Source organism: Bufo bufo, chromosome 4 (genome assembly GCF_905171765.1).
Source record: "Bufo bufo chromosome 4, aBufBuf1.1, whole genome shotgun sequence".
NCBI lineage: Eukaryota > Metazoa > Chordata > Amphibia > Anura > Bufonidae > Bufo > Bufo bufo.
This window is the reverse complement of record NC_053392.1, coordinates 534,018,885-534,077,120: the sequence shown is the minus strand read 5'-3', so window position 1 is coordinate 534,077,120 and position 58,236 is coordinate 534,018,885. Positions and strand designations below refer to the sequence as shown.

Sequence of the window (58,236 nt, the reverse complement as noted above, 5' to 3'; positions counted from 1 at the left end):
GTCAAAGGACGCACCAGACTTGGTTGAGTGTCTCACTCAGCCTTCCGCTTCTGCACCCTCCTCATCCTCTCTATCTGCACCCTCTTCACTCTCTGTTGTGTCCACCCCCAAAAACACCACCACCATATCCCCTCTGCTTGAGTCAGAGGAATTATTTACCCATACATTCCAAGACCTTACCGATGCGCAGCCATTCTTGGCATCGGATCAGGAAGAGGAGGTATCAACGGTCGCCACCCAGCAGTCTGACGTACCCAGATCAGCCCAAGGAGGGTGGTCCCTGCTGTTGCTGCATACTCCGAGATCTCTAATATCAGTGGTGGTTTAGGTTACGAATCCGATGATGACGTGTCGATGGACGTCACGTGAGTGCCCACAAGAGAGGAAGGGGAGGGGAGTTCCGAGGGAGAGACGGAGCAGCAGATAGGGAGGAGAAGCACGCAGAACTTACAGCATACAGGAGGCAAAAAGCAGACTGCTAATGTATCTTGAACGAAACATCCACCATGCACGGTCACATCTGGCGCTCCCAGGACGCCGGCACATGGCTCCGCAGTGTGGGCTTTTTTTAATGTGTCCGCTGCTGACAATAGTGTTGCCATCTGCAGCCTGTGCTGTCAACGCATAAGTCGCGGTAAGCCCAACACTCACCTAGGGACAACCGTCTTAAGAAGGAACCTGGCCTCCCATCACCGAGCCCAGTGGGAGAAACACCGTCAGAACCCACAAAAGCCACACTCCCGGCACTCACCGTCCTGCCTCTTCTCCTTCTCCTCTCTCCTCTCTCCTCCCAGTTATCCTCCACTCCACCTTCCAGCGTGCCATTGTCGCGTTCATCTGGCAAAAGGCAGGCTTCCTTGCCCCAAATGTTTGAGCAAAAAAAGATGACGACGCCGGATAACCCTCTTGCCCAAAGGCCAAACGCTGGCTGGCCAGAACTGCTAGCCCGCCAACTACTGCCATATAAACTGGTGGACTTGGAGGCCTTTAGAAAATTTGTGACCATTGGAACACCGCAATGGAAGGTCCCCCGGAAGGAAATATTTCTCCCAGAAGGGCATCCCAGAGCTATATGGCCACGTTCAGCGGCAAGTGAATGTAACTGTGGCACACAGTGTCGGTGACAAGATACATCTGACCACAGACACATGGTCTAGCAAACACGGGCAGGGAAGGTACATAACCCTTACTGCCCACTGGGTGAACCTTTTGACGGCCGTCAAGCATACAGCCTGTGGCACCAGTGTAGATTTGGTGTAACTGCCCCGGATTGCATGCAGTCCTTCCTCTTCTTCTTCTCCTCCTACTCCATACTCCCTTTCCTCCTCGACTGACTCCTCCTTTTCCGCTGCTACCGTCTCTCCCGCTGCCCCCCCCAAGATCCCCAGTACCTATTCTACGTGCCAGGTGAGACGTTGCCATGCTGTGCTGCGTCTGTTGTGCCTGGAAGCCAAGAGCCACACGCGTCCTGCACTCCTTTCAGCTTTGCGGTCACAGACAGATCAGTGACTATCCCCGCTCAATTTGACAGTTAGTAAAGTGGTGTGCGACAATGGTGCCAATCTGCTGAGCCTGCTGAAACAGGGCAAAATGACACACATGCCGTGCATGGCACACGTCCTGAACTTAGTCGTGCAGCGATTCGTTGCCAAATACCCCGGGGTCCAGGACGTCTTGCGGCAGGCCAGGAAAATCTCTGGCCATTTTAGAAGATCTTACACATCCATGGCTCGCCTTGCTGACATTCAGGGCGACACCATCTGCCCGTCAGACGTCTGATTTGTGACTGCCCAATGCAATGGAACTCCACCTTGTATATGCTTGATAGGCTGCTCCAGCAGAAACGTGCAGTTAATGACTCTGCGGCAGGACAGGTTCTGGGAAGCTTGTTTTTTTTTTTTTGCCGCGCCAGTGGCTGCTCATGCGCGACGCATGCAGACTTCTGCGGCAATTTGATGAGATCACCAAACTGTTCAGTCGCAGCCAGGGCACCATCAGTGACATCGTACCTTACGCCTTCTTTCTGGAGCATGCATTGCATCGTGTCATTGATCAACCCATCGAGGAGCAGGAAGATGAGGAAGTCGCAATGCTGGATGAATTCCCAGTGGGGGCTACTCCATCTGAGACAAGTCAACAACAGGAGTCTGAAGAGGAGTCAGAGGAGGATGGTTCCGGGGCGGAGGAGGAGCAAGAAGAGCATGCTTTAAACTTTTCTGGGATCCCTGGTGTTGTCCTTGGATGGGGGGAGAAGACCGAGCATGTCATTATCCTGGATGATGAGCAGGAGCCAGGCCACTCCACAGCTTCCAGTTTAGTGCAAATGGGGGCCTTCATTTGAAGAGGGACCCCCGTATAAAAAGCATAAAGGGCAAGGACCAGTACTGGGTGGCAATGTACTTAGACCCCTGGTACAAACACAAAATGGCAGAAATTTTACCACCATCACAGAAGGCTGTCAGAATGCAGCACTTCCATGCCTTGCTTTGAGAAATGTTGCGTTCTGCTTTTGCCGGCGCTGCCAGAGGAATTTCCACTCAGAGAAACAGTTGCGGGTACCAATCCAACAGCGCATGGAAGAAGAGGGCGGTTTGAAGATGTGTTGGTCACTTTGAATATGAGATCATTCTTGTAGCCAACCCATCGACAGCCGTCCTCTGGATCCAGCCTCAGGGAACGCCTAGACCGACAGGTGTCCGACTACATCGGGTTAACGGCCGATGTGGACGCTCTGAGAAGCGATGAATCCTTGGACTACTGGATATGCAGGCTTGACCTGTGGCCAGAGCTGGCACAATTTGCCATGGAACTGTTGGCTTGCCCCTCATCCAGTGTCCTGTCCGAAAGGACGTTCAGCGCAGCCGGGGGAACCATGACCGATAAGCGCACTCACCTAGCTCACGACAGTGTGGACTATCTCACATTTGTAAAAATGAATGAGGCATGGATCTTGGAGGAATTCAACAAATCTGACGAGTCGACCATGTTTGATTGAAATTCCTTATGACAGCCCACAAATATCCGCCACCACCCAGAACAAATCATGGTCCCTGTCTTAGGTAAATACAGTGGCATAAAAGGCCTTTTATGTCAGTTGAATGCCTAATTTTTGAGGCCTGTACTGGCCGACAGTTACATATTTATCCTTTGACCGCCTAATGTACCTCCAGCCACAGAATCCAAAGTTCGTTGCTGTCAGGTGCTGTCAGGTGAACGCCTATTGGCTAATTTTTGGGGCTTGTTCTGGCCTACAGTTACATATTTATTCTGTGAACGCCTAATATACCTCCAGCCACAGAATCCAAAGTTCTTTGCTGTCAGGTGAATGCCTATTGGCAAATTTTTGGGGCCTGTACTGGCCTACAGTTCCATGTTTATCCTGTGACTGCCTATTGTACCTCCAGCCACAGAATCTAAAGTTCTTTGCTGTCAGGTGAACGCCTATTGGCAAATTTTTGGGGCCAATCACTAATATCTCATGAGACCTTATAAAATGTGAAGCTGTGTGTACCGCGAAAAAATAAATTGCATCATTAGGGATTTTTGCAATGGCGCTTTTTTTACACTCGATCTGCATATACAGCGATTGTTATAACATGTATGTGAAATGTAATGAAATACACTGCTTTAATGTCAAATTACTTACAGTGATCAGAAATACTTCCCTAACGTCGCGAAAATTGTTGCCAACCATCTTTTCTGATCGCATCCAACTTCGGTCTGGTGGAAACCCAGTTGCTGTAGTAGGTTGCGCCTAGGCGAAAATTACATTGCCGATATTTCGTATTGAAAAAAATAATTAATGGAGATCGCAAATTCGAATAATACATCTGGTATGTCACTGTCCATGTTGTGGTACGATTTGTGCATTTCTTGTAATTATTTGGTGGCTGTAAATATGTGCTGAAGGTTTTTCAGGTTCGTCTGCCATTAAAGTGAATTGGGCTCTCAGCAAATTTGCTGTTCGCGAACATTTGATCGCATTCCCACATTCACGCTCGCGAACCGTCCCGTCCGATGTTTGTCCATGACTATATACCTGTTTCCACAAAAATTTGATTGAGGGGTGCGATATACCTGCTTCTACAAAACACTGATTAAGAGTTTCTATATACCGGCTTCCATAAAATATTGTTTGAGGGGTTTGACATGCCTGCTTCCACAAAATACTGATTGAGGGGTGCAATATACCTGCTTCCACAAAATACTTATTGAGGGGTGCGATATATACCTGCTTCCACAAAATTCTGATTAAGGTGTTTGATATACCTGCTTCCACAAAATACAGATTGAGGGATGCGATATACCTGCTTCCACCAAATATTGATTCAGGAGTTCTAAATACCTGTTTCCACCAAATATTGATTGAGGCCTGCGATACACCGGCTTCCACAAAACACTGATTAATGGGTACAATATACCTGCTTCCACAAAATACTGATTGAGGGGTTTGATATACCTGCTTCCACAAAATACAGATTGAGGGGTGCGTTATACCTGCTTCTACCAAATATTGATTTAGAACTTCTATATACCTGTTTCCACAAAATATTGATTGAGGGGTGTGATATACCTGCTTCTACAAAATACTGATTAAAGGTTTCTATATACCTGCTTCCACAAAATACTGATTGAGGGGTTTGATATACGTGCTTCCACAAAATACTGATTGAAGTGTGCGATATACCTGCTTCCACCAAATATTGATTGAGGCCTGCGATACACCGGCTTCCACAAAATAGTCATTGAGGGGTGCGATTTACCTGCTTCTACAAAATACTGATTAAGGTGTTCTATATACCTGCTTCCACAAAATACAGATAGAGGGGTGCGATATACCTGCTTCCACCAAATATTGATTCAGGTGTTCTATATACCTGGTTCCAAAAAATACTGATTGAGGGGTGCGATATACCTGCTTCTACAAAATACTGATTAAGGTGTTCTATATACCTGTTTCCACAAAACACTGATAGAGGGGTGTGATATACCTGCTTCCACCAAATATTGATTCAGGTGTTCTATATACCTGTTTCCACAAAATACTGATTGAGGGGTGCGATATACCTGCTTCTACAAAATACTGATTAAGGGTTTCTATATACCGGCTTCCATAAAATACTGTTTGAGGGGTTTGATATGCCTGCTCCCACAAAATACTGATTGAGGGGTGCGATATACCTGCTTCTACAAAATACTGATTAAAGGGTTCTATATACCTGCTTCCACAAAATACTTATTGAGGGGCGCGATATATACCTTCTTCCACAAAATACTGATTAAGGGGTTCTATATACCTGCTTCCACAAAACACTTATTGTGGGGTGCTATATACCTGCTTCCACCAAATATTGATTGAGGCCTGCAATACACCGGCTTCCACAAAATACTGATTGAGTGGTGCGATATACCTGCTTTTACAAAATACTGATTAAGGGGTTCTATATACCTGCTTCCAGAAAACACTTAGAGGGGTGCGATATACCTGCTTCCACAAAATATTGATTGAGGGGTTTGATATACCTGATTTCACCAAGTATTGATTGAGGCCTGCGATACACAGGATTTAAAAAAATACTGATTGAGGGGTGCGATATATCTGCTTCCACCAAATATTGATTCTGGAGTTCTATATACCTGTTTTCACAAAATACTGATTGAGTGGTGCAATATACCTGCTTCTGCAAAATACTGATTAAGAGGTTCTATATACCTGCTTCAACAAAATTCTGATTGAGGTTTGTGATATACCTGCTTCCACAAATACTGCTCTTCTCTAGGGACTTTGAGGCAAGGTCTTTTTCAAAATGACAGGCAGAGGAAGAGGCAGGCCGTTCCGCAGGGGTGGTAGGGGTCGGGCAGGTGAACCAGGCCGGAGCCTAAGTGGGAAGTTGGAGAAGGTGTGTGCGATTACGTCAAAGGACGCACCAGAGTTGGTTGAGTGGCTCACTCAGCCTTCCGCTTCTGCACCCTCCTCATCCTCTGTATCTGCACCCTCCTCACTCTCTGATGTGTGCACCCCCAAAAACACCACCACCACCACCACCATAGCCCCTCCACTCGAGTCAGAGGAATTATTTTTACATCCATTCCCATATCTTACCGATGCATCGGATGAGGAAGAGGAGGTAGCAGCAATCTCCAGTAATTTTTTTTTGCAAATCGACACTAATGATGCGCATTATTTTTGTGCAATACATGCACTAAGTGTTGTTGTGACATCACAGCACTATGTCTGTAGCATGTATGTATGGACAGCAGAGAAACAGTAATTTCTATCACACTGCCTAACACCCTGCACTAGAATCAGCTACACTATATCACTATCTAACCTACACTGACTATCTCCCATTAACTATCTGTATTTTATATATGAACTAACTATCTAATGTAATTAAATAAGGATCCAGATGAGTCTGCAAAGCACAGAGCACATTAATGACACTGCTCTCTCTCTCAGAACTGCAAAAAAAAACAACAGAAAATGGCTGCTGGGGAGTTTCTTATATGTAAAGGGGTAGGCAACTTTCCTATTGGTTGCTACGGATGTTGCTAAGCTCTGACAAAGATATTGCAGCCTTCTCATTGGCCCACCAGCAAGAAGCCGTAGTACTGATGAAAAAAAAAACTAGAATATTCGCGATTACGAATATATAGCACTATATTCTAGATTTTCGCGAATTCTCCAAGTTCCGATCTTCGCAATAAAATTTTGCGATTAGTATATTCGCGATCAATACTAATATGGAGGGTGGAATTCCAACGGGTGGAAACGTCGCATATCAGCCTATGTTGGGGGATGCCATTCTGCCGCTGCAGCTCAAGGAGGGTGTGCTTTGTGGTGTACGAGTGGCTGAAGTGCATGCAAAGTTTCCTGGCTAATTTTAGGATGTCTTGTAGATGGGTGGAATACTTCAGGAAATGTTGACAACCAAATTGAACACGTGTCCCATGCAGGGCGCATGGCTCAGCCCTCCTTGACGCAGCGCTGACACCATGTTCTTCCCGTTGTCGGTCACCATGGTTCCGATTTTGAGTTGTCACTGAGAAAGCCAGGATTCGATTTCTTGCTGAAGGACACGGAGCAGTTCCTCCCCTGTGTGACTCCGTTCTCCCAGGCAAACGAGGTGTAGAACAGCGTGACACTGCCGTGCCCTGCACATGTGGTATGCTGGAGTGCCCCTGTGAATTGTCCCTGCAGTGGAGGCTGAGGACATGGTGGAGGATGAGGATGCCATTGTTGCAGGACCAACGGCGTGGCATCGAGGAGGCGTCACCAGGCCAAGTTTCTGGTGGGGCTATGCAGGAACCACATTCACCCAGTGGGCCATAAAGGACATGTATTGTCCCTGACCGTAGTTACAGCTCCACACGTCGGTGCTGCCGTGCACTTTGGCAGACACCGACAGGCTCAAGGACTGGCCCACCTTTTGTTCTACATGTGTGTGCAGGGCTGGTACTACCTTTTTGGCAAAGAAATGACTGCTTGGGACTCTCCACCTTGGCTTGGCACAAGCCATCAGTTCTCTGAAAGGTGCAGAGTCCACCACTTGGAAAGGGAGCAATTGCAGCACCAGCAACTTGGACAGGAGGACACTCAGCTTCTGCGCCGTTGGATGAGTGCACACATACTGTTGTCTCTTGGCAATCGCTTAGGTGATCGATTGCTGACGGAATGACTGACGAGGAGGAGCAGGAGCATCAGGACCAACAGATGATGGGAAGGACAGACATGGGAAGTGTGATCAGCTACATCATCATCATCGAGTACTGTCTGCACGTCACTGATGTCCTCCTCAACCGTCTCTGGGTCAGGAGCAACACCAGCTCCCATACTAGTCTCCTCATCACTACTTGCCCATCTAGTGGAGGAAGTGGAGGATGTCTTCTCCACTTCTTGGCTTGCCAGTAGCTGCTGACTGTCTTCTAGTAGCTCGTCCTCACTGTATAGTGGAGATAAGCCCACAGCATACAATACTTCTCTGGCTGAGGGAACAAAAAAGGACAGAGGCAAGTTGAAGACAGGTGAGGGCACAGGGACTGCTCCCGGGCCATGCCAACTAAGGGTTGTTTCTGACAACCCATTGACTCTTTGCTGGGGGTGTCTAATGTCACTTGCAACGAAGTCGAAGATAGAATCAACCATTCAAGAACCGCTGGGTTGCTGGTCACGACACGACCGCTAGCTGACACTGGGAGCTCAGGCCTCTCGAAGTGGCCCTGCTGCCACGGCCCCTTACTCTGCTGTGACCTCTGCCTGCACCAGAAACCATTAAGGCCTCTGCCAGTCCCCTGTGCATGGCCTGGCACTTCTCTGTCTGACATACTGTTAGATCAAATAAATAAATAAAAAGGAAATGAAAACACCCCAAAAAAGTCAGTAATTTTCTCACTACACCACACAACAGCTAATAAGCCCTTTTTTTCCCCACTAATGCACACAAAAAAGGTTTTTAGAACATATACCTGCACTGCTCACCAGCAAATTTATTTTACTTTTGCCACTAATACACGACAAAAAGGGCTTTTTTGAACATTAACTACAAACCGCTGAATGGAAAAAATAGTTTACTTTTGCCACTTAATACCCGACAAAATGGCTTTAGAACATATAACTGCACCACTGAATGGCAAATATATATTTTTTTGCCACTAATGCACGCCACAAAAGGCTTTAGAACTAATATTGCACCGCTGAACGGCAAATATATTTTACTTTTGCCACCTATATACGACAAAAAGGGCTTTAGAACATATTAATGCACCGCTGAATGGCAAATATATTTTTTCTTTTGCCACTAATACATGCCACAAAAGGCTTTAGAACATATAACTGCACTGCTAAACGACAAATATATATTTTCTTTTTCCACTAATACACGCCACAAATGTATTTAGAACATATAACTGCACTGCTGAACGGCAAATATATTTTACTTTTGCCACTAATACCCGACAAAAGGGCTTTAGAACATATAACTGCACCGCTGAATGGCAAATATATTTTTTCTTTTGCCACTAATACATGCCACAAAAGGCTTTAGAACATATAACTGCACCGTTGAACAGCAAATATATTTTACTTTTGCCACTAATATAGGACAAAAAGGGCTTTAGAATGTATAAATGCACCGCTGAACGGCAAATATATTTTTTATTTGGCCACTAATACACGTACGTGCCACAAAAGGCTTTTGAACATATAATTGCACCACTAAACGGCAAATATATGTTTTCTTTTTCCACTAATACACGCCACAAAAGGCTTTAGAACATATAACTGAACCGCTGAATGGCAAATATATTTTTTCTTTTGCCACTAATACACGCCACAAAAGTCTTTAGAACATATAACTGCACAGCACAAGGGCAAATAAGACGTCGAAATATTTCCTTGTAATAAACCCTGTTAGTGCCTGTATCAAACAGCACTTGCACCCTAATAAGAACAGTTTGCTGGAATAAAAGAGCTGTATAATGGCAATTTGGGTGCCCACCCAGTCAGTGCAGCAAGGTGTAATAGGATCCTATTACCCAGGCTGTACCCTCCCCTACTGACCCTGTTCAACATAAATTCTCTGGAATGATTCCTCCCTCTCCTTTCCCTACAACTTGAAAAATCTTTCCCTGCACTTGTAAATCGTTTTTTTAAGCACAATGAAGTCTTTCCTAGCACTGTCCCTAGCGCCTGCTGATGTCTCTCCCTGCACTAAGTACACTAAAAATGGCAGAATCTAAGATGGCTGCTGCTATTTTTAGGGCTGTGACATCACAGGGCTGGCTGCTGCTTGGCTGCATGCATGGCATTATGGGTGATCCCAGAGTTCCGAATGCGAATCGAATTCCACTTCATCAACTTTGATTCGCTCATCTCTAGTCACAGCTTCTAACAGCAGATATATCTGGTGGCAGTTGAAGGATAGAACCGAGCATGTGATACAACATCTGTAGGTGGACGTATGCATTACTATGCAGATTAAACACCAGGGGGCGCCATTATACTAAAGTAAAGAGGATATCTGACAACTGAAGCATTTTGTAATAAAACGTAAATTACAAAAGTAATACATTTTTCATGCTGAATTATATTAAAATAACATTTAATGGGGTATTCTGGTTGTGATAACTAATACCCTATCCACAGGATAGGGGATACCTATTAGATTGGTGGGGGATCTTACGGAGTACCTATACCCCTCAGGGCCCCCAATATGAATGGAGTGGCAGGTTGAGCCTGCTCACTGCCACTCAACTCATCTCTATGAGGGTTCCAGAGACTGCCAAGTACAGTACTTGTTATAGCTTATTTCTGAAGCTCCGACAGAGATGAATTGAGCAGCAGTGTGAATGACCAACCTGCCACTCCATTCATTTCAGGGGTGTACGAGTGGTACGGGGTCTCCATTCTCGTGATCCCCCACCAATCTAATAATTATCCCCTATCCGGTGGACAGGGGATAAATTATCATACCTGGAATATCCCTATAATGATGGCACCAGTCCTTTAAATGTATGGGTGCGGTTAACCTCTAGCCATTTATATGGATAAGATTGAAAGACAACAGCACAACAATTAACCCACGTGCTCTGCAGTTCTCTTACATCTAGAACAGGGATCAGCAACCTTCAGCACAGTGGCGGATCCGGAGGGGGGGGGGCAACGGGGCAATCCCCCCCCCCCCCCCGAGCTGGCGGCCGCGGGGCACAGGGAGATGAACGCTTCCATTGTGGAAGCGCTCATCTCCATAGTCACCTGTATCGCCGTCCTCAGGACAGCGATACAGATGGCTGTGCTGAGGCAGGGGAGGGAGAGGCGTGTCCCTTTCCCTTCCTCTGATAGGCTGCAGGCACGAGGCCGGCAGCCTACCAGAGGCCGGCGCAGGCAGCGCAATGACGTCATCGCGCCTCCGCCTGAGCCGTACAGCGCGGGACACAGGTCGGAAGAGGCCTGCATCGCATCGCTGACATGGAGGTAAGTATGTGTTTTTTTGTTTTTTTAAATATATACAATACTTTTACTGGCAAAGGGGGGGGGGCTGTTATTACTGGCACAGGGGGGGGGGCTGTTATCGCTGGCACAGGGGGGGGGCTGTTATTATTGGCACAGGGGGGGCTGTTATTACTGGCACAGGGGGGGCTGTTATTACTGGCACGGGGGGGCCTGTTATTACTGGCACAGGGGGGTCTGTTATTACTGGCACAGGGGGGTCTGTTATTACTGGCACAGGGGGGGGCTGTTATTACTGTCACAGGGGGGGGCTGTTATTACTGGCACGGGGGGGCTGTTATTACTGTCACAGGGGGGGCTGTTATTACTGGCACGGGGGGGCTGTTATTACTGGCACAGGGGGGGCTGTTATTACTGGCACAGGGGGGGCTGTTATTACTGGCACAGGGTGGGCTGTTATTACTGGCACAGGGGGGGCTGTTATTACTGGCACAGGGGGGGCTGTTATTACTGGCACAGGGGGGGCTGTTATTACTGGCACAGGGGGGGCTGTTATTACTGGAACGGGGGGGCTGTTATTACTGGCACAGGGGGGCTGTTATTACTAGCACAGGGGGGGCTGTTATTACTGGCACAGGGGGGCTGTTATTACTGGTACAGGGGGGGCTGTTATTACTGGCACAGGGGGGGGGCTGTTATTACTGGCACAGGGGGGGGGGCTGTTATTACTGGCAAAGGGGGGGCTGTTATTCCTGGCACAGGGGGGGCTGTTATTACTGGCACAGGGGGGGCTACTAATACTGGCACTGGGGGGCTGTTATTAATACTGTCACGGGGGGCTGTTATTAATACTGGCACGGGGGGGCTGTTAATACTGGCACATGGGGGGGCTGTTAATACTGGCACATGGGGGGGCTGTTAATACTGGCACATGGGGGGGCTGTTAATACTGGCACATGGGGGGGCTGTTAATACTGGCACATGGGGGCTGTTATTAATACTGGCACATGGGGGGCTGTTATTAATACTAGCACATGATTGGGGGCACTATAAGGGCATCTACTGAGGCCACAAAGAAGGGGTATTTTATATGGGGCGCTCTGTACAGTACAATTTTATACTGGGACACATTATGGTGGGTACTATGGGGAAGGGGGAGAGGAGTACTATGGGGTCATCTACGGGGGGCACTAAGAAAGGGTATTTTATACTTGCAAATTATGGGGGACACTGAGGGCATCTACTGGAGCATTTTATACTGGTACATTATGGGGGGCACTAGGAGGAAGGAGGGTGTGGAGCACTATTGGGGTATTTACTGGGGGCACTATATAGGGGTATTTTATACTGGCACATTATGGGGGCACTATGGGGACATTAGCTCACCTGGGGGCATTACAAGGGGGTATTTTTTGCACTGTCACATTATAAGGAGAATTATTTCTACTGGGGGGCACTATGGTGGGCTTTATTACTCCCACATGGTATGACCCCCTAGTAGCAGCACTAGCCTCTCCCTGCTCTGCTATCCCCCTGCCCCTTCTCCAAATCCTTATTGTGAAATCTTTCTCATTAGGATAAAACACAACATCAGCTCCACTGAGCCCCCGGCCAAAGTGTGGAAGTGGCGTCCGAGATCCCCAAGGGCCAAGTAATTGTAAGTTTTCATGTGAAATATGTTTGTTATACACATATAGCCTACACTGTGCCACACAATATACAGTATACCTCTACACTGTGCCACACAATATACAGTATACCTCTACACTGTGCCCCACAATATACAGTATACCGCTACACTGTGTAGTCTGTTCTATAAGCACCATTGTTTTGTGGCGGGGAACAGAAAATAATCTGAAAGTGCCCCTCCCGAGACCAGGCTCTGGATCCGCCACTGCTTCAGCACCCCAGCTACTGTGAAACTACAATTCCCAACATGCTCCATTGATTTCTATGGGAGCATACTGGGAGTTGTAGTTTTACAACAGCTAGAGTGCCGGAGGTTGCCTACCCCTGGTCTAGAAAATCCTGCAGACAGGAAACAATGTGAGCAAGTTTATCTTCTGTCTAGTTTTATTAGTCACTTGTAGGTTTAATGTTATTTTAAGTAATTGCAGGCACTAATCTGCATTATGTTGGTACTGTAACACTTCATATGGGCAAACTAGGTATACCCTGGCCGGATCCAGTAAAAAACGCTAGTGTGAAAGTAGCCTTACACTCGGACACCTGAGACTTGCTGTATTGAATTGTCCACAGTCTGTATTCTCTAGGCAGGTCCACAAACAAGGTCATAGGTCTATAATATGTCAGTATCATTAGAATTAGAATTTTGAAAAGAAAACAAAAATGAAAATGTCAGCTTTACTTCTTTGTCTATAGGGATCAATTCTACAATACCATTGTATTAGGAAATTGCTCTTTAAACGTTCCTGTTGGTGGATTTTGACTTGATGTAGATAAATACTCTAGGACTATTATGTATGTATGACTTATGACTGAGAATGATAAAGAGCAAAAGTAGTTACAAATAAATGTTACCGTTAATAATTGATACCGATACTTATAAATAGACGGGATGAATGATAGGACAGGAGAACAGATCAATGAGGGTGTCGAATCCATCCAAACCAAAAACTCAACATGTTTGTTCATAGAGAGACACATATTTTCTATTCCCAGCCATTATTATACAAGTGCATTTTAGATGATAGGATTTCAGCTGTTGACACACATGTCCAAGGGAATGCATCAGGGGAAACGGAGAAGCAAAGCTTAAAAACACACGGCTGTAAATGGCTTGTCTTTTAGTAATGCTCAAGAAGAAATGGAAAATTGCTGTTCAAAAACCAACATCAGCCATAAGTGTTCTGAAAAGATGAAAGCTGTCAGATCACTGAGTGTATTATCGACTACTCCAAAAACGGCATCAATAACGTTATACAAATAGACAACCTCCATCTAGAAAGAACAGTAGGAAATTGGGTATAGACGCTCACGCTATAGCTCCTTACCTTAGGTTTCTGTTAATCACAATCTATATATCGTACTCTAAAGAATTTTTTTCTCAGGTGAACACAATAGATGTCATTTACTAAAGACCAGTATTTTGCATGGCAGTCTAAGGTAGGTTCACATCTGCGTTCTGGATTCCGTATGACTTTTCATTATAAAAATGTTATAACGGAAAATAACGGAATACATAAGACGGAAGGACGGATCGTTACAGTTGCCCATAGACTTCTATTATGACGCAATGCAAAACGGAAGCCTTTAAAAGGCATTCCGTTTTGTTTTCAGTCATAATAGAAGTCTATGGAGAAGCATAACGGATCCGTCTGGTTTCCCTTATGCAGAACGGACAAAAAAGTCCAATCGACAGGACTTTGTTTTCCGTCTTGCATAATGGGAACCAGACGGATCAGTTATGATTCCCATAGACTTCTATTATGGCGGATCAAAACAGAATGCCTCTAAAGGCTTCAGTTTTGACTTCCATCTTATGGTTTCCATCATTTTTTGTTATAAACGGAAAGCCATAACGGAATCCAGAACGCAGATGTGAACCTACCCTAAACCGCTTCATTGCCAGGCAATTTTGCATTTTTGTTCTTCATTCCTTGCCTTTTCAGGAGCCATAACTTTTTTATTAACCATTCACATAGCTGCATGAGGACTTGTTTTAGTGCGATATAAGTTGCACTTTATAAAGGCACCATTTAATAGTGCATACAATGTACTGGAATCAAATTCCAAATGGGGTGGAATAGAAAAAAAAAAGAATGCAATTCCTCCATCGTTTTTTGGGATAAATTTTTATGGCATTCCCTATGTGGTGAAACTGACCTGTTACCTTCATTCTCCAGGTAAGTACGATTACAGTCATACTACACTTATATATAGTTTGTCTTGTGTTTTAATACTTTAAAACATTTTTATTTGCATCGCTATATTCTGAACCCCATAACTTTTTTTTTTGTTACATCTGCAGAGTTAGGCCCCATGCACACAGAAGTTTTTTTTTGCGGTCCGCAAAACGGATTTCCGTTGTTCCGTGATCCGTGACCGTTTTTTCGTCCGTGGGTCTTCCTTGATTTTTGGAGGATCCACGGACATGAAAAAAAGTTGTTTTGGTGTCCGCCTGGCCGTGCGGAGCCAAACGGATCCGTCCTGACTTACAATGCAAGTCAACGGGGACGGATCCGTTTGACGTTGACACAATATGGTGCAATTGCAAACGGATCCGTCCCCCATTGACTTTCAATGTAAAGTCAGGAGTCCTATTATACCATCGGATCGGAGTTTTCTCCAATCCGATGGTATATTTTAATTAGAATATACCATCGGATTTGAGTTAGATCGTGAAACTCAGATCCGACAGTATATTCTAACACAGAGGCGTTCCCATAGTGATGGGGACGCTTCAAGTTAGAATATACTGAGAACTGTGTAATAACTGCCCCCTGCTGCCTGGCAGCACCCGATCTCTTACAGTGGGGCTGTGATACGCACAATTAACCCCTCAGGTGCAGGCACCGTGAGGGGTTAATTGTGCGTATCATAGCCCCCTGTAAGAGATCAGGTGCTGCCAGGCAGGAGGGGGCACACCCTCCTCCTCTCCGCAGTTTTAATATCATTGGTGGCCAGTGCAGCCCCCCTCCCTCCCCTGTATTACTGTACATTCATTGGTGGCCAGTGGGCCCCCCCCTCCCTCCCCTGTATTACTGTACTATTCATTGGTGGCCAGTGGCCCCCTCCCTCCCCCCTCCTAATTAAAATTCCCCCCCCATCATTGGTGGCAGCGGAGAGTTCCGATCGGAGTCCCAGTTTAATCGCTGGGACTCCGATCGGTAACCATGGCAACCAGGACGCTACTGCAGTCCTGGTTGCCATGGTTACTTAGCAATTTTTAGAAGCATCATACTTACCTGCGAGCTGCGATGTCTGTGACCGGCCGGGCGTTCCTCCTACTGGTAAGTGAAAGGTCTGTGCGGTGCATTGCTTATAGCACAGACCTGTCACTTACCAGTAGGAGGAGCGCCCAGCCGGTCACAGACATCGCAGCTCACAGGTGTTTTTTCACGGACCCATTGACTTGAATGGGTCCGTGAACCGTTGTCCGTCAAAAAAATAGGACAGGTCATATTTTTTTGACGGACAGGAAACACGGATCACAGCCGCGGATGAACAGCGGTGCATTTTCCGAGTTTTCAACAGACCTATTGAAAGTCAATGGGTCCGCAGAAAATCACGGAAAACGGAACAACGGCCACGGATGCACACAACGGTCGTGTGCATGAGGCCTTAGGCTGGGTTCACACGGGCGTGACGGATTTGTTCAGGATGCGTCCTGGGTGTATTGCGGCAAACTCGCGCGAGTAGGTACGCAATTGGAGTCAGTTTTGACTGCGATTGCGTTCCGTTGTTCAGTTTTTATTGTTCAGTTTTCATAAAATATTTAATGTGGTACCCAGACCCGAACTTCTTCACTGAAGTTCGGGTTTGGGTTAGGTGTTGTGTAGATTGTATTATTTTCCCTTATAACATGGTTATAAGGTAAAATAATAGCATTCTGTATTCAGTAAAATAGGGCTGGAGGGGTTAAAAAATAAAAATAAAAAATTTAACTCACCTCAATCCACTTGTTCGCGCAGCCGGCATCTCTTCTGTCTTCATCTGTGAGGTAAAGGACCTGTGGTGATGTCACTGTGCTCATCACATGGTCCGTCACATGATCCATCTACATGGTGATTACTTTTTTTTAACCCCTCCAGCCCTATTTTACTTATTCAGAATGCTATTATTTTCCCTTATAACCATGTTATAAGGGAAAATAATAATAATCGGGTCCCCATCCCAATCGTCTCCTAGCAACCGTGCGTGAAAATGGCACCGCATTCGCACTTGCTTGCGATTTTCACGCAGCCCCATTCACTTCTATGGGGTCTGCGTTTCCTGTAAAACGCACAATATAGAGCATGCTGAGATTTTCATGCAATTCACAAGTGATGCGTGAAAATCACCGTTCATGTGCACAACCCCATAGAAGTGAATGAGTCCGGATTCAGTGCGGGTGCAATGCGTTCACCTCACGCATTGCACCCGCGCGGAAATCTCGCCCGTGTGGACCCAGCCTTAGGCTACTTTTTTATTTTTATTAATTATCCTTTATAATTGATGTATCAAATCCCGATTACAATAAACAAAGGATTAAATAAATAATCCCCAACTTCAATATATTTTCCCCTTATCCCAATTCCCTGCACCAACCCCCCCTCCCATACCTGTATGCGTCCAAAAAAAATAAAAAATAAAAATTGTCAGAACTAATCAAATCTTCCAACCGCCCCATATCTTAATCCACTTCTCATCCGCCTCCCTCTGTTTATGCACGATTTGCTCGTAGTTTTTTACCTTATTAACTAGGTTTATCCATGTATTTAGCTCTGGAGTATGTCGAGCAAACCAAGTCCGACTAACCAGAATTCTAGCTAACAGCAGTATCCTGCCTAGGAAGATCTTTTGATGCTTGTGGGTATTTATTTTGGAAAAATCATTAAGCAAAAACACTTGTAGTTCAAAGGGTATTCGTATTTTTAGTTTGTAGGTGATGAAGTTATTAATGCTATTTCTGTATTTTATAAGTTCTGGGCAGGTCCAGATCATATGGAGATAGTCCGCACCTGAGGTGTTACATTTAGGGCACTTAGACGTATCTCTTAGCCCACATTTATTCAACCATGTAGGGGTGACACATAGCCTGTGGCAAATGTTAAAGTGTACTAGAACATGATTAAAGTTCTGGGATAGTGAACCTAGATTCCCAAAAATATTCCCCCACCCTTCTGGTTGTATATTCGGCCAATCCATCTCCCAGTCTCTTTGTCCTGGTGACTGTGTATCACTAAACCGTGCCTTAAGTAATAGTTTATATATATTTGAAATCTTCATTCTAGAAAGTGTCCTCCCTGTCCAATCATTCAAGAAGGATGAACTATCTATATCCAACACCAGTTTATCGTCCAGACTAGATAATGCTGAACGCAATTGAAAATACCTAAACCATGAAAGGTTTTCTACATTATGTGATAACTCTGTAAATGACTTAATCTCTCTATCCTTAATTACTTGTGAAATATACAAAATTCTATTCTTTTGCCAAAATGTGTCCACTGCAATACCATCTAACATCTGTAAGTGTACATTATGCCAAAGAGGCGTGAATGTAAGTGAACCCTTTACCTTCAACCATGTTCTAGTAGTAGCCCACACTTTCAAAAGTAGTTTTATAGTCTCTCTGTAACCCCGCTCTTGGCTCCTCAGTACCCTGGATTCCAGCAGGGTAAATATATTATTATGAGCGTAGCTCCCTACTAACCTCCCTAAAAGTGCACTGTTTTTTGATTCATAGCACATCAATAACTGGGCAGCAATAAAAAAACCTTTAAGATAGGGGAGGTTTAAACCCCTGCACTCCAGTGGTTTATATAGATATTCCAATTTTATTCGAACTCGTTTTCTTCCCCATACTAAATCATTAATTATTCTTTCCATGAGTTTAAAATATTTATCTTCTATCCAAATAGGTGTATTCCTAAGCACATAAAGGAATTGTGGTAGTATCACCATTTTGACCAGTGAAACTCGGTCAGCTCTGGATAGGGGAAGTCTCAGCCAGATCCCTATTTTAGCTCTAGTTTTCGTTATTAGGGGGATCAAATTAAGTTGTACAAAATTTTCAACCCTGGGCGATATGATCAAGCCCAAGTATTGAAAAGTGTCAACAATGTCCAACTGAGTCACAAGAACCTCTTTCTGTGGTAACGGGTCTATTGGCATCAAACTGGTCTTAGACCAGTTTATAAGAAGACCGGACACCTCACCATATGATTTAACCATTTGAATAATTCTGGGAAGAGTTGTTTCCGTATGGTCTATAAAAAAAAGAACATCATCCGCATTGAAAGAGATACGGTCTTGTACTCCTAGCGTACCAAATCCTTTAACCTGATCATCCTGCCTAATGGCCATAGCAAGGGGTTCAATGTAAATATCGAATACCAGTGGGGATAGTGGGCAGCCCTAACGCGTACCTCTATTTAAATTAAAACTAGTAGTCAGGATCCCATTAAGACTCAATTTTGCCGTAGGAGATCTATACAATAGTTTGAGGATACCTATAAATCTTTCCCCAAAGCCCATCCTTGCTAGAACCCTCCAGAGGAAGCGCCACTCCACCCTGTCAAAGGCCTTAGAGGCATCCAATGACAGGATGGAGCGGGAAGTCCCCCCAGGGGCCTGTATGTTAGCAAGGAGCCGATGCAGATTGTGATGCGTACCCTTGTTTTGAATAAAGCCATTCTGATCTGGATGGACAATAGAGGAAATAACCCTTGAAAGCCTTGTGGCCAAAATCCTTGCAAGAAGCTTTACATCTGCATTAAGCAGTGAGATTGGTCTATACGATTCTAGATCTGCAGGATCCTTGCCTTTTTTTGGAATTAATGTTATTACGGCTTCCATCATTGAATCTGGCAGTTTCCCATCCTCCACCGATTCAGAAAAGACCCCTAGCAGTCTAGGGAGAATAAACTCCTTATATTTACTATAGAATTCGTATGGGAGTCCATCTGAACCGGGGGTGGAATTGGCCGAGCATAATTTAGTAGCCCCCTCAAGTTCCTGAATTAAAAACTCTAGCTCAAGTGCTTTCTTTTGAGCACCAGTAATAGTTGGAAAAACAATGCCTTTAAGATAAGAATCCATCATATCATCTGTAATCTTGGATTCAGCTTTATAAAGATCTAGGAAGTAGTCCACAAAGGCCTTCTCCTCAGGACCCTGTCCACTAACTGTCCTACCATTAGCCAATCGGACATTATCTATATATTTTTTGGATTCTTGACTCGAGATCACTCTGGACAGAAGTTTACCAGGTCGCCCTGACTCTGTAAAATATTTTTGCCCTTTGAAAAATAAACTTTGTTGGGCCTTGTCCAACAAGAAGTTGGAGTATGCTTGTGTGGTCCTTTGCATACTTTTATAAATCACAGAAAAAAATGCACCAAACGGATATGCCACTGACTATACAGTACTGGCTAGTCATAAATGCAGATATTAAAAGCTGAGACTTTTGCCAATATATTCCTATCAGGAAAATATCGGAGCCCATCATGCACCAAGTCACGGTCACTCAGCATGGCAAGGGGTCCTACCACTATGCTAACAATGGTGTGAACAAGGTCTGAAGGTGATGAAATCCAGCTCACAGCCAAGCTTCCACACAACCGCATAGCAGGACAACTAATGCAATGTGAATAAAGCCAGACTGTAAGCCACACCCATATCAGACCATGTGATGGAAGTTACCAGGTGCAAAGGAGTGTTTAAATGCCAGGTAAAGGCACATACACTACATATAAAAAAAAAAAAAAATCCGATATTTTCCTGATAGGAATATATTGGCAAAAGTCTCAGCTTTTAATATCTGCATTTATGACTAGCGAGTATAGTCAGTGTCATATCCGTTTGGTGCATTTTTTTCTGTGATTTATATGATTATATTTTCATCCGCACAATGCTTCGGTTTGTGTGGGATGCCTTTGTGGTGCATGTGGACCGCGCCGACATCCTCCATTGTATGCATTTTTTTGCTGGGGATAGTCGTTTGCTGCGGTCCACATGCATACTACACGATATTCCTTTGCATACTTTCCCTATTCTCCTCCGTCTTATTTGTATAGAAGGATTGTGTTGCCAGAGATGCAAGTTCTTCTAGGTTTTTCTGTTTTTCCCCGTACTCCTTTCTGAGGTTCGCAATGTTACTGACCATCATTCCCCTCATATAGGCCTTAAAAGTGTCCCATACCACTTGAATTTTTGCTGAGCCATAGTTGTTATCCCAAAATCGGTTAATTTCATTCTGGATTATTTCATGTCTCTTTATTACTGATAACCAATAAGGGTTTAATGTAAATGTAAATGGGGGTCTCTGTATGTGTCTTTCCTGGGTCAAACAAAGTTCAAGGAGTAGCGGCGAATGGTCCGAGATTGACCTTGTTTCGTACTTCATTCGCTTTACCAGTCTCACATATTTACTATTTATCAGTGCAAGATCTATTCTGGACATAGATTTACCTGCTTTACTAAAGCATGAAAAAGCCCTTTTCCCCTGTCCTAGGTGTCCCCAAACATCTTCGAACCCAGCCTCAAAGCAAAACCGTGCCAAGGGGGACCCCTGAACCGGACTATCTCCCTTGACACTCGTAGAGACCCTTTCAAATAGAGGATTAATGACACAGTTAAAATCACCAATAATCAATGTTGGCCATTTATCCATAAATAATAGCAAAGAATTGAGGACTGAAAAGGAGAATGGCGGTGGAATATAGACAAAAGCCAGGATACATATCTTACCCCTCAACCTGCAATATAGGAAGATAAATCTCCCTTGCTAGTCGACAGAGGATGCCTCGCACACGAAATCAATCATTCTATGTATCAAAACAGTAACACCTCTGGAGTAGCTGGAAAAAGTAGAATGATACGTATGCGCAGCCCATCCCCTGCCGACCACCCTGGAGGTCTCCCCAGTAAGATGCGTTTCCAACAAGCATACACATATTGTAGCAGATTTCTCTCCTGTGAGAATCCCTCCCTCACTCCCCCCTGCTCGGCACCTCCCAACTATAGCCTTAGGCTACTTTAACACTCGTGTTTGGTGCGGATCCGTCTTGTATCTGCACAGACGGATCCGCATCAATAATGCAAACGCTAGTATCCGTTAATAACGGATCCGTTTGCATTATTCATAAAAAAAAAAAGTCTAAGTCAAAACAGATCCGTCTTGACTTACATTGAAAGTCAATGGGGGACGGATCCGTTTTCAATTGCACCATATTGTGTCAGTGAAAACGGATCCGTCCCCATTGACTTACATTGTAAGTCTAGACGGATCCGTTTGGCTTCGCATCGTCAGACGGTCACCAAAACGCTAAAAAACGCAACGGAGACCAAACGCAGCCAAATTGATGCATTCTGAACGGACCCTTATCCATTCAGAATGCATTGGGGCTGAACTGATCCATTTTGGGCCGCTTGTGAGAGCCCTGAAACGGATCTCACAAGCGGACCCAGAAACGCCAGTGTGAAAGTAGCCTTATACGAAGGCTCATTATTTGCGGGACGATCTATAGTTTTTATTGATACTACAGTCGTGGCCAAAAGTTTTGAGAATTACATAAATATTGGAAATTGGAAAAGTTGCTGCTTAAGTTTTTATAATAGCAATTTGCATATACTCCAGAATGTTATGAAGAGTGATCAGATGAATTGCATAGTCCTTCTTTGCCATGAAAATTAACTTAATCCCAAAAAAAACTTTCCACTGCATTTCATTGCTGTCATTAAAGGACCTGCTGAGATGATTTCAGTAATCGTCTTGTTAACTCAGGTGAGAATGTCGACGAGCACAAGGCTGGAGATCATTATGTCAGGCTGATTGGGTTAAAATGGCAGACTTGACATGTTAAAAGGAGGGTGATGCTTGAAATCATTGTTCTTCCATTATTAACCATGGTGACCTGCAAAGAAACGCGTGCAGCCATCATTGCGTTGCATAAAAATGACTTTACAGGCAAGGATATTGTGGCTACTAAGATTGCACCTCAATCAACAATTTATAGGATCATCAAGAACTTCAAGGAAAGAGGTTCAATTCTTGTTAAGAAGGCTTCAGGGCGTCCAAGAAAGTCCAGCAAGCGGCAGGATCGTCTCCTAAAGAGGATTCAGCTGCGGGATCGGAGTGCCACCAGTGCAGAGCTTGCTCAGGAATGGCAGCAGGCAGGTGTGAGCGCATCTGCACGCACAGTGAGGCGAAGACTTTTGGAAGATGGCCTGGTGTCAAGAAGGGCAGCAAAGAAGCCACTTCTCTCCAAAAAAAACATCAGGGACAGATTGATCTTCTGCAGAAAGTATGGTGAATGGACTGCTGAGGACTGGGGCAAAGTCATATTCTCCGATGAAGCCTCTTTCCGATTGTTTGGGGCATCTGGAAAAAAGCTTGTCCGGAGAAGAAAAGGTGAGCGCTACCATCAGTCCTGTGTCATGCCAACAGTAAAGCATCCTGAGACCATTCATGTGTGGGGTTGCTTCTCATCCAAGGGAGTGGGCTCACTCACAATTTTGCCCAAAAACACAGCCATGAATAAAGAATGGTACCAAAACACCCTCCAACCGCAACTTCTTCCAACAATCCAACAACAGTTTGGTGAAGAACAATGCATTTTCCAGCACGATGGAGCATCGTGCCATAAGGTAAAATTAATAACTAAGTGGCTCGGGGACCAAAAAGTTGACATTTTGGGTCCATGGCCTGGAAACTCCCCAGATCTTAATCCCATTGAGAACTTGTGGTCAATCCTCAAGAGGTGGGTGGACAAACAAAAACCCACTAATTCGGACAAACTCCAAGAAGTGATTATGAAAGAATGGGTTGCTATCAGTCAGGAATTGGCCCAGAAGTTGATTGAGAGCATGCCCAGTCGAATTGCAGAGGTCCTGAAAAAGAAGGGCCAACACTGCAAATACTGACTCTTTGCATAAATATCATGTAATTGTCGATAAAAGCCTTTGAAACGTATGTAATTATATTTCACTACATCACAGAAACAACTGAAACAAAGATCTAAAAGCAGTTTAGCAGCAAACTTTGTGAAAACTAATATTTGTGTCATTCTCAAAACTTTTGGCCACGACTGTACTATGTTACTTGATAACAATTTGCCTCCAGTAATAAAAGCAGTCTCTGATACACATGCAAGTTGGATTTGATGAATCCCAGTAACAGTCTGTACTTGTAGTTATGTCTCAGGCTAGGGTAGTTAATTGTGTACTCACTGGTATTCAGCTCTTTGCCTTGCTTCAGTCTCAGTTGAGGTAATTCGAGTCTTAGTCTTCTACACACAAGTGATGCAACAGAAATCTTATCTGTCCTTAGAGTAACGGCTGCCGGAAGCTAATAAGTCCTTCACCTAGATACAAAGGCACCTAGAGTCCAGAATAATGGCTTTGTCCTTCCTTTGTCTTTATCCACAATAAACTTGACAAAATTCACTTGCTACTCTGGAAGAGTGAATGGTCGAATACAGACTTCACCTCTGCCTATCTTCCTGGCTTGACACTGAGATACAAGTTGGCTCCTCTGGGCCGTGGAGCTCAAGAGAGCTGAGAGGAGAGGGGACCTCTCCTTCCCCCTAGCTCCTTACTCCATCTCCTTCTTCCTCCACACTCTAAACTCAACTCCCTGACTAGTACTGCCAAACATTAGGATTTTTTACTAGGATACTATGTCACATTGGTTTCAAGGAGAATTTTGTGGGGTAAAGAACATGACTTTTAAAAATACCTTTATTTATAATCAAATAGGTAAATATATACCAACAATTGTGCACTACAGTTACCAGGATTTCTTTACAAGGGAGTAGTGACCCCTAAAAGAAAACATTCATGGTGACAGGATAGAATAAGAGGTTCCGGCGAAGGGACCATGGTCTATTGGACAGGGCAGGGCAGAAATCACTTACCCTAGTTGCCCTACAGACTGCTTAGCCCAGGGCGACCTCCTGATGTTGGAGGCTCCCTGTCCCCGAACCTAATGCTATCCGGTCCCTAATAAACCCTAATCAGGGAAAAGATAATATACATATAGAATGTGGATGGTTATCCTAGAGAGTGGATATCACTACCACTTTCTAAAGAAAAAAACCAAACAAGAACCCCAACGCGTTTCGCCTAGAACTTTTTAGGCTCATCAGGGGGTGATTTCAATACCAAGATGGATACAACAAATGAGATACAGAATGTGATACAGAAATGATACTTAGCTCCAAGCCAGATGTAAACAGGTTTTTGTGGACCACCAGGAAATAGGGCTGTCCCACTAATGATACCTGGAGGGAATATATATACACGCAAAGTCAGTAAGAGGCCCATAGCCTGCAAAAAGATTATTCAATAAAGTACATCTGGACAAGAGAAAACCCATTTTTACTTACATATGGGCAGGTGATGGATTCCCCACAAAGAACCAGGTTGCTTGGGCCAAGCTGTCTCTGGCCGTTGTGGCGCCATTTATTTAAACCACAGCGCTTCCCTGACTTCCAGACGCCGGATACCTACTTCCGGCATCCGGACCGAACGCTGGAGCGCATATCGTCTTGTCTAGGTCGGTAACGTGACCCGCATCGTGAACTGCATGTGGTTCGATGCCGATACCAGAAGTTCCCAGACATCATTTCCGGCCTTCAGATGGAACGCATCGCAGTGGAACGCATCGCGAGACGCAAGGTCTCTACAAGGATGCCGGGCATGAGGACTACAAATTGGTGATCGGAAAAAGTAAGATCATCAATTAGATACAGCAGGCCAATCGATTCAATGTTTTCTTATATAAAAATGGCTCCTACAACATGGGCCAGAGACATGGGACCATCACACACAAAGGTTTCCCAGCTAACAATGGGTATAAAAAAAAAAAGATAACAATCACTAGAGTCATCTCCCTAATAACAATATAGGAAGGGGGAGGACACCAAGTTCAAAAGGATATACTGAACTGATATTTGTTCACCAAAAAATAAGATGCTTCTCGCATCAATCAAGCCAGTTAAAGGGCCACATACAAGATTACTTAAATTATTCCTGAAGAAAAGTATATATTAAACGGACAGGGAAATTCAAATAAAACATGTAAAATTTAATCTTTCATTCAGGCCAAGGGGGGACTGGGACTGAAAGCGATAGATCCATGCTGTTTCTTTTTTAATGATCTTCTTGTCCCAATCACCTCTTCTTTCAGGGAGGGGGACCACCTCGAGGACAGAAAAGCGAGCAGAGCCCACATCGCCCCTATGGTAGTTATTAAAGTGTTGGGCTACAGGTGTATCTTTTAATTTTTTAATGTCATTGATATGCTCGCAGACCCTTCTTCGGAATTCTCGTTTTGTCTTGCCGATGTAATCCATAGGGCATATACATTGGCAAATATATATAACGCCTTTCGTTTTGCAATTTGTGCTATATATACGCTATATATACTGTGGTGCTATCCCCATCTAGTGGTGGAATGTATGTAGTGCACCTAACAGCCTGGTAACAGGGATTTCACATAAGGATGTAATATAGCATGATATAACATGTGACACAATAAGCTTTTGCAGTGCCCACATACACTAGTGGGACGCTGCATGACCTGTAAGGCTGAGTTCACACTTGAGTTATTTGGCCAGTTTTGGCCCTGTAACTCCCCTAATAAGTAAAGTGTGCAGTGATTCTAAGAGCGACGTCTGTCATCTGCATGTCATACTGTACGTACTCGCAGTATTATTTTACTACCACAGCAGATTTCCTATGTGTGTTACTGCAAGGCACAGTGCTCTACACCACTACAAAGACTCTCTGCAGCCAGGAAATAGCCCTTTTTTACGCGATTCGCTGAAAATAAATTCGGATTGAAGCTAATTTTTCGAGAAAATTTGGTGAACCGACCGAATCTAATTTTTTTTAAATTCGCTCATCTCTAATGACTTTCTTTCTAGCTTTTCTTTTTAATTGCACAGTTTGCAGCATCCACCATATTGAGTGTTTGGCAGCAGCGGTTCTGAATGCTCCAGATCAATATTCCTGTATTTACAGTGTTGTAGGGATGGTGTCATTAATATTTAACTATCATTTATATACAGAGAGATATAGAAAGACACAAATGTCTTTCCAGCTACTCAGCCTGTTAGCAGCTCATAACTTCAGAATGGAATGCCTATAAATGATGGCATTAAAGTATACACTGGGCTGCACATAACTCGGAAATGCACGAAAAGCATTGCACATTCATATTCTACCAGTCCCTGGATTCCATATTCCATATGAATGTAAATGTTTGATATTTTTATAATGTAGGAGTACAGTACATAAGGCCGAAAAAAGACATTTGTCCATCCAGTTCGGCCTGTCATCCTACAAGTTGATCCAGAGGAAGGCAAAAAAAAAACCTGTGAGGTAGAAACCAATTTTTCCCACTTTAGGGGAATAAAAAATTCCTTCCCGACTCCAATCAGGCAATCAGAATAACTCCCTGGATCAACGACCCCTCTCTAGTAGCTATATCCTGTAATATTATTACACTCCAGAAACACATCCAGGCCCCTCTTGAAATCCTTTATTGTACTCACCATCACCACCTCCTCAGGCAGAGAGTTCCATAGTCTCACTGCTCTTACCGTAAAGAATCCTCTTCTATGTTTGTGTACAAACCTTCTTTCCTCCAGACGCAGAGGATGTCCCCTCAACACAGTCACAGTCCTGGGGATAAATAGATGATGGCAGAGATCTCTGTACTGACCCCTGATATATTTATACATATTAATTAGATCTCCCCTCAGTCGTCTAAAGTGAATAACCCTAATTTTGATAATCTTTCAGGGTACTGTAGTTGCCCCATTCCAGTTATTACTTTAGTTGCCCTCCTCTGGACCCTCTCCAGCTCTGCTATGTCTGCCTTGTTTACAGGAGCCCAGAACTGTACACAGTACTCCTTGTGTGGTCTGACTAGCGATTTGTAAAGTGGTAGGACTATGTTCTTATAACGGGCATCTATGCGCGCTATGCCCCTTTTGATGCAACCCATTATCTTATTGGCCTTGGCAGCAGCTGCCTGACACTATTTTTTGCAGCTTAGTTTGCTGTTTATTAAAATTCCTAGATCCTTTTTCATGTCAGTGTTACCGAGTGTTTACCATTTAGTATGTACGGGTGACTTGCATTATTCCTTCCCATGTGCATAACTTTACATTTGTCAGTGTTAAACCTCACCTGCCACTTATCTGCCCAAGCCTCCAATCTATCCAGATCCCTCTATAGTAATATACTGTCCTCTTCAGTGTTAATTACTTTACACAGTTTAGTGTCATCTGCAAAAATTGATACTTTACTATGCAAGCCTTCTACAAGATCATTAATAAATATATTGAAGAGAATAGGGCCCAATACTGACCCCTGAGGTAACCACCCTCTGTTTTCTATCATTGAGCCAGTTACTTACCCACATACAGACGTTTTCTCCCAGTCCGAGCATTCTTATTTTATATACTAACCTTTTATGTGGTACAGTGTCAAATGCTTTGGAGAAGTCCAGATATGCGACATCCTCTGATTCGCCGCTGTCAAGTCTAGAACTTACCTCCTCATAGAAACTGATTAAATTAGTTTGGCATGACCGATCCCTCATGAAGCCATGCTTATATGGTGTTATTTGCCTATTTCCGTTGAGATGCTTTAAGATAGCATCTCTTAGAAAACCTTTAAATAGTTTACCCACAACAGATGTTAAACTTACCGGCCTATAGTTTCCAGGCTCTGTTTTTGGACCCTTTTTGAATATTGGCACCACATTTGCCATGCGCCAATCCTGTGGGACATTCCCTGTCAGTATAGAGTCCGCAAATATCAGAAATAAGGGTCTGGCTATGACATTACTTAATTCCCTTAGGATACGGGGGTGCATGCCATCCGGTCCTGGCGATTTGTCTATTTTAATCTTTTTAAGTCGCTGATGTACTTCTTTCTGGGTCAGACAGGACACTTTTATTTGGGAATTAAAGACAGTTTATTTCCCTCAGTGAATACATTGGAGAAAAAAATATTTAACAGCTTTGCTTTCTCCTCGTCGCTCTCTGCGACTCCCCCCTCATTACTCTTTAAAGGGCCGACACCTTCAGATTTATACTTTTTAACATTTATATAATTGAAGAACATTTTAGGGTTAGTTTTACTCCCTTTGGCAATTAATCTCTCGGTCTCTAGTTTGGCCGCTTTTATTTGTTTTTTACATAATCCTGTTTTAGTGATTTATATGCTTTCTTTTTGTCATTTATTGCTTTCTTTACAGTTTTATCTATCCACATTGGTTTCTTTTTGTTCCTTAACCTTTTATTCCCATACGGTATGTACCTCTCGCAATGAGATTTTAGGATGCTTTTAAAGATATCCCATTTTGTGGCTGTATTTTTATTTTTGGGGACTTTGTCCCAGTTAGTTAGGCCTATGGCCTCTCTTAGTTGGCTAAATTTAGCTTTTTTGAAGTTTGGTATTTTTGTTCCTCCCTGTAGAAACGCTCTTTTGAATATTAATTGGAAGGTTATTACTTTATGGTCACTATTTCCCAGGTGTCCCCCAACCTGCACGTCTGTTGTTCTATCAGGCCTATTGGTTAATACTAAGTCCAGTATGGCCATCCCTCTAGTCGGGTCCTGAACCAGTTGGGAGAGATAATTGTCTTTGATTATTGCCAAGAACCTGTTTCCTTTATGAGATATACATGTTTCAGTTTCCGAGTCTATATCTGGGTAGTTGAAGTCCCCCATAATAACCACCTCATTATAATTTGCCGCCTTGTCTATCTCGTTTAGTAATAGATTTTCTGTGGACTCTGGTATATTAGGTGGTTTATAGTAAACTCCTATTAGTAATTTATTATTGTTTTTAGCTTTTTGATTCCAGAGGGGAAGCAAACCAGGCTGGTGCAGTGAGCTGCATTTATATTAATATAAGCAGATATATAACGCGAGTTTGACCGCGACGCGTGGTTGATTAAGTGTGGTTGTGTAAGTGTGTGACTTAAGATTAAGTGAGGGAGTATCTGAGAGCTAAATTATTTGTGGACATTGATAAGTGGCTGTGTTTGACTGTATTTTGTGCTGTGATAACACTTTTTTTTCCTTCTCCAGGGGTTGCACAGGTGAGCAATTAGGGTGTGGCTGTTTAATTAGGGTGTGGCTGTCTAATTAGGAGACTTTAAAAACTCAGCAGTAAGAACAGCACAGCCTTTTTGATTCCAGAGGGGAAGCAAACCAGGCTGGTGCAGTGAGCTGCATTTATATTAATATAAGCAGATATATAACGCGAGTTTGACCGCGACGCGTGGTTGATTAAGTGTGGTTGTGTAAGTGTGTGACTTAAGATTAAGTGAGGGAGTATCTGAGAGCTAAATTATTTGTGGACATTGATAAGTGGCTGTGTTTGACTGTATTTTGTGCTGTGATAACACTTTTTTTTCCTTCTCCAGGGGTTGCACAGGTGAGCAATTAGGGTGTGGCTGTTTAATTAGGGTGTGGCTGTCTAATTAGGAGACTTTAAAAACTCAGCAGTAAGAACAGCACAGCCTTTTTGATTCCAGAGGGGAAGCAAACCAGGCTGGTGCAGTGAGCTGCATTTATATTAATATAAGCAGATATATAACGCGAGTTTGACCGCGACGCGTGGTTGATTAAGTGTGTGACTTAAGATTAAGTGACTTTAGATTCAGGGACTTCAGTGGGGGACTGCAATTAGCCAGTTTCTTATTACTACATTGTATTGTATTTTTTGCTTTTGTGGTGTAATCCCCATTTAGTATGTGTTGCACAATTGACAACGCAGTCCAGTGCACATTTTGCATGATGTATGCAGTCCTGGAACAGCCGTTCCAGGGTGAATTTCTTTGTTCAAGATGTGAGCAAATTACCCGTTTGGAATCGCTAATCGAGTCTCTAAATGGGCAAGTTGCAACACTGAGAGGCATTGACAATTTGCAAAAAAGTTTGCTTCTCACCGAGCAAGCACTCTTTGGGGTAGATGAGGGAGAGGGTGACAGAGAGGAGGCTGAGAAAAGTGAGGTAGCTAGCTGGGTAATAGTTAGAAAGCTGGTTGATTAAGTGTGTGACTTAAGATTAAGTGACTTTAGATTCAGGGACTTCAGTGGGGGACTGCAATTAGCCAGTTTCTTATTACTACATTGTATTGTATTTTTTGCTTTTGTGGTGTAATCCCCATTTAGTATGTGTTGCACAATTGACAACGCAGTCCAGTGCACATTTTGCATGATGTATGCAGTCCTGGAACAGCCGTTCCAGGGTGAATTTCTTTGTTCAAGATGTGAGCAAATTACCCGTTTGGAATCGCTAATCGAGTCTCTAAATGGGCAAGTTGCAACACTGAGAGGCATTGACAATTTGCAAAAAAGTTTGCTTCTCACCGAGCAAGCACTCTTTGGGGTAGATGAGGGAGAGGGTGACAGAGAGGAGGCTGAGAAAAGTGAGGTAGCTAGCTGGGTAATAGTTAGAAAGCGGGGTAGAGGGAAGAGTGCCAGGGAGGCTAGCCCTGATCTGACACACCCCAACAAGTTTGCACGTTTGGCAGATGAGGGGGATATCAGTCCAGGGACGGCACTGCCGCAGCCGGACACTTCCTCTGCCAGTCAGGGGAATGTCAGCTCCGGTAAGCAGGGGACCAGGAGAGCAGGGCAGGCCAGACAGGTGCTGGTAGTGGGAGACTCAATTATTAGGGGAACAGATAGGGAAATCTGTCACAAAGACTGTGATCGCCGAACAGTGTGCTGTCTTCCTGGCGCTAGAGTTCGACATATCGCGGATCGGGTTGACAGATTACTGGGAGGGGCTGGAGAAGATCCATCGGTCATGGTCCATATTGGAACCAATGACAAAGTTAGGGGTAGGTGGAGAGTCCTTAAAAATGATTTCAGGGATTTAGGGCAAAAGCTTAGGGCAAGGACCTCAAAGGTAGTATTTTCCGAAATACTACCGGTACCACGGGCCACACAAGAAAGGCAGCGGGAGATTAGGGAAATTAACAAGTGGCTCAAGAACTGGTGTAGGATGGAGGGGTTTGGGTTCCTGGAGAACTGGGCCGACTTCACTGTCGGCTACAGGCTCTATCGTAGGGACGGGCTGCACCTCAATGGGGAAGGGGCAGCTGTGTTGGGGAAGAAGATGGCTAGAAGGTTGGAGGAGTGTTTAAACTAGGGACTGGGGGGGAGGGTCATTACACTATAGAAGGGGAAGATAGTGCAGATAGAGACCTGGGGCAAGGTAGTGGGACTGGGGGAGAAATGGAAGGAGGGACAAGAACAGTTCAGAAGGAAAGGTGTAGGGTAAAAAATATACATAAACCTCTCATATGTATGTATACTAATGCCAGAAGCCTGACTAATAAAACTGGTGAACTGGAATTAGTGATGTGTGAGGAGGACTATGACATAGTGGGAATAACTGAGACATGGCTGGATGATAGCTATGACTGGGCAGTTAATGTACAAGGTTACAGTCTGTTCAGAAAGGATCGTCAAAACCGGAGAGGTGGAGGGGTCTGCCTTTATGTAAAGTCTTGTCTAAAGCCCACACTCCGTGAAGATATAAGTGAGGGACATGAACATGTGGAGTCACTATGGGTAGAGATACATGGAGCTAAAAACAACAATAAATTACTAATAGGAGTCTACTATAAACCACCTAATATACCAGAGTCCACAGAAAATCTACTACTAAACGAGATAGACAAGGTGGCAAATCATAATGAGGTGGTTATTATGGGGGACTTCAACTACCCAGATATAGACTGGGAAACTAAAACTTGTATATCTCATAAAGGAAACAGATTCTTGGCAATAACCAAAGACAATTATCTCTCCCAACTGGTTCAGGACCCGACTAGAGGGACGGCCATACTGGACTTAATATTAACTAATAGACCTGACAGAACAACAGACGTGCAGGTTGGGGGACACCTGGGAAATAGTGACCATAAAGTAATAACCTTCCAATTATCATTCAAAAGAGCGTTTCTACAGGGAGGAACAAAAATACCAAACTTCAAAAAAGCTAAATTTAGCCAACTAAGAGAGGCCATAGGCCTAACTAACTGGGACAAAGTCCTCAAAAATAAAAATACAGCCAAAAAATGGGATATCTTTAAAAACATCCTAAAATCTCATTGTGAGAGGTACATACCGTATGGGAATAAAAGGTTAAGGAACAAAAAGAAACCAATGTGGATAAATAGAACTGTAAAGAAAGCAATAAATGACAAAAAGAAAGCATATAAAACACTAAAACAGGAGGGTAGCACGGAAGCACTGAAAAACTATAAGAAAAAAAACAGAACATGTAAAAAACAAATAAAAGCGGCCAAACTAGAGACCGAGAGATTAATTGCCAAAGAGAGTAAAACTAACCCTAAAATGTTCTTCAATTATATAAATGTTAAAAAGTATAAATCTGAAGGTGTCGGCCCTTTAAAGAGTATTGAGGGGGGAGTCGCAGAGAGCGACGAGGAGAAAGCAAAGCTGTTAAATATTTTTTTCTCCAATGTATTCACTGAGGAAAATAAACTGTCAGATGAAATGCTGAATGCTGAAATAAATTCACCATTAAAAGTGTCCTGTCTGACCCAGGAAGAAGTACAACAGCGACTTAAAAATATCAAAATAGACAAATCGCCAGGACCGGATGGCATACACCCCCGTATCCTAAGGGAATTAAGTAATGTCATAGCCAGACCCTTATTTCTGATATTTGCGGACTCTGTACTGACAGGGAATGTCCCACAGGATTGGCGCATGGCAAATGTGGTGCCAATATTCAAAAAGGGTCCAAAAACAGAGCCTGGAAACTATAGGCCGGTAAGTTTAACATCTGTTGTGGGTAAACTGTTTGAAGGTTTTCTGAGAGATGCTATGTTAGAGCATCTTAACGGAAATAAGCAAATAACGCCATATCAGCATGGCTTCGTGAGGGATCGGTCATGTCAAACTAATTTAATCAGTTTCTATGAGGAGGTAAGTACTAGACTTGACAGCGGCGAATCAATGGATGTCGTGTATCTGGACTTCTCCAAAGCATTTGACACTGTACCTCATAAAAGGTTAGTATATAAAATGAGAATGCTCGGACTCGGAGAAAACGTCTGTAAGTGGGTAAGTAACTGGCTCAATGATAGAAAACAGAGGGTGGTTATTAACGGTACATACTCAGATTGGGTCACTGTCACTAGTGGAGTACCTCAGGGGTCAGTATTGGGCCCTATTCTCTTCAATATATTTATTAATGATCTTGTAGAAGGCTTGCATAGTAAAATATCAATTTTCGCAGATGACACTAAACTGTGTAAAGTAATTAACACTGAAGAGGACAGTATACTACTACAGAGGGATCTGGATAGATTGGAGGCTTGGGCAGATAAGTGGCAGATGAGGTTTAACACTGACAAATGTAAAGTTATGCACATGGGAAGGAATAATGCAAGTCACCCGTACATACTAAATGGTAAAACACTCGGTAACACTGGAAAAGGATCTAGGAATTTTAATAAACAGCAAACTAAGCTGCAAAAAACAGTGTCAGGCAGCTGCTGCCAAGGCCAACAAGATAATGGGTTGCATCAAAAGGGGCATAGATGCCCGTGATGAGAACATATTCCTACTACTTTACAAATCACTGGTCAGACCACACATGGAGTACTGTGTACAGTTCTGGGCTCCTGTAAACAAGGCAGACATAGCAGAGCTGGAGAGGGTCCAGAGGAGGGCAACTAAAGTAATAACTGGAATGGGGCAACTACAGTACCCTGAAAGATTATCAAAATTAGGGTTATTCACGTTAGAAAAAAGACGACTGAGGGGAGATCTAATTACTATGTATAAATATATCAGGGGGCAGTACAGAGATCTATCCCATCATCTATTTATCCCCAGGACTGTGACTGTGACGAGGGGACATCCTCTGCGTTTGGAGGAAAGAAGGTTTGTACACAAACATAGAAAAGGGTTCTTTACGGTAAGAGCAGTGAGACTATGGAACTCTCTGCCTGAGGAGGTGGTGATGGTGAGTACAATAAAGGAATTCAAGAGGGGCCTGGATGTATTTCTGGAGTGTAATAATATTACAGGCTATGGCTACTAGAGGGGGGTCGTTGATCCAGGGAGTTATTCTGATTGCCTGATTGGAGTCGGGAAGGAATTTTTATTCCCCTAAAGTGAGGAAAATTGGCTTCTACCTCACAGGGTTTTTTTTTTTTTGCCTTCCTCTGGATCAACTTGTAGGATGACAGGCCGAACTGGATGGACAAATGTCTTTTTTCGGCCTTATGTACTATGTTACTATGTTACTATGTATCTCTTCCCACAGTTACTCCACATGTTCATGTCCCTCACTTATATCTTCACGGACTGTGGGCTTTAAACAAGACTTTACATAAAGCCAAACCCCTCCCCCTCTCCGGTTTTGACGATCCTTTCTAAACCTGGTTACAGTAAAGTTTACAGTTGGATTCAAACTTGCCTCATTCTTCTAACTCCATACTTCTACCACTCTCAACATTTTGCACCATCAAGGTGCTGGCGTCACGACATTACTTAATTCAGGGCCCCAGCCGCACAAGCACTCAGAAACCAAATCACCATCAAGGGCACCTCAATCACCACCTGGCTGGTGTCCCCTGTAATAGAGTGTGACCTGGAGAATCCAGTGCTTTTCTCCCCTTCACTGCACTGCTGGCCCAGGGAGGCATCTGCTAAACCGTGAGTAACCAATGAACTGTTTGTACACTTCGGCCCACGTGAACCTCACGTGTTCTATTCCTGCGGACTGGCAAGTTGCAGTCAATGTTAGCGTCAAGAAAAAGCGCACTCTTTTTACACTGCTGGCAGCTGATTCCACATAGATGTCTGAGGAACCTGTCGTATTAAACGCTTATGCAAGTAGACCCCCCCACCACCACCCTGACAGAGTGGAGAGGGTGTCAGCAGTAAGTTTATGTTGACGTCACTGATTATTTTGCCCTTGCTCTGATCCATCAGAACAATAACCCACACAAAATGAATCCTGTCTGTATAGCATCCGCCTTCACTCGGTCAGCATTTGGTCAGTAATCCATCAGTATTGCTAAAGTAAAAACAGATCCAAAACAGAGATGGCACGTGAATGGAATATTTGCATGTCTTCTCTGTTTTGTACCCACTGCTGCTTTTGGCTACCAAATCATTCTATAGGCCAATTCTGATGCAAAATTATGTCATGCAGGCCTTACAGCTGTTACATAGCCAGGATCTGTTGTGCATCTCATTTTCCTTCCTTCTGACAGATCAGAAGAAGGGTGAAAAAAATAATGATGTCAGCGAGGCGAAAGGCAAAATAGTGGCCCAGTCATGAAGTGGGGAGGATGGGAACAGCATGAGAAGTACACAGAGTGGTTTTCTGACATAGTGGTGAGGTGGAAGCAGCATGAGGAGACCACAGAGGGGCCCAATGACAGAGTCTGGAGGGGGCAGCAGCATCAGGAGGAGGCCACAGAGTAACACAATGACAGTGTGGAGGTGGCAGCAGCATCAGGAGGCCACAGAGTGGCAAAATGACAGAGCGTAGAGGTGGCGGCAGCAGCAGCATCAGGAGGAGGTCACAGGGTGGCACGATGACAGTGTGGAGATGGCAGCAGCATCAGGAGGCCACAGAGTGGCACAATGACAGAGTGTGGAGGTGTTAGCAGCATCAGGATGAGGCCACAGGGTGGCACAATGACAGTGTGGCAAGGTGACATAGTGTTAAGGTAGCAGCATTAGGTGACCACAGAGTGGCAAGGTGACATAGTGTGGAGGTGGCAGCAGCATCAGGAGACCACAGAGTGGCCAAATGACATAGTGTGGAGGAGGCAGCAGCATCAGGAGACCACAGAGTGGCAAGGTAACATAGTATGGAGGTGGCAGCAGCATCAGGAGACCATAGAGTGGCAAGGTGACATAGTGTGGAGGTGGCAGCAGCACCAGGAAACCACAGAGTGACCCAGTGACAGAGTGGGGAGGTGGGTGGCAATACCAGTACCTGCTGAAAAGGGTGGGTTAAAGAAGAAGCAATTGGCATCAGATGTGTGGCATCAGGCACAGACCTGCGAGAGGATGGACGATGGTGCAGATAGTCAGCGACCAACTGGCTACATAGGATGTCTCTATAGTAGTTCAGTTTGTCCTCCCTCTCAGCGGGTGTAAAAAAGGCCCCCATTTTGGACTGATAGCGAGGGTCCAACAAGGTGGAGAGCCAGAAGTCATCCCTCTACCGAATGGTGACAATTCAGCTGTCTCTACGCAAGCAAGTGAGTATGCATCGGGCCATTTGTACAAGTGGCTCGGAGGGACTCCCTGCCTCCATCTCCACTGCATACTGCCACAGTGTGTCTGGGTCCTCTGCCTCGTCTTCCTCATCGCCCTGTAGCTCTTCTGGCTGCTCCTGCTCCTCCTCTCCTGTTACCTGTGTAGAAAAACCACCCATTTCGCTACACATTGCTTGTGCTCCAATGTCCTCCCCCTTATTGACCTGAGAACCTGGAGCCGGAAGCGGCGTCACCTGGCCAAGTTGTTGGTGTGGCTGTGCAGGAACCACATTCACCCAGTGGGCCGTAAAGGACATGTATTGTCCCTGACCGTAGTTACAACTCCACACATCAACGCTGCCATGCACTTTGGCAGACATTGACAGGCTCAAGGACTGACCCACTTTCTGTTTTACATGTTTGTGCAGGACTGGTACTGCCTTTTAAGCAAAGAAATGGCGGTTTGGGACTCTCCACCTCAGCTCGGCACAAGCCATCCGTTTTCTGAAAGGTGCACCAGCAACCTGGCCAGGAGCAGATTCAGCTTCTGCGCTGTTGGATGAGTATACGCATACTGTTGTCTCTTGGCAATCGCTTCAGTGATCGATTGCTGACGGAATGACTGATGAGGAGTAGGAGGAGGAGCAAGAGCATCAGGACCAGCAGATGATGGGATGGACAGACAGCTCCCTGCAGCTGAGGTGGTGGAGCCTTGACTGCCTGAAATCGGGTGCGTGCCACTGGGTAATGCAGCGGTTGTTGCGGCAGGCTGGACCACCACATCGGAGCCATGGTTCTCCCAGGCCACTTTATGGTGACGCTGCATATGTTGACGCAGGGTTGTGGTGCCAACATTGGCACACTGGCCACACTTTACCTTCTGCCCACAGATTCTACAAATGGCCATGTCCTCCGGCGGCTTAACAAAAAACTGCCACACCACCGAGTAGCTGATTTTACCTCCAACACTCCGCACTGACTGACTGCTACCACCGCTGCTTCCGTGAACCCCTGAACCACTACTTTCTGATCAGGTAGGCTCCTGTGAAGTGGGTGGTCTACCCCGGGCATGTTTGGCTCCTGACCTCCCACTGCTGCCACCCTGCTTACTCCCGGCCTCGCTAGTGACTTGCTGGCTCCGCCGCTGTCTCATGGGCAAGCTGCCACCCTTTTTTACTGATGATGATGAAGCCCCTTGGTCACCCGGCTCCCAAGTGCGATCAGCTACATCATCATCATCATCGAGTACTGTCTGCCCTTTACTGATGTTCTCGTCAACGGTCTCTGGGTCAGGAGCCTGACGGCTCGCAACACCAGCTCCCACGCCACTCTCCTCATCACTACTTGCCCGCTTAGTGGAGGAAGCGGCGGATGTCTCTTCCACATCTTGGCTGGCGAGTAACTCCTGACTGTCCTTTAGTAGCTTGTCCTCGCTGTATAGTGGAGCTGAGCACACAGCATATAATACTTCTCTGGCTGAGGGAACAGAAAAGGACAGAGGCAGGTTGAGGACAGGTGAGGGCATAGGGCCTGCTCCTGGGCTATGCCAACTAAGGGTTGTGTCTGAGGAACCCAGCGACTCTTGGCTGGGGGTGTCTGATGTCACTTGGGATGAAGTGGATGACTGAGTCAACCATTCAAGAACCGCTGGTCAAGACACGACTCCTAGATGACACCGTGAGCTCAGGCCTCTCGATGAGACTCCTGCTGCCACACCCCCTTATTCTGCTGGGACCTGTGCCTGCACCCGAAACATTTAGGCCTCTGCCACTCCCCTGTGCAGGGCCTGGCACTTCTCTGTCTGACATACTGTTAGATCAAATAAATAAATAAAAAGGAAATGAAAACATCCCAAAAAAGTCTGTAATTTTCTCACTTCACCACACAACGGCTAATAAGCCCTTTTTTCCCACTAATACACGCCAAAGAAGGCTTAAGAACATATAACTGCACCGCTGAACGGCAAATAGGCCCTTACTTTTTTCCACTTATACATGCCACAAAAGTCTTTAGAACATATAACTGCACCGCTGATCAGTAAATAATACATATTTTTTGCCACTAATACACACCAAAAAGGGCATTCATTTTTTCACTTCACCACACAACGGCAAATACTTTTTTTTGTGCCGCTAATACACGCCAAAAAGGGCTTTAGAACATATAGATGCACCACTGAACGGCAAATATATATTTTTTTGCCACTAATACACTACAAAAAGGGCTTTAGAAAATATAACTGCACTACTGAACGGCAAATAGGCCCTTATTTTTTTCCACACATGCACGACACAAAAGGCTCTAGAACATATAACTGCACCGCTGAACGGCAAATAATATATATTTTTTGCCACTAATACATGCCAAAAGGGATTTAGAACATATAACTGCACCGCTAAATAGTAATGAGCGGCAGTGGCAATATTCAAATTCGTGATATTTCGCGAATATTTGGGAGAATATTCGCCATATATTCATGAATTCGAGAATTAGTTATCTCCAGTGATTATTTTCTTGATTGCGGAAATCGGCAATTGAAAAATTTGCAGATATTGCAGCCTTCTCATTGGCCCACAAGCTAGAAGCAGGGAGGGATTATGTGTACTGATTAAAAAAAAATCTTGAATATTCGAAATTACGAATATATATCACTATATTCTAAATATTTGCGAATTCTCGAAGTGCCGATATTTGCGATAAAAATTCGCAATTCGAATATTCGTGATCAAAACTACCTCTGAAATGCAAATATATATTTTTTGCCACTAATACACTCCAAAAATGGCTGTAATTTTCTCACCACACAAACGGTTAATAAGCCCTTTTTTCCCCACTAATACAAGCCAAAAAATGCTTTACAACATATAACTGCACCGCACAAGGGCAAATAAGACTTATATTTCCTTGAAATAAACCCTGTTAATGGCTGAATCAAACAGTGTTAGCTGGCCAGCTAAGACCTGTCTTAGGTTGCTAATATAGCTTATATGTTTATACAGTCAAACCTGCCAATAACCTTAATACAGTTTCTATGTTTGTGTGTTAAAGACAAAAGCAGAGTTATTTACAGTGACTTCATGTTTGGATGTCATATAACTGTTATATATTGCGTTCACAGAAGCGGAAAATATAATATGCCTTTAAGATTAATTATATAATGTAAGGTAAGCTCAATGACACAGCAGACACAACAGAAAGCCTAGAGTTAAACTGTTGTTGCTGGGCAGGAGTCTTAACCAATCACAGCCAGCCTCACACACAGCCTGTGTGGGAAATTCCCTTAGCAGGAGCTGCTAGAATTATTACATCAGAGGAGAGAAGCTGAACAGACATTCACTCTACTAAGAGCTGTGTTTTATGGAAGCAGAGAGGCCAAAATAGGTATTTAAAACACTTATATAAGGTTTCTACTATTAATATAGTGATTAGAACTGTATATGTGTGTTTACTTACAGTTCCACCAACTACAAAGTTCACAGTCCAAATTCCATATTGCAATCCAAATTGCATACAACCATACCAGATCATACTTAACCAATCTGCAAATAGTTACTGCTAACTGCATACTGCGAATTGCGACCAAATTCAGTAAGTAGAACTATTAGTTAGACCTCAGATATATCTCTGAGAGAGATCATAAAGTGCTTAAATAACTTAAAGTGAGAGTACAGATACTCAAGAGAGAAATATATCCACCATTTTATGTTGAATGACACGATTGAACAGTTGAACCACCATCTTATGCCTACTGCCATTTTGTGATACTTTATTCAACACATGTTTTGTACATGGACTATCTGCTTCAGAGTCTGCAGTGTTATATGAAGAAAAGTTGAAGTTAGTTAATAAAGAAGTTATTTCAAGAATTTGGTGTGCTCTTTAAACCTACTGTTTCCATAGAACTGAGCTAGAGGAATTACAGGGTAATAGACAATCTAGTTAGACTAAAATTCAGAGATACCAAAATATTTCTAATGCTACAGCGCAAAAGGCACTTCATAGTGCTGCTCCCGCCACAGTGGAACTATTACCCTCAGAGGGTGAAGCGATAGCGCTCCTCAACTTGCACAGAAAAGAGTGCATTAGAGCAGCGGAGCGCCAGCATATACTCCTACGCAGCAACTGTTCCCTGACTGAGCACGCAAAGACACCTAAGCGAAGCTATGATAGAGGCCATAAAACGTGTGCATTAGTCAAATTGCAGCCGACTTTTAAAGTGGCAGAACGGCAAATGCAAAATAGTCAGAGAAAGAATGCCAACCCTGCTGCGATCCCTAGAGAGAGAAAGAGACACATGGTGGGAGGCCAAAGTCCAGAGCCAGAGTGCCCGCACTGCTATCCACAAAGAGGCCACGTACTGCAGCCAGCTAGTTTCCCTCCACTAGGCCCAAAGCCTGCAACAGCGTATCCAAGCCAGCGCATCGCAAGTCTGCACAGAGCATCGCAAGTCATCACAAAGCAGCGCAAGTCATCGTAGAGCATCACAACACATCAATAAAAGACAAGTCTCCTTTAAGACAGACATTTGTTCCTGCTCTTTAGAATAAGGTCAGAGCTTTCCTTATTACTTATCATTGCACATAGGTTTTGGTATAAAGTGACATTTTGTGTTCAGGAATAAAAAAGAAAGGACAGTTTGTAATACACGGACTCTGTTACATTTAAAGTGAAAGTCATTTATTTCTGCATTTGTCAGTATTGCATTTAAAGTGAAAGGCATCTTATTATTTGTATTGATTGTTATAGCATTTAAAGTAAAATGTACGAGCCTAGCATTACCATGCCACTGTTAGAGGATACAAAGATAGATAGGGTAGAAGGTGAAGAGCAAGAGAACCTGTCTGAGTTAGAAGTGTGTAATGCAGCACTAGTCTTGCCTCAAACAAATCTAGCTCAAGCAGATGAACTAAGAAGTTTATCACGTGCCAGAAAACCGACCCCAAAAATGCTGGAAATTTTGGAGCAGGAAGCAGCACTGAAAGAGAAAAAGTTCACCCTGATGTATGATAGGTGGAAATCATAAATTAAAGAAATTCGTAGAAAGCTAAAGCAAGAAAGTATAAAAAGGAACTTGAGTGATATTGTAGAGACGGTAGAAGAATCTGAATCAGAGCTTATGGCAGCATATGTCAACCTGCGGTCATTTACGACACCTTCCCAGGATATTGTAAGGAACATGGACACATGTACTGCTGTCACTAAAGATTTGGTAAAGCTCATGAGAGAACTTTCATCTCCAGCTAATTATGATGAAGTTAAAGCAAGAAGTAGAATGATTGAGCTTTATATGAGAGACTATGCTAGGTCCTTAGGGGAACCATAATCTCAAGTGTGACTTCCTTCGTTAGCAGAGGTGCCACCCATATATCAGAGTCCTCAAATACTTCAGCCAAAAGAAAATAATTAGCTGACCAACTTGCTGTCAAGAGAGCAGAAATTGAGATGGAAGCTGCCATCGAGGCACAGCGCTATCAAATAATGGCACAGCGACATCAAATGGAAGCTGAAATGGAGGCACAGCGCCAACAGATGAAAAGGCTGGAAAGGCAGAAAGAAGTTAAGATCATAGAAGCCAGACTCAGAGTACGCGAAGAGGATATGAATCAGAGTAGTCATAGGTTCAAATCTGTACCAAGTGAAGAAACAGACTCCTACTTTCCTTCATACGCCCAGGAGGATGGAAGGAAATCTCCAGCACTTAGTTAGTAAATAAGTCATTATCCTTCCATCCCTGCTCAGAAAGACAAAGAGAGGCCAAGTGCAGTGTTAGAAAAAAGGTGTGTGAATTTACCCTCTATCTCAACCAGAAAAGATAAACAAAGGGACTCACCTAATTCAGAACTAAGTGAGAAAATAGAACAGGATGATTTTATTCCTAGATGTCACGGCAATTCTCAGGAGAGTGTTACAACCATTGTCCCAGCAAGACAACAGAGAACAGTCCTAGTTAGACTTCCTGTTCCGGAACCTACTGTATTTTTAGGAGACATACTGTGGAATAGAGTGGAAGGAAAGCTTTGAAATGATCATTGAGCATCATTGCTTCAGTCCAGTTGACAAGTTATTCTACCTTCAGAGATATGTTGGTGGGGAAGCAAAGGAAATTCTTGAAGGTAACTTCTATGGAAGAGACGAAAAAGCCTACAATCCAGCTTGGGAAAAGTTGATTGCAAGATGTGGTCATCCTTTCTTAGTACAAAGAGCCTTTAGAGAGAAACTGAATAACTGGCCTAAAATAGGTACTAAAGAACACTTCAGACTCCACAAGTATGGTGACTTCCGGCAAGCATGCAGCAATACCATCCCACATGTTCAAGGACTGGAAGTACTGAACTACTATCTAGAAAACCACAGGATGCTAACTAAGCTACCTGAAGAAGTGGCTTCTAGATGGAATCGCTATGTGACTAAACAGTTAGATCTAGGTAAGAACTTCCTGAGTTTTAAAGAGTTCTCTGAGTTTGTCAATGAAGAAGCATGGATAACATGTAATCCAGTAACATCATCTTACGTCTTATAATCCTTAGAAGAAAGGCCTGCAAGAGAGATAAAACGTGCATGAGCAACTAGCTTTGCAACCAACACAGCAGCTAAAGGTCCATATACCTACGAGAGCAAGTTTAAAGTCACTACTAAGTATCAGGAGAGAGACAGAACTGACAAATCTTCAGACTACCTTCAAATTTATGTTCTGTGGAGAGAACCACTCCAACAATTGAAGGAGAAGTCCCCAGAAGAAAAGAAAAAATTTGTACTGGATAACCAACTGTGTTTCAGATGTCTAAGAAAAGGCCATGTTACTAAGGAGTGTAGGAAAAAGTCCACATGCAGCGTTTGCAAAGGACGCCATCCTACACCACTACTACATAAAAAACGTCCAAAGAAAGATAAATCCTCAATACCTAAAGATACTGAGGAAGGAAAGAAAGTATCAGTATTCTCTTGCAAAGTGAGGGAAGGACAAAGCGTTGTCACACCAATGGTTGTACCAGTGTGCACTTCAAATCCTAAAAGGAGGATCAAGAAGGTATATGCCTATGCGCTACTGGATGCCCAGAGTGATGTCACCTTCATTGATCAAGAAATCTGCGAGAAATTACAAGTGACTACAGAACCAGTGAAGCTCAAACTCACCACAATGACGGCGAGAGACACATTAGTGAACAGTCAAAGGTTCAAAAGACTGAAAGTTAGAGGACTTCATTCAAACTTCACATTAGATCTACCTCCAGCTTATACCAAAGACGAGATCGCATACCTAAAATAGAAAAACGACTGGCACGCACTATGTGGTTCACATCAAACAATTATTTATTAGCCGCCAGCTCAACAATGGAGTTGTAGCAGCAATGAATACAACTTGCAATTAAAACAATAATAGTCCTTAAAAAAACACTAAAAAGAATAAAATACAGTGCACTGGTTATATTCCTATATGCAGAAAAAACTCTGATTATGACACAATGCAACAAATAAGAGATCTCCTGAATATATGTTTGACGCTATGTATAGCAACAATGTTCCTTTGCCAGATGGCAGTATATATCCAAATCACTCGTATTGGGGATGCTGTCTCTTTAAGTAGGAGATATCACCAAGTCCGTTTGTATCCTGCCCAATGTCCACAATGTATTATATCAATTGATCCGGATCCAGTGGAATTCAACGAGCTTCAATGGATTATAGTACTGGATGCTGCTGGGGGATGCCGTTTACCTATGTATATTTATCTCCGGCAGTCCCTTAACCAGCTTGTACTACGGCCTTCAATAGCTTTTCATGTTGCATATTGCAAGGAAGTATCGCTTACCCATATAGATGAGTCTTCAGCAGTCAGGTTTGGCCGCTCGCTGCACCGCTCAGATGGAATCACTTTCAGCGTCCTCGCACTCTGGTGTTTGTCACGTGGTCTCCCAGAGGTATCGCGGGACTTGGAAACTTTGTTCCGGTATTCCTATGAGAGGTCCTTACGTAAGATGAAGAAATGGAGCGCTCCACTTGTGAAAAATGATCTATATCTTATCGATCATATCCAGAATCTTGCTGTAAACAGGGATATAACGCCAAACGCGTTTCGAAGACTTCACTCCTCTTCCTCAGTGGCTATATCCCTGTTGATACGTCATCTCCTTTTATATCGCCACAAGCAGTCCACAAAATCTGGGCTGGAGTCTCTTTTTCGCATAATGCGATTTTGGTGCGTTTTTGATGCGGTTTTTAAATCGCATGTGCGTTTTTTATTGTATTTGAACCGCAATGTCATAATAAGTACTTGTAATAAAAAACACAATTGTTATACATTCTAAAATATGGAAATAATCTACAAAAATGTACAAAAATGTAAAAAATATTAAAAATTTCTAAAATATTCATATACAATTCAATATATAAGACAGGAAGTAAATATTAATTCATAAGCAGATAGGAACTAGATGATAATTCATAAAAAGACTTTAGTTCAGGACATCATCCTGTACATCTCATATTCTTATGTTTTTTCTAAAGTTGATAGATGTAGTAAGAGTAGCGGAAAGGGAGGTGGGCCCTTTCCGCTGCCAATAAATGGGAGCACCTATCTGTCATATCTCATAAAATGTCCCAGCTGAAGGAGTTTGGTGTTGGACTGTTGATAGGTTCTGATTGTCCCGAAGCCTTGGTACCACGAACGGTAATCACAGGAGAAAAGGGTGAACCCTACGCTGTTCAAACTGATCTAGAATGTGGTGTTGTTGGAGGAAAACAGCAGATTGCAAACTCAAGACAGGTGACAGGATTGTGTCATCGAATATCTGTCCAAGAGTTACCAACTGTAAGTCCAGCAAAAGTAATCAAGATCTTTGAATACGACTTTGCAGACATAAGTTCTAAAGAAAAGAGTGTATCCCAAGAAGACATAAAGTTCGTACACACTCAAGAAGGAAGTATTTAGCAGAATCAACAAGGTCATCTTGAAATGCCCTTACCCTTTAGAGAGCGACCTTGTCTGCCAAATAACAGAAATCTTGCTCTAGCAAGATTGAAATGTTTGAAGAAAAGGACGGGAAGAGTTCCCAAACTCAAGAATGATTATTTGAAATTCATGGAAGGCATCCTCGAACAATGACATGCAGAGAAAGTTAATAACCAACCTAAAGAAGGAGAAGTGTGGTACATCCCACATCAAGGTGTTTACCACTCATAGAAACCAGATAAGATTAGAGTGGTGTTTGATTGCACAGAAAAGTACGATGGTGTTGCATTGAACGATCATCTTACAAACACTCTGCCTGGAGTACTCTGTAGATTCAGAAAGTATCCCGTAGAAGTCATGTGTGAAGTTTAAAAGATGTTCCACCAGTTTGATTGTGAAAAATGAAGATCTTCCTGAGGTTTCTTTGGTGGGAGGACGGAGATACAGATTCAGAGCCAGCAGAATACAGAATGAAAGTACACTTGTTTGGAGCAGCATCGTCTCCAGGTTGCGCCAATTATGGTATTAAGTACCTGGCCAATCAGAATGAAAAGGATTGCCCATCAGAAGCAAATTTTCTGAAGAAACCTTTTATGTAGATGATGGTCTTTTAAGTCTAGAGTCCACAAAATCTGCAATAGAACTAGTGAAAGAAAGCCAAGAGTTATGAGCAAGAGGAAACCTGCGCCTTCATAAATTCATCTCAAACAACAAAGAGGTACTGGAATCCATCAACAATAAAGAATGTAGATCTCAATTATTATCATCTTCCAGTTCAAAACATACTTGGATTGGGATGGAATGTAGATAATTACAAGTTCTTCCTTGAAGTATCTATTGAAGAGAAAGTTGCAACTAGACGTACCATGTGTTCCGCAGTGGCTTCTATATTTGATCCATTGGTATTCTTGGCCCCAGTAATCCTCAGAGCAAAAGAAATACTACAAGAATTATGCAGACAGAGGTAGGGATCGGACAAGCCCATACCTGAAAATTTGAGGCCAAGGTGGGAGAGTTGGATGTTTTGTACCTCATGATTTTAGAAAGTACAAGAAAATTGAACTTAATCATTTTTCAGATGTCAGTAGTTATGGTTATGGTCAGTGCTCCTACATCAGAGTGATAGGAGAAGAAAATATACACTGTTCCCTGGTTATGGGAAAGGCCAGAGTTGCATCTACCAGTATTCAGACAATACCAAGACTTGAACTGACAGCAGCTGTTGTTTCAGCATCAGTAAGCAAGTTTCTGAGAGAAGAATTGGAATTAAAAATAGATAAAGAATATTTTTGGACAGACTCACAAGTTGTCCTAGGATACGTAAACAACGAAGCGTGAAGATTCCATATCTTTGTCGCCAACAGACTTGAGAAAATTTGGTAAATAACAAATCCGGAACATTGGCATCACATTGACACAAAGCATAACCCAGCATTTCATGCTTCAAGAGGCCTGAATGTAACAGAATTGAAAAATTCTAACTGGTTCACAGGCCCAGAGTTTCTTTGGGAAAAGGAAATCACGCCCAGTAAAGGTTACATTGTCTATGGGTGATCCAGAAGTAAAAGTCATACAAACATTGCCAAGTGTCAAGATGACATACTTGAAAGACTAGCCAGATGTTCAAAATGGAATACGGTCATAAACGTAGTAGCTCGAATTTAATGTTTGGCAAAGGGAATCAGAAAGAAGGAATTGTTGAATGTAGAAGAAAGAATGAAAGCTGAAGAAACAGTCATAAAACTCATTCAACAGAGATTCTACAGTGAAGAGTTGAAGAGACTTAGTCAAGAACCTAAAAGGCTTCCAAACAACCACCCATTGTACAAGCTTAATCTTTTTCTGCAGGATGGTATACTGAAGGTGGGAGGGAGACTGGAAAACGCATCGTTACCTAGCAGAGTGAAGGATCCAGCAATTCTACCCAAAAACTCTACCTTTACAAGATTGATTATTGATCACTACCACAACAAATCCTTGCATCAAGAAAGTATCTTTACCCAAAGCTGTTTGATGGAAGGTGGTTACTGGATAGTGAAAGGAAGCAAAGTTATAGCAAAGTATATAAGTAAATGTGTAGTCTGCAGAAAGGCACGTAGACCTACCGAAGAACAAAGAATGGCAGATTTACCGGCAGATCGTGTAAACCCATCACCACCATTTCTTTATAGTGGAATGGATTGTTTTGGCCCATTCATCACCAAACAGAACCGCAAGGAGTACAAGAGATATGGACTAATATTTGTATGTCTGAGCTCCAGAGCAATTCTCCTGGAAATGTTAGAGGATATGTCAACTGACGCATTCATCAACGCCATGAGATGTTTCATAGCCATTAGAGGTACTGTCAGAGAGCTTAGATCTGACCAAGGATCAAATTTTGTCAAAGCAAAGAATGGAATCTAGAAAGCAAATAATAAATAAATAGTGTAATTTTCATATGAATGCTCCACATGCAAGCAATACAGGAGAATTTTGGGAAAGACAAATCAGAACTGTAAGAAATGTGTTCAGTTCAGTGTCAAAAAAGAACGCTGGAAGAATAGATGATGCTTCAATTAAGACCCTATTCTATGAAGTAATGTCTATTGAAGTAATGTCTATTGTCGTCCACTTACAGTTGATAACTTCAATGATCCAACAAGTTTGGCCCTTTAACTCCCAACCATCTACTTCACCTTAAGTCTGATTACATACAGCCAGCACCTGGCAAGTTCGCCAAAGAGGATTTATATGCTAAAAGGAGATGGCGAAGAGTTCAATATCTATCAGATCAGTTTTGGAATAGATGGAGGAAAAAGTACTTAGCCAATCTGATGCTAAGAAGTAAATGGCAAACACCCAGAAGAAATGTCCAAGTTCGTGATATAGTGTTAGTGAAAGAAGAAGATTCACCTAGAAGTCAATGCAAATTGGCCAAAGTTCTAGAAGTTCAAAAGGATGACGATAGACTAGTAAGAAGAGTGCTGTTACAAATAGGAGACTCAAAACTTGACAAAAAACGTCTCACTACTCCATTCACGTTGGAACATCCTATACAGAAGTTAGTTGTTCTACTTGAGAGTGATAAAAGACACTTGGAAGTTGAGAACCTGATGGAATATTCCTCAAATTCATGTTCAAGTCCTACCACTAAGAACATACACTGCCTGTCCAAAAAAAATGTCGCCACCAAAAAAAAGCCTTTAGCCTTGATTATGGCACGCATTCGCTGTGGCATTGTTTCGATAAGCTTCTGCAATGTCACAAGATTTATTTCGATCCAGTGTTGCAATAATTTTTCACCAAGATCTTGCATTGATGATGGTAGAGTCTGACTGCTGTGCAAAGCCCTCTCCAGCACATCCCAAAGATTCTCAATGGGATTAAGGTCTGGACTTTGTGGTGGCCAATCCATGTGTAAAAATGATGCCTGATGCTCCCTGAAGCACTCTTTCACAATTTGAGCCCAATGAATCCTGGCATTGTCATCTTGAAATATGCCCGTGCCATCAGGGAAGAAAAAATTCATTGATGGAATAACCTGGTCATTCAGTATGTTCAGGTAGTCAGTATGTTCATTCTTGTAGCACATACTGTTGCTGAACCTAGACCTGACCAACTGCAGCAACCCCAGATCATAGGACTGCCCCCACAGGCTTGTACAGTAGGCACTAGGCACGATGGGCGCATCACTTCATCTGCCTCTCTTCTTACCCGGATGTGCCCATCACTCTGGAACAGGGTAAATCTGGACTCATCAGACCACGTGACCTTCGTCCATTGCTCCAGAGTCCAATCTTTATGCTCCCTAGCAAATTGAACCTTTTTTTTCTGGTTTGCCTCACTGATTAGTGGTTTTCTTACGGCTACCCAGCCGTTCAGTCCCAATCCCTTGAGTTCCCTTCACATTGTGCGTGTGGAAATGCTCTTACTTTTGCTATTAAACATAGCCCTGAGTTCTACTGTTGTTTTTCTTTGATTTGATTTCACCAAACGTTTAAGTGATCGCCGATCACGATCATTCAGGATTTTTTCCCCGCCACATTTCTTCCTCGAATACGATGGGTCCCCACTATCCTTTCAGTTTTTAATAATGCGTTGGACAGTTCTTAACCCAATTTTAGTAGTTTCTGCAATCTCCTTAGATGTTTTCTCTGCTTGATGCATGCCAATGATTTGACCCTTCTCAAACAGACTAACATCTTTTCCACGACCACGAGATGGGTCTTTCGACATGGTTGTTTAAGAAATGAGAAGAAACTCATTGCACCAGTTGTGTGTTAAAGACAAAAGCAGAGTTATTTACAGTGACTTCATGTTTGGATGTCATATAACTGTTATATATTGTGTTCACAGAAGCAGAAAAGATAATATGCCTTTAACCACCTCACACCCCCCTAGCTTAAACACCCTTAATGACCAGGTCACTTTTTACACTTCTGACCTACCGTACTTTCACCGTTTATTGCTCGGTCATGCAACTTACCACCCAAATGAATTTTACCTCCTTTTCTTCTCACTAATAGAGCTTTCATTTGGTGGTATTTCATTGCTGCTGACATTTTAACTTTTTTTTGTTATTAATCAAAATTTAACGTTTTTTTTGCAACAAAATGTCATTTTTCACTTTCAGTTGTAAATTTTGCAAAAAAAACGACATCCATATTAAAATTTTTCTCTAAATTTATTGTTCTACATGTCTTTGATAAAAAAAAATGTTTGAGTAAAAAAAAAATGGTTTGGGTAAAAGTTATAGCGTTTACAAACTATGGTACAAAAATGTGAATTTCCGCTTTTTGAAGCAGCTCTGACTTTCTGAGCACCTGTCATGTTTCCTGAGGTTCTACAATGGCCAGACAGTACAAACACCCCACAGATGACCCCATTTCGGAAAGTAGACACCCTAAGGTATTCGCTGATGGGCATAGTGAGTTCATAGAACTTTTTATTTTTTGTCACAAGTTAGCGGAAAATGATGATTTTTTTTCTTCTTTTTTTTCTTACAAAGTCTCATATTCCACTAACTTGTGACAAAAAATAAAAACTTCTATGAACTCACTATGCCAATCAGCGAATACCTTGGGGTGTCTTCTTTCCAAAATGGGGTCACTTGTGGGGTAGTTATACTGCCCTGGCATTCTAGGGGCCCTAATGTGTGGTAAGTAGTTTGAAATCAAAATCTGTAAAAAATGGCCGGTGAAATCCGAAAGGTGCTCTTTGGAATGTGGGCCCCTTTGCCCACCTAGGCTGCAAAAAAGTGTCACACATGTGGTATCTCCGTACTCAGGAGAAGTTGGGCTATGTGTTTTGGGGTGTCATTTTACATATACCCATGCTGGGTGAGATAAATATCTTGGTCAAATGCCAACTTTGTATAAAAAAAATGGGAAAAGTTGTCTTTTGCCAAGATATTTCTCTCACCCACCATGGGTATATGTAAAATGACACCCCAAAACACATTGCCCAACTTCTCCTGAGTACGGAGATACCACATGTGTGACACTTTTTTGCAGCCTAGGTGGGCAAAGGGGCCCACATTCCATAGAGCACCTTTCGGATTTCACCGGCCATTTTTTACGGATTTCAAACTACTTACCACACATTAGGGCCCCTAGAATGCCAGGGCAGTATAACTACCCCACAAGTGACCCCAATTTGGAAAGAAGACACCCCAAGGTATTCCGTGACGAGTTCCTAGAATTTTTTATTTTTTGTCACAAGTTAGCGGAAAATTATGATTTTTTTGATTTTATTTTCTTACAAAGTCTCATATTCCACCAACTTGTGACAAAAAATAAAAAATTCTAGGAACTCGCCATGCCCCTCACGGAATACCTTGGGGTGTCTTCTTTCCAAAATGGGGTCACTTATGGGGTAGTTATACTGCCCTGGCATTCTAGGGGCCCTAATGTGTGGTAAGTAGGTAAATGACTTGTGAAATCCTAAAGGTGCTCTTTGGAATGTGCAAAAGACAACTTTTACCATTTTCTATACAAAGTTGGCATTTGACCAAGATATTTATCTCACCCAGCATGGGTATATGTAAAATGACACCCCAAAACACATTGCCCAACTTCTCCTGAGTACGGCGATACCAGATGTGTGACACTTTTTTGCAGCCTAGATGCGCAAAGGGGCCCACATTCCTTTTATGAGGGCATTTTTAGACATTTGGATCCCAGACTTCTTCTCACGCTTTAGGGCCCCTAAAATGCCAGGGCAGTATAAATACCCCACATGTGACCCCATTTTGGAAAGAAGACACCCCAAGGTATTCAATAAGGGGCATGGCGAGTTCATAGAATTTTTTTTTTTGGCACAAGTTAGCGGAAATTGATTTTTTATTTTTTTTCTCACAAAGTCTCCCTTTCCGCTAACTTGGGACAAAAATTTAAATCTTTCATGGACTCAATATGCCCCTCACGGAATACCTTGGGGTGTCTTCTTTCCGAAATGGGGTCACATGTGGGGTATTTATACTGCCCTGGCATTCTAGGGGCCCTAAAGCGTGAGAAGAAGTCTGGAAAATATAAATGTCTAAAAAATTTTACGCATTTGGATTCCGTGAGGGGTATGATGAGTTCATGTGAGATTTTATTTTTTGACACAAGTTAGTGGAATATGAGACTTTGTAAGAAAAAAAATAATAATTTCTGCTAACTTGGGCCAAAAAAATGTCTGAATGGAGCCTTACAGGGGGGTGATCAATGACAGGGGGGTGATCATGGAGTCTATATGGGGTGATCACCCCCCTGTCATTGATCACCCCCCTATAAGGCTCCATTCAGATGTCCGTATGTGTTTTGCAGATCCGATCCATGTATCCGTGGGTCCGTAAAAAACATACGGACATCTGAATGCAGCCATACAGGGGGGTGATCAATGACAGGGGGGTGATCAATGACAGGGGGGTGATCAGGGAGTCTATATGGGGTGATCACCCCCCTGTCATTGATCACCCCCCTATAAGGCTCCATTCAGATGTCCGTATGTGTTTTGCGGATCCGATCCATGTATCCGTGGATCCATAAAAAAACATACGGACATCTGAATGCAGTCTGACAGGGGGGTGATCAATGACAGGGGGGTGATCAGGGAGTCTATATGGGGTGATCACCCCCCTGTCATTGATCACCCCCCTATAAGGCTCCATTCAGATGTCCGTATGTGTTTTGCGGATCCGATCCATGTATCCGTGGATCCGTAAAAAACATAAGGACATCTGAATGCAGCCTTACAGGGGGGTGATCAATGACAGGGGGGTGATCAATGACAGGGGGGTGATCAGGGAGTCTATATGGGGTGATCACCCCCCTGTAAGGCTCCATTCAGACGTCTGTATGTGTTTTGCGGATCCGATCCATGTATCCGTGGATCCGTAAAAAACATACGGACATCTGAATGCAGCCTTACAGGGGGGTGATCAATGACAGGGGGTGATCAATGACAGGGGGGTGATCAATGACAGGGGGGTGATCAGGGAGTCTATATGGGGTGATCACCCCCCTGTCATTGATCACCCCCCTATAAGGCTCCATTCAGATGTCCGTATGTGTTTTGCGGATCTGATCCATGTATCCGTGGATCCGTAAAAAACATACGGACATCTGAATGCAGCCTTACAGGGGGGTGATCAATGACAGGGGGGTGATCAATTACAGGGGGGTGATCAGGGAGTCTATATGGGGTGATCACCCCCCTGTAAGGCTCCATTCAGACGTCTGTATGTGTTTTGTGGATCCGATCCATGTATCCGTGGATCCGTGAAAAACATACGGACGTCTGAATGGAGCCTTAAAGGGGAGTGATCAATGACAGGGGGGTGATCAATGACAGGGGGGTGATCAGGGAGTGTATATGGGGTGATCACCCCTGTCATTGATCACCCCCCTATAAGGCTCCATTCAGATGTCCGTATGTGTTTTGCGGATCCGATCCATGTATCAGTGGATCCGTAAAAATCATACGGACGTCTGAATGGAGCCTTACAAGGGGGTGATCAATGACAGGGGGGTAATCAATGACAGGGGGGTGATCAGGGAGTATATATGGGGTGATCAGGGGTGATCAGGGGTTAATAAGGGGTTAATAAGTGACGGGGGGGTGTAGTGTAGTGGTGTTTGGTGCTACATATTGCTGAGCTACCTGTGTCCTCTGGTGGTCGATCCAAGCAAAAGGGACCACCAGAGGACCAGGTAGCAGGTATATTAGACGCTGTTATCAAAACAGCGTCTAATATACCTGTTAGGGGTTAAAAAAATTGCATCTCCAGCCTGCCAGCAAACGATCGCCGCTGGCAGGCTGGAGATCCACTCGCTTACCTTCCGATCCTGTGAACGCGCGCGCCTGTGTGCGCGCGTTCACAGGAAATCTCGCGTCTCGCGAGATGACGCATATATGCGTGACTGTGCGCAGGGCTGCCGCCTCCGGAACGCGATCCTGCGTTAGGCGGTCTGGAGGCGGTTAAGATTCATTATATAATGTAAGGTAAGCTCAATAACACAGCAGAAAGCATATAGTTAAACTGTTGGGCAGGAGTCTTAACCAATCACAGCCAGCCTCACACATAGCAAGAGTTTTGACCAATCACAGCCAGCCTCACACACAGCCTGTGTGGGAAATTCCCCTAGCAGGAGCTGCTAGAATCATTACATCAGAGGAGAGAAGCTGAACAGACATTCACTCCACTAAGAGCTGTGTTTTATAGAAGCAGAGAGGCCAAAATAGGTATTTAAAACAGTTATATAATGTTCCTACTGTTAATATAGTGATTAGAACTGTATACTGAACCAGTTATATGTGTGTTTACTTACAGTTCCACCAATTGCAAACTACAAAGTTCACAATCCAAATTCAAATTCCATATTGCAATCCAAATTGCATACAACCATACCAGATCATACTTAACCAATCTGCAAATAGTTACTGCTAACTACATACTGCAAATTGCGACCAAATTCAGCTAGTAGAACTATTAGGGTACTTTCACACTTGCGGCAGTGTGATCCGGCGGGCAGTTCCGTCGATCTGCCGCTGACTGAAAGCATTTGTGAGACGGATCTGGGTGCGGATCCGTCTCACAAATGCATTGCAAGGACGGATCCGTCTCTCCGCTTGTCATGCGGACCGACGGATCCGTCTTGTACATGTTTTTCACATTTTTACCGATCTGCGCATGCGCATGCCGGAACGAGGAAATTCGGATTCAGTGCGAATCAAATTTTTCCTGAAATTCAAAACTAATTCCACTTCGTCAACTTCAATTCGCTCATCTCTAAAAGTCATTAAAGTACTTTACATAAACACATACTACAGACTATTGGTCAACCTATGGGACCATACTGTATACTAATACTAAAATATACAGTGCGTGCAGTACTTTGGACAGATGAAAAAATTTTATTAGGGGACTGGAGAACCCAAACATGCTGGTGCTTGATAGCATTCCTGGCTGAGACAGGCATAGATTAAGGCTGGGGCTACACGGCAACTTGAGGGTATAACTACACTGCAACATGAATGTCCTGGATGGATATTTTGTTGTGTTGCAGTCGCAGTATGTTGCATGTCACTGTGCAACACCATAGACTGGCATTACAAAATATGTCATGCGACACATGTCGTCATGTAGCCCTAGCCTAAAGCTACTTGGCCCTAATCAGGGGTGTATATAGACATCATAGGGCTCTAGAGCAAAAATTAATATAGACTCACACTCCTCACGGTGATCTCAGACATATGTGCAGCCAGTAAATCTCTCCTGATTGTTGAACACAGTACACACTTTGTTGATGAATCTGACTTAGGCTGGTTTCACATGAGTAAGTGTCACGCTCCAGACTTGCAGCTCAGCTCCCGGCCAGACCTCCCAGCACTGCTGGGGTCGCATAGCATTATATTGAAAAATTATGCTATGTAACCTTACAGTTCTGGAATGTATTGTATAACACAGATAGGCTACTTTCACACTTGTGTTTTTCTTTTCCAGCATAGAGTTCCGTCCTAGGGGCTCTATACCGGATAAGAATTGATCAGTTTTATCCCCGTGCATTCTGAATAGAGAGCATTCCGTTCAGGATGCATCATGATGTCTTCAGTTCAGTCTTTTTTACTGATCAGGATGGAGATAATACCGCAGCATGCTACGGTTTTATCTCCGGCCAAAAAAACTGAACACTTGCCTGAATGCCGGATCCGGCATTTTTTCCCATAGGAATGTATTAGTGCCGGATCCAACATTCAAAATACCGGAACGCTCTATCCGTCCTTCCGGTCTGTGCATGCGCAGACCGGTAAAAATGTGAAAAAAAAATAGAAACGGATCTGTTTGTCCGTATGACAAACGGACAGACGGATTCGTTCTTGCAATGCATTTGTAAGACGGATCAGGATCCTAATCAGTCTTAAAATGGAATCAGTTTGCATATGTTTTGCGTTGCATGAAAATCGCAGCATGTTCTATATTCTGCGATTTTCACGCAACGCTGGATCCATAGAAGTGAATGGGGCTGCGTAAAAATCGCATCGCATTAGCAAGCCAGTGCGGATGTGATGTGATTTTTGCGGATGGTTGCTAAGAGATGTTGTTTGTTAACATTCAGTTTTTTATCACGCGCGTGCAAAACGCAGTAAATCGCAATGCACCCACGCGATAAAAACTAAACAACTGAACGCGATCGCAAACAAAACTGAATGGCTTTGTTTGCGAAATCACGCAGTTTTCACTGAACGCATCCGCAACACATCCGGACATAATCCGAACATGCTCGCCTGCAAGGGGCCTAAGAGTTACATAGAATCATGGCACCTTTTTGGTTGTAAATCCAACGTCTAGTGGTAAATTAACACTGGATTTTTGCATTTTCACCTCGAGGCTTTATATTTAAGAAGAATGTATTATATTTATGTCATAGATGTAATAAGGATCCATAAGTACAATAGAAGAATAGCAATGGACAGAACAGACGGCAGTTTTCCTTAGTGACTATGTAAACATTATATGACTGCTATAGAGACTGTCTGTTCTTTTACAAGAACCAAAGAAATCCACATAAGTTAAAAAAAAACAGCTATCTACGTCTTTGTGAGTCCAATCTCTTCTAAGCAGTTTTATTAAAACACAGCAGACTTTTGAGAAAGAAGAAATATCAAAGTAGCCAAATATGTCTACAATGTTTTTCTTGGCTAGACACAACTCCCAAAGATTCTAAGTATGTAGTTTAATGTCATGAAGATATATGGAGCTGTGAACCTCTTAAGGACCACAGTACAGTGTTTTCGCAGTGTTTTCACAGTGTCCAGCTGACTTCTAATGCACCATCTTTTTATGGTGGCACTTTAGAAGAAGACTGCAATTTTCCTTTTTTTTCGTTTTATTTTTTTAGTTCTGGCATTCCTGCAGCTATGGCTTTTTTATTTCTCTGTTCACAAGGCCATATGTTTTTTTTTTCCGGGACAAGTTGAACTTTTTAACAGCAATATTAAATATTGCATACGATGTAGCCACAATTGACCACAGCATCTGAGGGATTAAATATCTGATCGGTGTAATTGCTAATCACAGACATTAGCTCAGGAGGACATTCATTTCAAACGGTCCGCAAAAAAAATAAACTGAAGTTACTCCATGTGCATTCAATTTCTGTATTTCCGTATTTCCATTTCCGAAAAAAATAGAACATGTCCTATTATTGTCCGCATTACGGACAAGGATAGTACTGTTCTATTAGGGGCCAGCTGTTCCGTTCCTCAAAATGCGGAATGTACACGGACGTCATCCGTATTTTTTGCGGATCCGTTTTTTGCGGACCGCAAAATACATACGGTCGTGTGCATGAGGTCTTACACTGAGGGGCAAGGCCCCACCCCTTGGTGCTCTGAAGCCCTCACTTGCATAAAAAATACCAGTCTTTTATTTCTAAGGAAGCCATTTTTGCAAAACAGGTATAATTTTATCCAGCCTGATCAACTTGACGAGTCAGCGTGCATGGTTTATAGGGTTGATTGTGCTGATAAGTGCTCGTTTAATATAGTAAAACCATATGCAGTAAGCTTGCTTTAGTGGTAACCAGAAGCAGCCAGAACTTAGAGGGCTGCGTAACGGGTTATGGAAGCTACCACCCTTGAAAATATATTTTAAAGTTCAGAATTTTGGACATTGACATACGAGGTAGTCCATAGTTGGAGTTTTTATTTTAACAATGCACTGTTCTGTTAGTAAGAATACAGAAACTGGAGTCAAAGAAAGAGAAGTAAACTCCTTCCTTTACTTCTCCTCCCTTTACTATTCACTCTTGATCTTGGCTTTAAAAGCTAAAAAAATAAAAATAAAATGGCATGTGTGAATATACCCTAAGGCCTCTTGCACACGAATGTTGTGTGCCCGTGGCCG

General features: G+C 43.3%; 1 long non-coding RNA gene across 1 annotated transcript; it reads right to left on the bottom strand.

Annotated features, from left to right (window-relative positions):
- Positions 1-40,077: 40,077 nt before the first annotated feature.
- LOC120999933 lies at positions 40,078-54,504 on the bottom strand. The gene is made up of 3 exons (XR_005778687.1): positions 54,391-54,504; positions 49,451-49,456; positions 40,078-40,144 (listed from the first exon to the last, which is right to left on the bottom strand). It is a non-coding gene; the product is annotated as an uncharacterized LOC120999933 (long non-coding RNA).
- Between the last annotated feature and the right edge of the window lie 3,732 nt (positions 54,505-58,236).